The sequence below is a fragment of the Rutidosis leptorrhynchoides genome, chromosome 11 (assembly GCF_046630445.1).
Source record: "Rutidosis leptorrhynchoides isolate AG116_Rl617_1_P2 chromosome 11, CSIRO_AGI_Rlap_v1, whole genome shotgun sequence".
NCBI classification, from domain to species: Eukaryota; Viridiplantae; Streptophyta; class Magnoliopsida; order Asterales; family Asteraceae; genus Rutidosis; species Rutidosis leptorrhynchoides.
In genome coordinates, this window is record NC_092343.1 from 390,204,651 (window position 1) to 390,276,739 (window position 72,089).

Below are 72,089 nucleotides of genomic sequence, written 5' to 3' on the forward strand. Positions count from 1 at the left end.
TAGGGAATATTTTTGTTCAACTCACAATGAATAATTTAAACCAACCTCCACTTGAGACCAAAATATAAAATAAATTGCATGTATTCTCATCCCAAAAGATTTAAATAGAAAAAGGGGACTATAACACACCTTAATAGCAAACGAAGTAACCACACAAATAAGCGAACATCAAATGACGTAAAGTGATCAGGAATGATCACAACGCCGAAATATAAATAAAGCAGGTCGATATAAATAACTAACTTAGGTCAAGTCTTAGTATGATAGCTATTGTACATGTTGCAAGTAGACATAGAACAATACTCAACATGCATCGGTTTGATCGGAACACCGTACGGACACACACTTTCTATTTTTAGAAAGTTTCTATTTTTAGCAGGTTTCCATTTTTGGAAAGTTTCTATTTTAGGAAAGTTTCTATTTTAGGAAAGTTTCTATTTTAGAAAAGTCTCTATTTTTGGAAAGTTTCCAAATTTAGAAAGTTTCCATATTTAGAAAGTTTCTATTTTTAGAAAGTTTTTAAGTTAGGAAAGTTTCCTTAATTAGAAAGTCAACAAAAGTCAACTAAAAGTCAAAGTCAACCGAAAGTTAACTCAAAAGTCAACCTTGGACAAACATAGTCAACATTAATTTTAAAAGTGTAAGTTGTAATAATAATATAAGTTATAATGTTAATTAAAGTTAAATATGTATAATTATGTCATAACATAAGTTTAATTAAATTAAAATGAATTATTTAAATGATATAATTAATATAACATAAGTATTTAATTAATTAATTAAATATTAGTCATAATATAAGTATTATTAATTAATAATAAATTTTAAATCATATCATAAGTATTATTAATTAATAATGAATTATTAATCATATCATAAGTTTCAAATTATAATTATTAAATCATAAGTATCTAATAATTAAATTATAATTAAATAATAACTAGGTCTTATAATAATTAAATAATTAATTAATCCTTATTATAAGTCTTTTAATAATAATCTCATAATATAAGTTTAATACTTATCATAAGTATTTTTCATTAATAATAAAGGTATTATTAATCATAAGTTTAATTAAAAGTTTGATTAAATCATAATTAATTAATAAATGATATAATAAACATGTATATCATAAGTCTTAAATTAAAACAAGACAAAATTACGCTCGTCGTCCCTGAACTTGTATCCAACCTTCTAACGTCATCCTTAAACTTATTTTTTTGCTGACGTCGTCCTTGAACTTGCACTTTGTAACTCCGGTCGTCCCTCCGTCTATATTCCGTCCAATTTCTCTGTTAAATTGACTCATGTGCGAATCATGTGAGGGTATTTTAGTCTTTTTAACTCGTTTACTCCTTTAAGTACTGATTAAAAGTTGAGGGATGACGGGCGTAATTTTTTTCTTTATATTTAAATTTTATCTTTTCCACATCTTCTTCTTCAATCTCTCATATATTTCAAAACCCATAAAAAAAACAATTGATGTATACACCTACATACACATCAAAGCAGTTGTATATAATTTTATAACACTCAATTGATTGTAACAAACAATAGACAGCCTTTATTTCACAAACTAAAACACATTCCAGTAGCAATCGCTAGTCCTTGTTCTATTTCACAAAATCATATATCCTAGACACTCATTTCTCCATAAAATCCAGAAACCCATTTCAAAATTTCTGTTAGAATCTATCATTTCAAAATAAAAATTATCATATTTATTTAGTTTACTCACCTTCAACAGATTTCAAGTGGGTTTCATTCAACTCTCATTCAACATTAACTTCACCATCATCTTGTTTTTAGTTAGGAGTATCAATGAAATGAGATTTAATTATTTCCAGATCTAGAATTGAAATACGATGTTTGAACAACCAAGTTGATTTGGATACCCTCAATTCCGAATCAATGCTTCGATTTTTAACCGACGGTAGTGTGGAGTTTTCCGGTAAATTAACCCGCGGTGGTAATAATATATCACGAACCAACAATAGATTTTATTTCAATCGTGTTCTTGATTTAGGGTTATTGATTAATTTTGGAGGGAGAAGGGGTTGTGGTCTCCAGATCCATTTAGGATTTTGCTTGTGATGTATACCTTGAATCTTTATTTCAATCGTGTTTTTGATTTTAAGTTTTAGTTTGGATTTGAATTTGGATTTGGATTTGGATTTGAATATAGTAGGATTATGCTATTGTAATGAAATAATAAGAAAGTAGGTGGAAAAGAAATTAGGGATTGTGATATATTGGGATGAAGATGAAGAAAGTGGAAGAAAGGATAAAAGACAAAAATACCCTCACATGATTCGCACATGAGTCTGTTTAACGGAAGATTTCGACGGAATGTAGACGGAGGGACGACTGGAGTTACAAAGTACAAGTTCAAGGACGACGCCAGCAAAAAAAAAAATTTAAGGATGACCTGAGAAGGCTGGATACAAGTTCAGGGACGACGAGCGTAATTTTGTCTTAAAACAATTATTTTTTATAACATAAGTAATTTATTAATAATGAAATTCATTATTAATATCATAAGTCATAATTAATAACCATAAGTTTTAATTAAAAGTTCATCGGGTCATAACTTGAGCCCCGGGAATCGGTTTTCGGTGAGTCTTATATATATCTTCGCCTAACCAACCCACCCGACACATTAGTGTGCTCAAGAACACCCCAAGAACAGCAAACAAGTCATGACTTACATCCATAAATCAACTTGTAGCTTTAATCCGTTCAAAAACATGTTTTAGTCATACCGGGTGATTCGTGGCTCGGATTTCGATGACCCGAACATGAAAGTTCATCCCATAATCAATCCTAACACACTAGTACACCCTAAATACTCCAAATATAATCACAAAGTCGGACCATACCTGTACCAATTCGTTTTCACAATTTAATTTCAATAAAACACCATTTTAATCATATCTAGAGCTCCGGGAATCGAAATGACATGAATCCAGAGTCTAAAATTAATGTCTTGATGAGAGGAACTCATATAAATACTTTAATTTCACTTTTATATCAGTTATATATACAGAAAACAACAATCAAACCGCTGTCCCAAAATAATCAAACCGAAAACATGAATTAACGAGCACTTCTACGCATACAATCAACAATACGATAACATATAATCATCATACTACTAATATAACATATAAAATCAGTAAAATAAATGAAAAATTTGAAAAGCTAGGGTTAGGCTTTATACCCTAATCATGAATCAAATGGTATGAACGTGTAGAGGAGATCGAGAGGAACGCGTTTATGCAATTGATTTGATGATCCAAACACTTGATTGAAAGAAGATGATGATGATATATGGCTGATGGGGGATGTTCAAAAAGGGAGGAGAAAGAGAGAAAAGAAAAAAAAAATGATGCTAGGTTAAAAATGAGAAGCATTTTGGTGATTTTGATCAATTTAATCCCAAGTTTGAAAATTTGACAACCTAACCCCCTCCCCTTTGAAATTTTCGGCTAAAATAGGTAGGGTGGGCTCCACTTGTGGGCCAAATTGATGCTAAGAGTATTTGCTTGTGGCCCGAATGCCCGAACGAAGCCCGAAACGCGAAAACACCGCTACGCGATTAAATATTCGGAGAGATAACGCGTACACGACAAATAAAATATATAAACACCATATATATTCATATGACATCAAAATATCATATTTAAAATAATTTGAATTTAAAAATCCCAAAAGTCTGACCGTTGATTTGAAAACCGAAATGATTCGCCGGATAGAAATCCGCGACGCGTAGAAACGTATAACATAAAATATGAATATAAATATTCACATAACACATAATAATTAATATATTTTTACAAAAATAATATTATAGGTCATAGAAATGACGTGGCACGAATAACAATTAACGGTCGTTAAATAATTAGCGGCAAAAGATAACTGAAAAAGTAGGGTCGTTACAGTACCTTCCCGTTACGGAAATTTCGTCCCGAAATTTAAGCAGGTGCAGGGGTTGACTCGGCATCTGAGAACAAATGCGGGTACTTCTGCCTCATCTGATCTTCACGCTCCCAAGTGAACTCGGGACCGCGTCTGGCGTTCCATCTGACTCGAACAATAGGAATTCTATTCTGCTTGAGAGTCTTAACCTCTCGATCCATAATTTCGACTGGTTCCTCAATAAAATGTAGTTGCTTATCAACATGAAGCTCCTCCAGAGGAATAGTCTTATCGGTCTCGGCCAAACACTTCTTTAAATTCGATACATGAAAAAACGTTATGAACAACACTGAGTTCTTGTGGCAATTACAAACGATAAGCCACGGGTCCAACTCTCTCAATAATTTCAAAAGGTCCAACAAATTGAGGATTCAACTTTCCCCTCTTAACGAAACGTATCACACCCCTCCAAGGTGATACTTTCAACATAACACGATTACCGACCTGAAATTCAATATCGTTCCTTCTCTTATTGGCATAACTCTTTTGCCGACTTCTGGCGGTTCTCAATCTTTCCTTAATCTGTACGATCTTCTCGGTAGTCTCATGAATAATTTCTGGACCTGTGAGTTGAGCATCCCTAACCTCATTCCAACAGACAGGAGACCTACACTTTCTACCATACAGAGCTTCAAACGGTGCGGCCTTAATCCCTGCATGATAACTGTTGTTATAAGAAAAAATCAGCTAACAGCAAATATCTATGCCACCCATTACCAAAATCAATAACACACGCTCGTAACATGTCTTCTAACGTTTGAATGGTCCTTTCACTCTGACCATCCGTCTGCGGATGATAAGCGGTGCTCATATCTAACTTAGTTCCTAAAGCTTCTGGTAAGGATCACCAAAACCTCGATATAAAACGAATGTCTCGGTCTGAAATAATAGATACAGGAACACCATGTCTAGAAACAATCTCCTTCAAATACAAACGAGTAAGCTTCTCCATCGAATATGTTTCCTTAATCGGAAAAAAGTGAGCTGACTTAGTGAGTCGATCTACAATCACCCAAATAGTATCATAGCCACCCGCAACTCTCGGTAACTTAGTAATAAAATCCATCGTAATACCTTCCCACTTCCACTCGGAAATCTCGGGTTGCACCAAAAGTCCAGACGGTTTCTGATGTTCAGCTCTAACCTTAGCACAGGTCAAACACTTAGCCACATACATAGCCACATCAGCTTTCAAATTAGGCCACCAATACAGCTCCTTAAGATCATGATCATCTTTCCTGAACCAGGATGAATAGAGTACCTAGACTTATGAGCCTCGTCTAAAACAAGTTGTCGCAGTTCACCAAACTTCGGAAACCAAAGGCGTCCCCACAAAATACCGAGTACCATCGGTTCGTACCTCTAACTGTGTACTCGAGCCTCGGACCTTCCCGTTACAAAATTCTCCTCCTTCAAGGCTTCTTGTTGAGCTGCAAGAATCTGCCTTGCGAGATTTGTTCGAATGGTCATATTTAAGGCTCTAAACCTACGAGGTTCAACTCTCTCTTTTTGAATCAAAGCATCAGCCACGACATTGGCTTTTTTTTCGGAATGGCTAAAGGAGTTCACAATCATAATCGTTCAACAATTCCACCCATCTTCGCTACCTCATATTCCACTGTCTTTGATCAAAGATATGTTGAAGACTTTTGTGATCAGTGTACACTGTACATTTGACCCCATATAAGTAATGTCTCCACTTCTTGAGTGCGAACACAACAACTCCCAATTCAAAATCATGGGTTGTATAATTCTGTTCATGAATCTTCAACTGACGTGACGCGTAAGCTATGACTTTCTTTCGATGCATCAAAACACAACCAAAGTCTTGGCACGAAGCATCACAATAAATAACAAAATCATCATTACCCTCAGGTAGTGATAATATCGGTGCAGAAGTTAACTTCTTCAGAGTTTGGAAAGCAGACTCTTATTCACTCTTCCACTCGTACTTCTTCCGCTTATGCGTTAAAGTAGTCAGAGGTTTCGCTATACGAGAGAAATCTTGAATGAACCTTCTATAGTAACCCGCTAACCCTAAAAATGACGAACTTGAGTAGGAGTTTTCAGAATTTTCAACTTTTCAATCGCCTCGATCTTAGCAGGATCCACCTGTATTCCTTGTTTACTAACAACATGTCCAAGGAACTGAACTTCTCTTAACCAGAAAGCACACTTAGAGAACTTAGCGTACAACTCTTCTTTCCTCAATAAATAAAGCACTAACTTCAAATGCTCTTCGTGCTCTTCATCACTCTTAGAATAAATAAGGATGCCGTCGATGAATACAATAACGAATTTGTCCAGATAGGGTCTACACATACGGTTCATGAGGTCCATGAACACAGCAGGTGCATTTGTCAATCCGAACGGCATAACAAGAAATTCGTAGTGACCATAACTGGTGCGAAAAGCAGTTTTCAGAAAATCAGAATCTTTAACACGCATTTGATGATAACCGGAATGAAGATCGATCTTAGAATAAACAGACAAACCTTGAAGTTGATCGAACAGATCATCAATTCTAGGAAGAGGGTAACGGTTTTTAACTGTAAGTTTGTTCAACTCACGATGATCAATACACAATCGAATCGAACCATCTTTCTTCTTAACAATCAAAACAGGAGCTCCCCACGGGGACGAATGAAATATAGTTGCAACAATGCAGGAAGAAATATATGGAGTATTCACATCAGTGGCATGGATATTTAAGGCAATTCTCTCAAAGGAGATAACGAGGATCATGGACTTCAAAGTAAATTTTCATTACATTTCTGAAAGGAAGACGTACGAAAGGTGTGATCTTTCAACGAGAGTGAACTTCCTCGCACAATGAGCGAGTCAATCTAGGATTCATCCTTATTCTTAAATTTAGGTGCAGATGAAAAGAACGCGAATCATGGGTTATAAAGAATGGTCGACTCCAGGTGAGATGAATCTCCAAAAATAATTTCGTGTACCTCAAGGTATTGAATCATAGGGATGATGTTTACGAGGGTGTTGCGGTTAGCCGTGAATATCGAGAGTAGAAATTCCTCAAACGGTCTAGTGTAATATACATCCATGATACCTACTTTAACAACAGTTGGGGTAGAAACCCACCTAGCGCCTTTTCTACAATAGGGTGACCACCGAGTGTTCCCCAGAAAATTGATTTATCGGTCCGCGTTTTGGCCATGTCCAACCATAAGAGAGAAAATTTTACGAGCACAAAGACTTTCCAACAAATTTAATAAAACCGGCATTCAAAGTGGTGTAAGAGTTTCTATCAATGAACTTAATGGTAGGTTTCATCCTTAAACGGAGGACGAGAAGAACTGTGATCCAAACACTCTGTAGAGTAATGCGAAAATTTGATAAAATCAATCAAAGGAGTTTTGAAAAAGCTTTAATTGTTTGATGTGACAACATAAACGGAACGAAGTTCTTAGTAAATTTAGAAGTATGTACAACGTGTACCATTTTATATAAAACAAATTGACTTAGTCAAAAGGCTCAATAAATGAGCGGTTTTAAAATAGTTTTGAAGGTATGATTTAGTATATCCTAGCCAAAATAGGTAAGGGTAAATTTATTCATTTGAATCCATACATACATATATGATTTTATCAATTGTATACTTGACAAAATATTTCATTACTTCTATTCGCCCATAAATCTCGTGAGAACTGCCCAATTAAACAAATGTGTAAAATTCCCGATGATAAACAGAGTATCTATATTTCATAGGTTACAAGTTGAAGTAAGATCGTGGAAGATCGAGTAAAGGACTTGAATCGTCGTGCGACATTTGACCAACAAATGTTACGAGGTCATGAAAACCAATGAGTTAAATGTTGTTTTGTCTATTATCAGGACATAAGTCCTTGGCCAAAACTGTTCCCTAGCGAAGCTGTTGCTAACAAGCGAGTTATGAAGGATAGAGCATGAGATAGATAATCTGGTTAAAACGAGCTTCTCGTATATAAACAAATAAGATAATGAATATTTTCCCTACCCATGTAATACATCGGAATTTCTGAATGACTAGTGTAAAAATTGTCTTTGACTCGCTTTCTATTCCTCATGTCACAATATTGGGACTTCTTTATGAATTAACGTAATATAATCACGTTGGCCTGACGCCATTATATTTCACTAATTCATAGTTCCATTCCAATAGCACTACATGAGGTCAGGACACGCGATCAACCTCGGATTTCCACACAATTTCCCTAAAATGATTTCTTAAACAATGTGCTAAGAATAGCACAAGAGACATAAACATCAAAAGTAACGAATAGGAGTAACGATGACATAAAAATGTCTTCGAAGTACCAAGAATCTCTAAAAGTCAAGAATGACATTTTTCGGTTCAAAAACCAAAGCACATAGGCACAACAACACAAAGGCACGTAATATAACAAGAATGTTATATACCTAAACATAATAGCTGACATTGAAATGCCGAGCATTTAGAAGTCAAGAATGACATCTCGCATAATATAACTCAAACGGTATATACATAACCATAATAGATGACATAGAAATGTCGAGAATTCCAGAAGTCAAGAATGACATCCCTCGGTTTCACTAACCGAGGTGTTCTTATAAAAGATGAACTCGCATGAGTCGGAGAATACGTTTAAATCGGAATGGGAGTTCCTCCCGAATTCAGAACATAATAGAGATGTATGTATGATAACAATATACATACCAAAACGATACAAATAATCACAAATAATAATATATTATCGGCCGGGCTGTAGACTAGACTCACTAATGCACCCTATTAACTCGGGTAACGACATCAATGCAGCCTAATTCCCTACAACCTGGCTCTGATACCAACTGAAACGACCCGTCAAAGTACACTTGACGACCATCGTTATCTTGGTCCCACAGCTTGATCATAACTCTATATGAATTTGATAAATAACCTTGCATTCTTTATTTAAAAATGATTTCCCATAAAGGAAACCTACCAAGATATGTAAGTTTAGAAAAACCATACATTATTACTTAACTCAAAAGTTGACCAAAACAAAGTCAACTACATCCACTATTAAATGTATCAAAATAGAATGCAAGTTAATGTTTAACAAAAGCTGCCATCATAAATATGCAGACTCTCTAAGCACAGCGGAAGCAATCAATCATGAACATGAGAATAAAACATGCGAGTAACTGTCAACAAAAATGTTGAGTGAATTATAGGTTTAATATTGCAAACAATATTTAATGTAAACCATAAAAATTTATGTTTGAAAACATAAAAACTCCTTTTTGGACCACAAAATTATATGCTAGAAAACATATAAAAACATTATTCCATTTTTCGTGAGCCACCTGGTAACCACTTAACCTTTATTTACCCTTGCCAAACACAATAAATAATATACACCGAACAAGTGTATCTTCAACTAAATACGAAGTACTAAACATTCCGATTATAAATTGCTAGCGCGACTAGCTCGAAATGGGGTTGTCAAACCCGATAAATCTATCCGTAAGATTCGCGTTCACCAGTAAAAACCAGTGATTACAGTTACCAGACTAGGGAATATTTTTGTTCAACTCAAAATGAATAATTTAAACCAACCTCCACTTGAGTCCAAAATATAAAATAAATTGAAGTAAAGTGATCAGGAATGATCACAACGCTGACCTATAAATAAAGCAGGTCAATATAAATAACTAACTTAGGTCAAGTCTTAGTATGATAGCTATTGTACATGTTGCAAGTAGATATAGAACAATACTCAACATGCATCGGTTTGATCGGAACACCGTACGGACACACACTTTCTATTTTTAGAAAGTTTCTATTTTTAGCAGGTTTCCATTTTTGGAAAGTTTCTATTTTAGAAAAGTTTCTATTTTAGGAAAGTTTCTATTTTTGGAAAGTTTCCAAATTTAGAAAGTTTCCATATTTAGAAAGTTTCTATTTTTAGAAAGTTTTTAAGTTAGGAAAGTTTCCTTAATTAGAAAGTCAACAAAAGTCAACTAAAAGTCAAAGTCAACCGAAAGTCAACTCAAAAGTCAACCTTAGTCAAACATAGTCAACATTAATTTTAAAAGTGTAAGTTGTAATAATAATATAAGTTATAATGTTAATTAAAGTTAAATATGTATAATTATGTCATAACATAAGTTTAATTAAATTAAAATGAATTATTAAAGTTAACATAAGTTTAAATGATATAATTAATATAACATAAGTATTTAATTAATTAATTAAATATTAGTCATAGTATAAGTATTATTAATTAATAATAAATTTTAAATCATATCATAAGTATTATTAATTAATAATGAATTATTAATCATATCATAAGTTTCTAATTATAATTATTAAATCATAAGTATCTAATAATTAAATTATAATTAAATAATAACTAAGTCTTATAATAATTAAATAATTAATTAATCCTTATTATAAGTCTTTTAATAATAATCTCATAATATAAGTTTAATACTTATCATAATTAATCCTTATTATAAGTCTTTTAATAATAATCTCATAATATAAGTTTAATACTTATCATAAGTATTTTTCATTAATAATAAAGGTATTATTAATCATAAGTTTAATTAAAAGTTTGATAAAATCATAATTAATTAATAAATGATATAATAAACATGTATATCATAAGTCTTAAATTAAAACAATTACTTTTTATAACATAAGTAATTTATTAATAATGAAATTCATTATTTATATCATAAGTCATAATTAATAACCATATGTTTTAATTAAAAGTTCATCGGGTCATAACTTGAGCTCCGGGAATCGGTTTTCGGGGAGTCTTATATATATCTTCGCCTAACCAACCCACCCGACACATTAGTGTACTCAAGAACACCTCAAGAACAGCAAACAATTCGTGACTTACAGCCATAAATCAACTTGTAGCTTTAATCCGTTCAAAAACATGTTTTAGTCATACCGGGTGATTCGTGGCTCGGATTTCGATGACCCGAACATGAAAGTTCATCCCATCATCAATCCTAACACACTAGTACACCCTAAAGACTCCAAAGATGATCACAAAGTCGGACCATACCTGTACCAATTCGTTTTCATAATTTAATTTCTATAAAACACCATATTAATCATATTTAGAGCTCCGGGAATCGAAATGACATGAATCCGGAGTCTAAAATTAATGTCTTGATGAGAGGAACTCATATAAATACTTTAATTTCAATTTTATATTAGTTATATATACAAAAAACAACAATCAAACTGCTGTCCCAAAACAATCAAACCGAAAACATGAATTAACGAGCACTTCTACGCATACAATCAACAATACGATAACATATAATCATCATAATACAAAAATATAACATATAAAATCAGAAAAATAAATGAAAATTTTGAAAAGCTAGGGTTAGGGTTTATACCCTAATCAAGAATCAAATGGTATGAACGTGTAGAGGAGATCGAGAGGAACACATTTATGCAATTGATTTGATGATCCAAGCACTTGATTGAAAGAAGATGATGATGATATATGGCTGATGGGGGACGTTCAAAAAGGGAGGAGAAAGAGAGAAAAGAAAAAAAAATGAAGCTAGGTTAAAAATGAGAAGCATTTTGGTGATTTTGATCAATTTAATCCCAAGTTTGAAAATTTGACAACCTAACCCCCTCCCCTTTGAAATTTTCGGCTGAAATAGGTAGGGTGGGCTCCACTTGTGGGTCAAATTGATGCTAAGAGTATTTTCTTGTGGCCCGAATGCCTGAACGAAGCCCGAAACGCGAAAACACCGCTACGCGATTAAATATTCGGAGAGATAACGCGTACGCGACAAATAAAATATATAAACACCATATATATTCATATGACATCAAAATATCATATTAAAAATAATTTGGATTTAAAAATCCCAAAATTCTGACCGTTGGTTTGAAAACCGAAATGATTCGCCGGATAGAAATCCGCGACACGTAGAAACGTATAACATAAAATATGAATATAAATATTCACATAACACATAATAATTAATATATTATTACAAAAATAATATTATAGGTCATAGAAATGACGTGGCACGAATAACAATTAACGGTCGTTAAATAATTAACGGCAAAAGATAACGAAAAAAGTAGGGTCGTTACATATATATATATATATATATATATATATATATATATATATATATATATATATATATATATATATATATATATATATATATATAGTGGTAGGATCAAGAGGGAAGTAACCAATCGGGGGGAAGCAAAAACTTTTTTTTGTTTTTTTTTAAAACTTTGTTCACGAACATTATAGATGAGATGAAAATATGAACATTTAGTAGAGACACTTTGTGATAAATGTTTTTATTTTGACGGGAAAACGCTCGAAGAAGTAATATATAACAATTATCGTGTTTTTCGAGCGTATGTTAGGTTTTAGCTATTGGGGTTTAGATATTAGGGTTTATAGGGTTTAGATATTAGGGTTTAGAAATTTAGGGTTTAGGGTTTAGATTTAGGGTTTAGATTTAGGATTTAGATTGAGTTTTTAACACGAACGGTTTAGAGTTTAGGGTTTAGGGTTTAGGGTTTGGTGTTTTGGGTTTATGGAATAAACCCAAAACACCAAACCCTAAACCTTAAACTCTAAATCGGGCTAAATTTTACTTCACAAAACATGAAGAAAAAAAAACGTTCATATTCTTCACGAACAATATTATCTTGAATGTTATTTTTGTCGATCGTTTTTCCGCCTAAATAATAACATTCATCACGAAGTGTCTCTTATTTAATGTTCATATTTTTGTGTGATCTTGATGCCGGGAAAAAAAATTCCAAAAAAAAACGAAAAAAAAATTTGCTTCCCCCCGCTTCCCCCCGATTGGTTACTTCCCCATTGATCCTGCCCATATATATATATATATATATATATATATATATATATATATATATATATATATATATATATATATATATATATATATATATATATATATTTATTTCATTTAAATGTAATTGGTGTGGAATGAATTTTTATCTTCTTTGATAATTGTTTAGAATTCACTTAAAGATGTACATTTGATTCGTGTGTAGTTTTATTAATATATGTATATATGAGTGCACTTTCTTTGATAGTTGTTTTTATCTTTTTTGATGGTTGCCAACTCTTGCTCACTAACGATTCGATACATAAATTTTAAAACAATAAAATTTGGAGCAAGTCGTCGGAGGCATCTTTGGGCATAGGCAACCGCCTAGGGCCCAAAAATTAAAAGGGCCCAAAATTTTTATTATATATACAATTGTCGAATAGTTAAGTAAATTAAATAAAATATTGTTGAATAAATATTTAATAATAAAAAAATTTGTTAGGCCTGTCTTGAAAACTTCTTTCGTATTGATAAGTTTTAATATAATCTTTTTATCTGTATTAAAAAAATTTAACGTGTATAAGGGCTCATTTTTATTTTCGCCTAGGGCCTCTAAATTGTAGAGACGGCTCTGCAAGTCGTGCAACGCACGGGCATTGCCCACTAGTAAGTAATAAAATGCAACGTGACCATCTCGTTCTAGATATTTAATTTTGATCAACAAATTAAATTAATGTGTTTGTTTTGTTCGCCGTACCACAAACTTCTTATCCTAAATTATGCTTGTTTTAGCATGTACCACAAATACGTATCATAAAAAACAGGAAATATCTATTATTTTTCTTGTCTTATAGCATAAATCTCAACCACCACGTTCTAAACTCAAACAATTATTTTATTTCTTCTCATATACGTTAATGACAAGTTTGCGAGTTATTATCACCATCTTTATTATTTTAACTGGTTGTTAATATATGTAGGCCTATACGCATATTGTTGTTTTCAAATTGATGAAGACATTTTATAGCTCTTAGTAGAAGTACACCTTACAACTAGAATGATCAACACAATAGCTTCCAAAGTACAAAAAAAAAAAAGGCAAATGGAGATGTGCTAATTTCTATACTAAAGTTGATTAATTTGTTAGTTAATTTATGTTGAATTGGAATTAACAACTGATTATTGACTAAGAATGTCCAACATTGGTCGTGCTTATTGCGAAATAAATTGCCTTATTCGTGCAAAATTAACAACTGAGTATTGACTAATAAATTACACATTTACACCATTTGTACAGAATTACACCATTGGCTCCTATTGATTCATTTGTTGTTTGGTGCCTCAGGTCACAAACGTTGGTTGTGCTTTTGGGAAGTAAAGTATTGTTAGTAAATTGTGTTCCTTTTGTCTGTTGGTTTCACTGAATCAGGTTTTAGGGTTGTTGGAGATATAACAGTTTATAGGTTTAGATACAGTTGGCTACGTGTTTTCTTATTGATGTCTTCTTGCTTAATTGTTGATAGTCATTCCTCGATTCTCAACAAAAAATATATAATTCGGCTGTAACTTTTTGTACTTTTCCATGGATTAGGTCGGAAATTTTGCAAGACCAGATCTAATACTACACCCAATTAATTTTCATATGGGGTTCCTTTATTATATAGGATTTAGATGCTTCAATTCATATGGGGTTCCGCTATGCACTGAAATTTCTTCTTTGGTGTTTTTAGGCTTTCGCCGGACAAAATTTGGTACATTGATCATCAGATGCTCAAAGTTCTTGATGTTGATGGTATCTTCTTTTTTTACATTTTTGTTTTATAAAACAGTTATAGATTAGGCAGCATGTATATTGCATTCAGAGGCGAAGCCAGGATTCACGCATAGGGGATGCATTTCACGAAAATTAAATATCATCATAAAATTTTCATATATACATCGTAACTATGAGATATTTAAAGGATGCTTGTGTTTATTTTTGGGGATATTGACAACTAATATGTAATTTTTTAACACACTATAATTCGCTTATTTGAAGAGTTGGAGGACACATGCATCCCCTTGTCTCCGCCTCTGAATGCATTGTCGTTTTTGGTGTAATGAGTGATGTTTCTTTTTGTGTTTTATATATTGTTTATTTATCCATTGTAGGTGTCACAAAGTTTTATCGTGATCTGGGTGATTGTGGCTGTGTATGTGGTCAGTTGGTCACTGTTTTGCTACATTTTAGTTTCATAACCGGGTTAAAGCTCATTCTAATGATAATCGTTCACGTTATCACAATAACCAAAACTAAAAAAATAGCGCAGCAAAGCGCGCAACGGATTCATTTCTAGTTAGTTATATTGAATGAAGTCCCTTGAATAAATGGGTTAATGTCTATCTAATGGACTTTTTACCGGACTTTCAATGGGTCACTTGACCAGTCAAATTATTAGTCACATGTTGCTTTCGTAGAGAAAATGCAACTTCTAAAAATATGGAAATAACTTGCAACCCCAATAAATAACAAAATACTAGCTACAAAGTACAAACCACAAATATATGTTGTACGAGTAATAGGTAACATTGAAGATCTAACTACAAGAATGTTACCTTTGATTATACACAACGCGTACTGACAATCTAATACATACGTAAACACGAACGAAAACGCTTACTAGTAAACATGGTAACCATGGTCAGAGCTATCAATATCGGAGTTACTAGATGAGTCACGACTTTTGTTACCAAATTGCATATCTCCAACACGACTATTAACACTACTATTAGGCGTGACATCCTTCATCCTTTTCTCCTTTCTTCGCCGCCATTCTTGCTTTCGAGACCATTGTTTCCCCAACAAAATGCCTAACCCTAGAAGCACAACGAGCGTGCTTCCAACACCAACAACCATCAATTCAATCATCAACCAATTTGAGCCCGGAACATTTGGTAAAATGGTCCACGTTGCGGCCACATAAGCCAATGCCATGAACATAGTAGATACCCACATAATTTTATGTGTCGCTACTAATAATTTCATCATCGATTTTCGCTTAAAAGGAATTACACTAACTAGAATGTTAACAATTCCTAGAGACAAAAACAATGCCATAATGTTGCATAACATAAACACCTTAAAACTAGGTTTTCTCCCCATTATAGCCTTTCCACTCTCTTGATTGAATCCACCGGGCGGGTTAATTCCAGAAGAAAACGTAACGGTTGCTATCAACACTGCAACAACCGTAATGGTATTTCTAGCATTGCGTAAACCCTCATTTTGAAGCTCAATTTGCTTTGATCGACGATGAGTTTTTTGTCGGTAGTGGTTATGTTTATTTGGGGAGTCCATCTTTCTTGTGTATGGAGAATATGTGATTAAATTGCGATGAACAACTTCTTGAATATCTCTTGAAGTTGGGGGCAGTTGATGGCATCGTTTTGCACCTTCATCTAAGAGAGCTGGCACAATTTGGAGAGCCGTTGAGTTACTTCCATCAGATTCAACTACATCTAAAGCTGTATACCCTTTCTGATTGATAGCATTTACGTCCACACCGCGTCTAAGTAGATATGTCACCATCTGTTTTTAAGCGAACCATAAGACAAAAACATTAAAGATTAGGATCCTCTTATTTAACTTATGATGTCTTGTTCCGAGAGATAGGTAAAATGTTTGGATAATATAAAGAATTGAATGACAATAATGCTCATGAGAGTTATAAAGCTGCAAGTTAAAGTAGTATTTGTTGCAACATAATGTGACATTTCATAACTTATGAGTATTAAGTAACATGTTAATTGTCATTAAAGATGAGTTCTTTCACATTTCCTGATTCATTCTATATATAAGGTTACTGATTGGTGATTCTATCGATCACTTACAGAAAAAAATAACTTAAACTTTGCTCCATACAAATACGCAAAAAGATTTAACTTTGGTTTTGTAACTTAAGATTGTAAGAGTTTGTTCGTGTCAACAAATATGTAGTCTAGCTTACAAACACGACTAAGACAACTTTTTCAGGCATCTAGTTCAAGTTCAGCAGTACTATAGCTTGGCCGTTGTACCCTTGGGATACAGACGACGTGTAGACGACAAAAATATGAAAATGTGTGGGTGTCTTGAATTTTGATATCGAGGACAAAGATTCATGATTATTCATAGTAAGGCTAAAAATAAGAGATAAGAATGTAGATGATGATAAAAAAAAAATAAAATTTCGATATCATTTTAGCCAAAGTTATCCACGATGATTAAAAAGAACACCTCGTAAAAGGCCAAAGATATGAATTTAGTTAATGCTAAAATTGCAATATCATTTGAGTCAAGTATGGTAATTAATTTTGACATAGTCAATATAATTACACTAGAACAACAAATTTCTTTGTAAGTTATCGTAGTTAACTTTTTAATGGTAAATGATAAAAATTTCGGATACGACAAGAGTGGGGTTGAGACGAGATTATGTTGTGGAATGAGAATAAAACCCTTGAATAAAGTTTTTATGAATCAAAACATAACTTAGTTGACAGGAGATCTCAAGATCCGAATTCAATAGGACAACCTAATTGTATGAACTGATGAGGTCACTATGGGGGAGTTGATAAATCCTCTACGTCTTTCGAAGGGAATCTACTAAATTATAAGTAAACTTCCTAGTCCATTCCTAAAATTGACAAGTACGAGGCTAAACCTAAGGCTTTTAATGATTCGACTGAAGTAACTATAAATGCTAAACCTGTAGCCATTTTTGGTGAATCAACTATGTGAGAGAGAATTGGGATCACTTCGATATATTATTGGGGCACAATACTTTATGGCTCTCGTAAAACAATGCTAGCGTTTTAAGACCATAATGAACACGACTATGAGGACGTGACCTTGTCAGGGAGAGTCTTGTGTGAAGCGTATTGTCGTCTACACATGCGACTAGTCTCAATTCCTTTTGACATAACGTTTGAGAAAACGTTTTCATGTGCAATGTACCGAGAAACAAAACATGCGTGTTTTGTTAGAATGGTTAAAATATGCTTTTAACGTTCTTTGAGATAATCTCTTGGCCTTTATTATGGATGTGTGGAGTGTGTTTCTATACAAAATGATTCTTTGCTTATTGTAAAGATAATTGTGTTATCAAAATTGTTGTTATAAATGATCTTTGATTATAGATAACATGATGTTGTTTGAGAAAGAGAAATCAAACATTGGTTTGGAATAAATATATCCAAAACATAGGTTCTAGCAACTTATTTGAGTTTTGGAATATTTTTTATTCAAATTATGTTATTATCTTCTTGGTATTGGAATATAAATGTATTCAAAATGTTAGGTTTTACCTTCACGGTTTTGGAATATAATGTATTCAGAATTTAAGGCTTAGTACCGTTTTGATAATAGTAATAGTTAACGAGAAATGTAAACGTCCTAATACTCGACAATGATGTAGGGTGCTAACTATTTAACGGGATAACTATAAAACTCATTGTTGATAGCTCTAAATTCTAGACTGTGGATGTCTGGATTTCCAACTTGGGAGAATCAAAGTGCATTTCATGAAGGGTTGTGATGGGAACTATGTGATATATATATATATATATATATATATATATATATATATATATATATATATATATATATATATATATATATATATATTCGGGTACCATATTGTTTTTACATAAAATGTGAGTAATTTGCGTGTCAATTTTTTATTTTATTTTTTTGGCAAAAATACATATATCTATTATATAATCCGTACATAAATAAAAAGATCTGATGATTTGGATGAGTTACACTTAACAGATCGTGAAATCTAATTTAACCCACAACGGTTTGCTGGTCGATACAAATACCAAATACTAACTACAAAGCAACAGTTGACTACTAACCAATGTAACGAACAATACACCGTCAATTTGAAAACAATACAAACTATACATCCGACAAACCAGCAACAAACACCAAGCAACAATAGATCGAAAAGCTCATCCTAAATAGTTCCGAGCCTCGCAACACGAAACCCCTCACAAACACCGTGGCTGCAGAACACACTCCTTTCTTAGTCCACAAATCTACTAGAATCTCTCGCCAAGATGAAATGAGCGAAACCAAAACCCAATAAACCGATCAAGCAAAATGTACAAGACAACAACAACCCAACGGAAAAGACACAACAGTTAATCTGGAGGACCTCAGACCAAAAAATGACAAACGAGCATTCATGCTGACTGAGGTAACTGAAGGGAGGAAGTGAAACCCAAGATGGAAACAAAAAAGAAAAGGTACGAATCAGTCATGAGCATGAAAATCTTATTAAATGTTAACAAGATTCTCAAAACAGCCTCACGCAAATAATGAAGACACCATATCCAACCAAAAAGAAAGAGAAACCACCATTTTGAAAAAAGAAGAGAAAAACAACCAGCACAAACTTGCATCACCAAATTCTGGCAGCCACTTTTTGGCAGCAAAATTGGGCAATCAAATAAGCGACTAACTGAACATAATAAAAAAACAATCTAGCAACCACTAAGGAGGTGGCTGTGAATGACTGAAACATGAAAGAAAAACAGAAGTAGAGGATCTTAGTCATTAGCATGGATATAGATTGTACAATCCAGCCAGTTCCATACTACTTTAAAGATTAAAATTAATTGTGTGTAATAATCAAATTTTACTAGTACTAAAAAGTCATCAGTCTAGCGGTATTGAAATGCACCTTCTAACCATGAGGTAAGTTTTTGGATGAGACAATTATTTATATTCCTAAATTAATTCAAAATAATAAATATGTGAGTTGCGTTGAAAATTTTACTAGTACATTCGAAAATTTTGTTAATTGAAAACAAAATGTGTATATTGTTGGATATAATCAGTTAATAGGTGCAAACAATAGTCCCACATCAAAAGTTGAATGGACTAATATATGCTTACAAGCCTAAGGAAACCTCCATCAATCACTTGTTGGTTTTAGAGTACTAGAAAACCCATGACTTATGTGTAGGGCATGTTGTTGGGCTAAAAGCGATTCTATAAATGGTATCAGAGCTATGGTTGAAGCCCGGATGTGGATGACTTGGTATCTAAGAAAATCAGTTGTAAGAAAGCACTAGCAAGAATTTTAGAGTAAATGAAACTCATGAGCTTATATGTAGAGCATGTTGTTAGGCTAAAATCGATCACATAATATATAACGTGTTTCCATATCAAGATCAACACTTTCTACCCCCACTAAGAATAAGTTCCTGAAAATAAAAAGAAGGATTTCAGGTCTTAAAAGCCCTAGATATAGATGTTCAGGATGTTCTTCCTTGCATCAAATCACATTTCGAGAGTGAAAGGTCATAGAGCTCATGGACATTCTATATTTCTTATCTTTCTTCTATGGTAATAACGGGATCATAGATCTCTCTTTTCAAAGTTGGCAATGTTATGCCATTTTTCTGCGTATACTACTAACTGTACTTTATGACAATGTATTGATACAATACCGTAAAACATAAGTTACACAAATTGACAATAAAGGTAATATTGATTTTGTTGATGTTTGAAAATGACTTTATACTTCAATTTATCACAGAAAAGGACTATGATTCACAAAGTGTGAACTTGGGGTAAGATTGTCCAAATCGTTGACTGCCAGATCTGTAATGATGTTGTGAATCGATTTGGTGAAGTGACTCAAACTGAAAAAGGGTTGTGAATTTTGAACCAATGAATGAGTTTATAAAGCGATTTGGTGAATCAATTTGGTAGATCTGTAATGATGTTGTGAATCGATTTGGTGAAGCGACTCAAACTGAAAAAGGGTTGTGAATTTTGCACCAATGAACTCAGTTGAAATCTCAAACATAAAAGAAGTTAACGATTATGACAAATCCGACGGTGAGGGTAACGATGATGACTGACAGTTGGTGTGATGATAAAAAAAAAATTTCGAAGGCGATATCAACATAACCTAGAGGGGACTTAACCACCTTCGTGATCATATGCCACCCACACACACGATGGTAGGAAACCCAATTCGCGACGATGTTGGCAGTACCATTAAAGGTTGGTAACACCCACCCACCCCCCCACCCCCGGCCGCCGCCGAGACATCCCCAAATCGCATTGATGTTGGTTGTACCATCAGAGGTTGGAAACTTTTGACGATCGCTCCAAATCCATATGGAAGAACACGTCATTCATCGATTTCATTGCGAGGTATTTGACCTCTATATGATACGTTTTGTAAACATTGCATTCTTTTGAAAAGGCACACCATAAATGAATATTTAAATCAAAGGTTTTCGACATCTGATGATTTCTACATATAGACAATCACCGTAAATAATAGTTTACAATAGTAATTCCGTTGACAATGCAGTCAAAATAAGATACATGGTGATGATTTGGTGAATGCAACGTTTTCTTGATAAATATGCCATGTAAGACTCCATGCACATAGCTTGTCTAACATATAAGCAAACAGCGGAAGACTTCTAGGAAACCTGAGAATAAACATGCTAACAAGTGTCAACACAAAGGTTGGTGAGTTCATAGTTTTAGTGTTTCACATAATCTGTATATAAAGGTGGATCACAAGATTTCAGTTGTTTCATCCGAAACGTTTATCAAAATATTCTACGAAATTGAGCACCCTGGTAACTAAACTTAACGTATATATAATTTATACCCTTTGTATAATCGTCTTAATAATACACGCAAACCAACGTGTACGCTTCTCAAATAGCATACGTCCGTTAAAAGGCTAGTGCTCTGGCTCAGACGGGGATATCAAGCCCTATGGATCCATATACTACTACTCGCGCCCACCAGTTCTTATAACCGGCAGTTACTAGTTACCAAAGCTAAGGGATTTTCGGTTCAAACTCGGTGTAGAATTTAGTATGTACTTGTATCCATTGCGTTTAAAATAAAGTGCATGTATTCTCAGCCCAAAAATATAGATTGCAAAAGCAATTAAAAAGGGAGCAAATGAAACTCACCTTAGCAGCACATAAGGTCATTCATCAAAAAGTGACCGTAACTCGGAATGCAAGATTAACCGTAGATCTCAACCTAGAGAACATATGTTGGTCAATACATGTCTAATAAACTAGGTTGGGTTATAGTGTATCACAATCCTAATGCTCGAGATCGACATACAAAAGTTATCAAAAGTCATTTCAAAAAGTCAATTTTGACAATTGTTCAACAAAACGAGACGTGCCTTATATAAGGATTCATTTACTTGGCTAGTAGTATTTTATCAATCTCATAAACAGGTTGTTTAAATATTAATTGCAGATTCAAAAGCAATTCAAATTAACGTTAATTATAATTCAGTTGACCATATCTTTTGATTCGTTCATCGAAATTACGCGATTTCTAAATGAAAAGTTATTGATTTTTTGCCAGCTTTCCGAAAACATGTATATCATATACCTTTTACCAGTAATATATGTATTTAATTCGTGATTCATTATAAACTGTTTAACGATGAAATTTAGCATACAAGGATGTATAAATATATACTCGAGCACTAGACATGTATACACTATTAATATATAAAAGATAAGATACGAATGCTCACGTATCAATATTGAGATTCAATATTGCACGAAAGTATGTAGACGCAACATAGATGATAAATACTAGGTTTGACTTGCGAACAATACCCATGAACATTACCCATAACCTCCATAGCTATAACCCATAATTTCCTTAGTTCTATCCCGTTTGAAGCTTGTTTTGAAAGTGACACGCTCATGACCTCGTCGTAATATTTTATGTATAATATTACTAAAAATATTAAGATTAATAATAATAATAATCTTAATAATATAATAATAATAATAATAATATTAATAATAATAATAATAATAATAATAATAAATAAAGAAATAAATAAATACTTACAGAGTAATATGTGTAAAAAAACATGCGCAAGAAACCTGGTATTTATAGCCATAATTCCTGATTCTGATGCTCATGCGATCGCATGGATTTTATGCCTATTTCTCATGCGATCGCATGGCTGTCAGATCCAGCTCACATATTTTTTGTTTTCTTGTTTGTCGACATAATTAAATATAATATATATAATTTAAATAATTAATTATATATTATATTAAATTCATGTGCATAGTTGACTTGTAATTTTCGTTCCGATGACTCATACATTGTCACTCGACTTATGTTCCGGTTCCGGTTTCTCGAACGCATTTTCGTACGCTTAGAAAACTCGCAATTTACGTTTTGTGACTCGTACTTTTGTCAAATTATAGTCTTAAATTATCAATAAACTATATCATTCAAAGTGTATCTTAAACTTTCGAGTGTTTTGGTCATTTACTTCTATAAATCATTGTCTCGCTATTTGTTAATATGTATATATAATAACAAATCGTTTTATGACCAAGTTAATATATATTTTCAACATTCATAAACACGTTTTAAATATACGTCGTAAGTTATTCATACAATTAATATTCCAACTTATCATATATATTCAAATAAATATTTAAACCAATAAGTTTAATGTACGGTATCAAAAAAATTAATACATTGTTACGTTTTCAAGTTATAGTATATATATGTATCTATATACATATAATTGTTCGCGAATCGTCGAGAACAATCGAAAGGTATTTGAATATATGAAAATAGTTTAAAAAATTTGAGATTCAATTTTACAGACTTTGTTTATCGTGTCGAAAATGTTACTCATACAAATATTAAGTTTAAATTTGGTCAGAAATTTCCGGGTCATCACAGTACCTACCCGTTAAAGAAATTTTGTCCCGAAATTTGAGTGAGGTCGTCATGACTAACAATAAAAATGTTTTCATGCCGTATATGTGTTGATAAATAGAGTTTTATCACCGTTGAATAATATGGATAAAACAATCCGATTATTCGAAGCGTATGAGAGAAGTTATCGTAAAATAGTGAAATGGAGAATAGAGATTCGTCTTAACTCTTGACGTATTAACGATTGATTTCCGTAATTTAAGGAATAGAAAATCTTCATAATCTAAATAAGATTTGACTCTTCGGAATTTAAGGAAATTAAGATTTCTTTTGATTAAATGTGTAATTTGCCTCGATTGCTATGTTTGATATTTCGCTATAAATTGACCTCTTCCGTTTCATTATTTTCATCACTCTTACATCTTCTTCCTCATTTCCTATTTTCAAAAGATTGTAAAAATGCTTCATCCAGTTCTGATTCTTGATATACTCCTAACTTTCATATCTGTCATTCTTCTTTTTTTTATCTACCACCGGAGGAAGTTATTTTCTTCTACCATTACCTTGGGGTTATAGTGTTTTTCATTCTCCTGTGTCTTTATATTGCTATACGCATTGATATACACGGTTTGTAATTTCTGGGTGGTTGTTGGGTTTTATATCTTCCCTTATATTTCGATGTCTCTGCTTCTGTCTTTCCATAATCATTGACATCCATAGTTAATACTCTTTCCAATTTACTGTGATTTATATATACTCCCATTGATATTTTGAAGCTTCATGCTTTTGTTTTATCTTCCCGAATTTAAATCAAGCGAATAATGGTCCAGAATTCGTAGGTATGAATTTCGGAATGAACATAATTAATGTTCTAAAAAAAATGGTAATAGCACAATCTGACTTGTCAAATTACCAGAATACCTCGAAAAAGACCGAATCATTAAAAAAATATTTTCTTGATAGTTTAGAGGTTAAATAAAATGAAAGAGTTATGTAACATGGTTTATAATGAGGGTATGATCTGTGAACTTTTATCACGTTCCAATTGAAACTTAGCATGACTTACTGTAATATAATCACATTGATCAAGTGTCATTATATTATACTAACTCATGCTTCAGTTCCCAATACCACTTCAAAAATATTCATATTTTAAACTCGAAGGTTTCAGAATTTAGAAACTAAAATAGTTTCTTTTATGATGTTACACAGATATCGCAAGGAGAAAATTGATTTCCGATGAGAATGATTATGGAATTATCTCCAGAAATATGGAGGATATTTATAATGAAAGATACGATGATATCTTAGAATTTCTAATATTAGAGGATGATGAAGAATATTGTTCGCAAGGGTTAAGATTCGGAAGCAAGGTATTCGTTAATGGCTTCAGCAGATACTGAATAATTTGGATTCTTTGAAGGCAGATTTAGTCTTTGTGATTTATCCACAGCCTCCTTCATACTTTGCTCAATCCGTTTTTCAGCTCCAAACCTTCTCTTTTTTTGAGCTTTGCCAACACACTATTTTTTATCATCAAACTTTTGGCTGTTAAGGTCGTTTACAGTTTTTGCTGCTTCATCAGCATTCAAAGTTATCATAACCGAATCGTTGGTTATCAATCCGAGGTGTTTTCAAAAGTTTGAAGGATTTGCATGAAGATTGTAATTGTCAAGATACATATGATGTTCTAGAATTTTGAACGATACAATTTTTTTTTTCTTTTTTTTTGCTGAGTTTATGAATAGAAGTGATGTTCTAGCACAGTTTTGAAGTCAAAGTATAGCATTTGAAAGATGTAAGAATCTAAGAGTGATGTTTTCTATTAAATCTTGGGTTGGATTCTGATTTTTCAAAATCAGAATATGTAATTGAATTTGTATGGAAACGATTGTATATCGCTGTGAGCATAGTTAATAATCTTTGAATCAAAGTTGAAGAATGTACAATATAACATATTAATTGTGAACTTATATATTTCCCGAGTATTACCTACCCGTTAAAGATTTCACAATTAATACTTTGTACAAAAGAATTTTTTTTATTACCGTCTTTATGAAAATATATGTATGTATATTTTCTTCAGATGTAATACAGATTTGATGAGTTAATATTATATTAAGCTCATTTGATTTTTGAATTAAATGAATAATCTCTAAAACATTAATACACTAAGTTCATTATGAAATGGAATTCATTGAGTTGAAACAGATATTTGTAGTTAACGATGGTTAAGTTGTTAACGAAGGATGTACATCATAGCATATTAGTAATATGAATTAACCGAGTAGTATCTACCCCTTAAAATTCACACGTAATAGCTTAGTACGAAAAGATTCATGATGGTTTTAAAATTTATATATATAAGATATACATATAAATTCTTTAGATGAATTGAGTTATTACTTCATAACTCATTGATACAATATACTCATTGTTGACTCGTAATGATGTCCACGGTGCTTTCTTGAACCGACGGAGCTTGTGATGTTAGAGGTGTTGCTGATTCTGACGATGTTGACAGCACTGACTGTGCTGGTGAGGCTAAGGGTACTGTTGATGCTGTTGGTAAAACAAGTCTAGCTTGTATCTTACACCATTCGAATAAGGGTTTATACTATATCTGATTTAGGGTTAAGGCTAGAATAGATAATCTCTAAACTTTAGAAATTACATAATCGCCGTAGAATGTATTTCCGATGAAGTTATGAATCCATACTTCATCGTTTGTCGTTGCTGCTACTTCTTGGTACCTATGGTGCGTTGATACTAATTCACTCGGTAGTATGTCATTATTTCTTTTAGTGATCAAAGCGTGTAGCATTAGACCATGGTTTAATTCACAGGCAGTCTTCATTTCGTAAAAACCTAAAAAAATAAAAATTCAGAATGGGGGGAGAAGACTAGTTCTTTAGGGTCTGCTAGGGAAAGACCATACGTGTTCCATTTTCGAAAACTACACGAAAACAGACAATCTAACTCTAACAGAAATACATATTATCCTTTAAAGACTTGATTCTCCCCACACTTAGTTAGCTGTGGTGTCGAAATTGTGATTAACTTCGTTGTCGACTTCCATCGGACCCTGTATGTAATGTTTAACTCTGTGACCATTAACTTTAAATTCAATCCCATTTGAATTTATTAATTCTATCGTTCCGTATGGGAAAACTCTTTTGACTATGAATGGTCCAGACCATCTTGATTTCAATTTTCCAGGAAATAGCTTGAATCGTGAATTGAAAAGAAGAACTCTGTCTCCTTCTTTAAATTCTTTTGAACTTCTGATTCTTTTATCATGCCATTTCTTCGTTCTTTCTTTATAGATTAACGAATTTTCGTATGCTTCATGTCTTAATTCTTCTAATTCGTTTAGTTGACTTAATCGTAGACGTCCGGCTTCATGTAAATCAAGATTACATGTCTTCAAAGCCCAAAATGCTTTGTGTTCAATTTCTACTGGAAGATGACATGCTTTTCCATAAACAAGTCTAAAAGGTGTGGTTCCAATTGGAGTTTTGTAGGCTGTTCTAAAAGCCCAGAGTGCATCCTCCAATTTAATGGACCATTCCTTTGAATTTGATCCTACGGTTTTCTCTAGAATACGTTTTAAAGCTCGGTTTGTATTTTCAACTTGTCCACTTGTTTGTGGATGATATGCGGTGGAGATTTTATGAGTTACTCCATATCTTTTAAGAACTTTCTCAAGTTGATTATTACAGAAATGAGTACCCCGATCACTTATTAAAGCTTTCGGTGTTCCAAACCTTGCAAAAAGACGTTTTAAAAAGTTGACTACAACTCGTGCATCGTTAGTTGGGAGAGCTTGTGCTTCCGCCCATTTAGATACATAATCAATGGCTACGAGTATATATAGATTATTATGAGATTTTGGAAATGGACCCATAAAGTCAATACCCCAAATGTCAAATACTTCACATACTTGGATGACATTTTGTGGCATTTCATCACGTTGACTTATTTTTCCGGCCCTTTGACATGCATCACAGGATTTGCAAAGAAGGTGTGCGTCTTTGTAAATTGTAGGCCAATAGAATCCAGCTTCATAAACTTTTCTTGCTGTTAGTTGAGGCCCATAATGCCCTCCTGTTGGTCCTGTGTGACAATGGTTTAAAATTTTACTAGCTTCATCTCCAAATACACATCGGCGTATTATTCCATCGGGACAACTTTTAAACAGATGTGGATCTTCCCAGAAATAGTGTTTTATATCACTGAAGAATTTCTTTCGTCTTTGGTACGATAATCCTTTTTCAAGGAATCCACAAACTAAGTAGTTTGCATAGTCTGCAAACCATGGGATTTCTTTATAATCTATCTTCAATAGATATTCATCAGGAAAGTTGTCTTGTATGGCCGATTCATTCAGAACTTCTAATTCGGGATTTTCAAGACGAGAAAGATGATCAGCGGCGAGATTTTCTGCTCCCTTTTTATCTCGGATTTCAATATCAAACTCTTGTAAGAGTAAGATCCAACGGATTAATCTTGGTTTAGCATCTTGTTTTGAAAATAGGTATCTAAGAGCAGAATGGTCGGTATAGACCACCGTTTTTGCTAGAACTAGATATGATCGAAATTTGTCAAAAGCAAAGACAATAGCAAGGAGTTCTTTTTCAGTAGTTGTATAGTTCGTTTGTGCTCCTTGTAATGTCTTACTAGCATAATATATAGGTTGAAATCTTTTTTCAATCCTTTGTCCTAAAACGGCTCCCATTGCAAAATCACTTGCATCGCACATTAGTTCAAATGGTAGATTCCAATTTGGTGTTATCATGATTGGTGCATTAGTGAGTTTTTCTTTAAGAATATTAAAAGATTTGATACATTCATCTGAAAAGATGAATGGCGCATCCTTTTCTAGGAGTTTATTCATAGGAGTGGCAATTTTAGAAAAATCTTTTATGAAACGTCGGTAAAAACCGGCATGCCCTAGAAAACTCCTAACTCCTCTAACATTGGTGGGATGTGGAAGTTTAGCAATTACATCTACTTTAGCTCTATCCACTTCAATTCCTTCTTTTGAAATTTTATGTCCAAGAACGATGCCTTCTTTAACCATGAAATGGCATTTCTCCCAATTAAGTACTAGATTTGATTTTTCGCATCTAATTAGCATTCGTTCCAGATTAACTAGACATGATTTAAATGTATCACCGAAGACTGAAAAGTCATCCATGAATACTTCCATGCATTCTTCTATCATGTCGTGAAAAATCGCCATCATACACCTTTGAAAGGTTGCAGGGGCGTTACAAAGTCCAAATGGCATGCGTTTGTAAGCAAAAGTACCATAAGGGCACGTGAATGTGGTTTTCTCTTGATCTTCGGGTGCTATTGGAATTTGAAAATATCCGGAAAATCCATCTAGAAAACAATAGTAACTATTTCCGGCTAATCTTTCCAACATTTGATCTATGAAAGGTAAGGGAAAGTGATCTTTTCTGGTGGCGTCATTTAATTTTCTATAATCAATACATACACGCCATCCTGTTACAGTCCTAGTAGGAATAAGCTCATTTTTCTCATTTGTAATGACAGTCATGCCACCCTTCTTAGGCACGCATTGAACTGGGCTTACCCATGGACTATCAGAAATTGGATATATCAAACCTGCATCTAGCAGTTTAATAATTTCCTTTTTAACTACATCTTGCATATTAGGATTTAGTCTTCGTTGACGTTGCACATACGTTTTATGACCTTCTTCCATAAGGATTTTATGTGTGCAATACGAAGGACTTATTCCTTTAATATCATGAATCTTCCATGCAATGGCTGGTTTATGAGCTTTCAACACAGAAATGAGTTGTGATTTCTCATTTTCAGTAAGAGAAGACGATATTATTACAGGTAATTCAGATTCACCTTGTAAATAAGCGTATTCCAAATGGTTTGGAAGTGGCTTTAATTCTAATTTCGGAGGTTCTTCTATCGATGATTTATATCGATATCTGTCTTCTTCTTTTAGCATTTGAATTTCTTCTGTTGTTGGTTCATATCCATTAGCTATAAGTGTAGCTAACATTTCAGCTTCATCAATTGGTTCATTACCTTCTCCTAAAGAACATTCTCCTGTTCCTTGTAATTCTGGAAATTCTTCTAATAATTCTGCATGTGCATCTATAGTTTGAATATAATAACATGTATCATCTGCAGATTGTGGTTGTTGCATTGCTCTATCAACTGAAAAGGTAACACTCTCATCCTCTATACTTAGGGTCAGTTTCTTACCGAACACGTCTATCATTGCTTTAGCCGTGTTTAAGAATGGTCTTCCTAATATGAGAGGAACTTGAGAATCTTCTTCCATGTCCAAAACAACAAAATCTACTGGAAATACTAAAGTACCAACTTTAACTAGCATGTTCTCCATTATCCCTCTAGGATATTTTATTGATCTATCGGCTAGTTGTATGCTTATTCTGGTTGGTTTTAATTCTCCAAGGTCTAGTTTAGCGTATAGTGAATACGGCATTAGATTTATACTAGCACCTAAGTCTGCCAATGCTTCTATTGAACTAAGACTACCCAGAAAACATGGAATTGTGAAACTTCCTGGATCAGATAATTTTTCTGGTATCTTATTCAACAGCACTGCTGAACAATTAGCATTCATAGTAACAGCCGAGAGTTCTTCCATTTTCTTTCTATTCGTGATTAGATCTTTCAAGAATTTAGCATACCTTGGCATTCCTGAAATCACATCAATGAAAGGAAGATTTACATTTATCTGTTTAAACATATCCAAGAATTTGGATTGCTCGGCTTCAAGTTTTTCTTTCTTCATTTTACTCGGGTAAGGAAGTGGTGGTTGGTATGGTTTAACATAAGGTTTATCCTTAACTGTGTTATCTTCATTAACCTTTTCAACTACCGGTTCTTTTTCCTTTTCTTGCTCAGGTTGTGGTTCTTGTGGAGTAGGAATGGTTTCATCAGAAGTTACAGGTATTTCCGGTGGTTTAAGTGTTGTACCACTTCTTGTGGTAATAGCTTTAGCTGTTTCATTCCGGGGGTTAGCATTTGTATCACTAGGTAAACTTCCCGGTTTTCTTTCACCTATTAACCTTGCTAGGTTACTTACTTCTTGTTCCAGATTTTGAATAGAAGCTTGTTGATTTCTAAATGCTTGAGCATTTTGTTCATTGGTTTGTTTTTGAGATGTGAAAAACTGCGTTTGAGTTTCAACTAGCTTCGTCATCATATCTTCTAAATTCGGCTTTTTATCATCGGTTTGTTGTGGTGGTTTGTTTTGAAAATTTTGTCTTTGCTGATTGTAAGTATTATTGGATACTTGTTGATTGCTAGGACCTTGTTGGTTGTTGTATGGAATATTTCGGTTATAATTCTGGTTTTGATTGTAAATCGGTCTTGGCGGTTGATAATTATTCTGATAATTATTTCCAGGCCTTTGGTTTATGTATGAAATATTCTCTCTTTGTTCCATTGTTAATTCAATACTGAGACAATCTTTTGTCAAATGTGGTCCTCCACACTGCTCACAACTAATTCGTATAGCATGAATATCTTTAGTCATCTTTTCCATTCGTCTCTCGAAAGCATCTATCTTTGCGGAAATGGAATCTAAGTCATGGCTAGAATCGGCTCTAGCTGCTTTAGATGATCTAATGATGTCTTTTTCTTGGTGCCACTCATGTGAGTGGGAAGCAGTGTTATCAATAATTTTGTAAGCATCAGTTTCGGTTTTCTTCATAATAGAACCACCAGCTGCTATATCTATATCTTTCCTTGTAGTGATGTCGCATCCTTGGTAGAATATTTGTACTATTTGGCAGGTGTCTAAACCATGTTGCGGACATCCTCTTAACAACTTTCCATATCTTGTCCACGCCTCATATAGAGTTTCATTTGGCTTTTGTGTGAACGTAACAATTTCTGCTTGAAGTCTTACGGCTTTAGATGCAGGAAAGAATTGTTTAAGAAATTTGTCAATTAAAATGTCCCATGTATCAATCGCCCCTTCAGGTAACGATTCCAACCAATCTTTGGCTTCTCCCTTTAAAGTCCAGGGAAATAACATGAGATATATCTGTTCATCCTCCACTTCTCGTATTTTAAATAGTGTGCAGATCCTATTAAAGGTACGTAGATGTTCATTTGGATCTTCCTTCGGCGCACCACTAAATTGGCATTGATTAGTCACCATGTGTAGAATTTGTCCTTTGATTTCATAATCTGGCGCATTAATGTCTGGATGAGTAATTGCGTGACCTTGGCCAGTGCGTTTAGCTCTCATTCGGTCTTCCATACTTAAAGGTTCCAGATTCTCCATAATTGAATTTGTTGAATCGGTATCACTAGATGCTTCAGATTTAATGGTTCGTTCCTCAACAATCTCTGTTTGAATGATTGGTGGTTCCGGAGGAAAGTTTAATGGTTCAGGATCTACGAACCGTTCCTGAATATTCTCTGGATTCTCAATTGTGAGGTTGGGTTCAAAAAATGGATTATCGGAAATTTGAACTGAAGTACTTGGTCGACTGGATGACGATTCTAAAGAAAAATCAACGGCGGTTATATTTGCTAAATGTCTTGATCTAGTTACAGGTGGTGAACGTACAAAAGGTGATGAACGTCTTGCTCGGTGCATTCACAGAATATCCTATTAGTTTTTAAAAAGAAAGAAAAATTATAATAAGTTATCCAATCAATAGACTTTTCTGATTTTGCCCACGTTTCGAATAGCCAAAAGATGCAGCAGAGGGGCAGGATTCGTTTGGTCTCAATATAATTGAGGACTGTTTGGCTCCAATAACCCGGTCCACGTACAAATCCAACTATTACTACGAACCAGAAAATTTTGATGTCTATCAATTTAACTACTCAAAATAAATTTTCGTAATTTTAAGAAATTTAGATAAGAAGTAGAATAAAATTCTAAGTCCTAAAAACTAGAATGGCGAGAAATAAGAAAGACAAAAGAGTTCGTCGCAAAAGGTCGAAAAAGAAAAATGGTTGAAAAATAAAAGGTGACGGAAAAATAAAAGAAACTTATAAAAACTTAAAAATACTTAACTAATTTAACCTTATTACTACAACTAACTTAAAATTATAATCGCAAATTGAAATTACTAATTGGAATGATAATTGGTACATAGTAAAAGGTCTAAAAATATTAAAGCTTACAGGAAAAACTAAATCCCAAATGGAAATAACTTAAAAAGAAACTAAAACTTAAAAAGGGCGTCGCAAAATTCTAAAGCACCTAAATCTTAGTCTAAAGAAAAAGCACTTAAGGAATTCTACGGCAAAGCCTAAAAATCTAGGAGTAAAAATAACTATAGCTAAAACTAAGTTTAAAATTAAATATGAGCTAAAAAAAATACAAATATTACGCTACAACGATTAAAAAGGGATAAAATATAAAAATATACAAAAAGTTGTAAAAAGTACAATTTTTATAAAAATATTATTTTTATATTATTTATTTAATAAAACTATTAATTTTATAATTTTATTAAACTTATTTATACTAAATACATTAAATTAAATAAAAAGTAAAATTAAAATTAAAACTAATAATAATAATAATACAAATTATAATTAGGTTTAATAATTAATAATAATTAAAAATAACCCGTAATCAATGCTTGATTAGGGTTTTGTCCGTGTGTCAGAAGGTCTCCGCGAGTTGCGGCAAATAAAGAAGAACACCCCGCGAGTCGCGGGGTTCAGGAATTCAGTTGACAGTTTTACGCGTTTTTTTTTTTTTTTTTTTTTTTTATATTAGCGTTGCGCTTCCGGCGTTTAAGAGTTTTTCCCCGGCAGCGGCGCCAAAAATAACTTGATGCGAAGCGAGGTGTATATAAAATAGTTATTATTTTACTAGGAAAACACTATTAAATACGATACAATTTTACACAAGATATTTATTTATTTATAGAATGGATATACTTAAACCTTGCTACAACACTTATAGGCAGTGTACCTAATCGTACAGTAGTGTAGTTTTTAGTAAGTCCGGTTCGTTCCACAGGGAAATCTTTAAACAAAGCTCAACGCTATATTAGTTTACTTTTATAAAAATACAAATATATATATAAGTAATATTATTATTGTAAAGGGGGGTTTTTACCGTTTAATGACCGGTTTGTCGATTTTAAGACTTTAGTCGCAGTTAAAACCTAATGTAAAATATAAAATAAATACAAGACTTAAATTAAAGCGTAAAGTAAATAACGATAATGAAATTGCGAATAATAAAAGTGCGATAAAATAAACTTGCGATAATTAAAAAGTACGATAATTAAAAGTGCGATAAAATAAAATAAATAAAAGTGCGATAATTAGAAGTGCAATTAAATATAAAATAAAGGAAATTAAATATGAAATAAAAGAATTATGCTTATTTAAACTTCCGTAATCATGATGTTTGACGTGTTGATTTTAGTTTTATGCCCATGGGTTAATTGTCCTTTGTCCTGGATTATTTAATATGTCCGTCTGGTTTTTGTCCATAACAGTCCATCAGTCATAAATATAAATTGCAAGTGTCCTTGTCAAATTATTATTATACCCGAAGATAAATATTCCAACTAATTGGGGATTCGAATTGTAACAAGGTTTTAATACTTTGTTTAATGAATACACCAGGTTATCGACTGCGTGTAAACCAAGGTTTTACTACTTTGTTAACAATTACACCAATTACCCTTGAATGTAATTTCACCCCTGTTTTAATTATTCTAGTGACTATTAATCCATTCCCGTGTCCGGTTAAATGAACGATTATTCGTACATATAAATACCCCGCCCATCGTGTCCGATCGAGTGTATATGGTAATTTATAGGGACGCCCAATTGTAAATCTTTATATTAACATTAACAAACTTTCATTTAGTTAAACAAATATAAAGCCCATTAATAGCCCATAGTCTAATTTCCACAAGTGTCGTTCTTTTGTCCAAACCCCAATTATGGTACAAAGCCCAATTACCCAATTTTAGTAATTAGCCCAACATCATGATTACTTCGTTTTAAATAAGCATAATAATAACTTAGCTACGAGACATTAATATAAAAAGGTTGAACATAACTTACAATGATTAAAAATAGCGTAGCGTTACACGGACAGAATTTCGACTTACACCCTTACAACATTCGCTAACATACCCTTATTATTAAAATTAAAATTAAAATTAAAATATAAATTATATATATATATTACTCGTATGAATGAGAAGAAAAAAAAATGTGTCTAATTTGATCAGAATTCGGTTGGCTTTATAGCCAGACTTGATTTTTGGGGCTCCGCGACTCGCGGCAAAATGCCCTTAAAACTCCGCGAGTCGCGGAGATATATTTACAGCTCACACCCTTGGAGTTTCTTGCTGCCGACGGTTTTAATAATATATATATAATATATATATAATTAATATAATTAATTATATATTATATTATATTTATATACATAGTTAACTTGTAATTTTTAGTCCGTTGCGTCGAGCGTTAAGAGTTGACTCTGGTCCCGGTTCCGGATTTTCGAACGTCCTTGCGTACAATTTAATATCTTGTATTTTGCGTTTTGAATCTTGTACTTTTGTAATTTCGAGACGTTTCTTATCAATAATTGGAACCTTTTTGATTGTCTTTTATTCTTTTGAGCTTTTTGGTCGTTTGCGTCTTCAATTCGTCGAATCTGTCTTTTGTCTTCACCTTTTATTATTTAAACGAATATCTCTTGTAAATAGAACAATTGCAACTAAAAGCTTGTCTTTCTTGAGGAATAATGCTATGAAATATATGTTCGTTTTTAGCATTATCATGCGTATTATCTTGATATCCGAGGTACAAATTGTGATGTTGAGGCGTGTGATGCGTATGTGGTTGTTGGTGGTGGTAATGATCCTGTTGGTGTGGATGATGGTGGTACCGGTTATGCTGCGGGTGCTGCTGCTGGTGTTCGTAACCCTTGCACCATATTCTCTAAAGCCACTACCCGAGCACGAAGCTCGTTGACTTCTTCTATTATACCGGGATGATCGGTGGTTCGGACGATCGGATAAATAAGATTTATAATATGAGATAGTATATAATCATGATGAGATACTCTGGAAATGAGAGAGAAAATAGTATTACGAATAGGTTCGCCGGTAAGTGCTTCAGGTTCTTCGCCAAGAGGTGAATGTGGTGGATGGAAGGGATCACCTTCTTCTTGTCTCCAATGATTAAGTAGGCTACGAACCCATCCCCAATTCATCCAGAATAGGTGATGGCTGATTGGTTGATCCATTCCGGTTACACTTTCTTCAGAGTTCAGGTGAATATCCATATCGGAATAGCTGTTGGAATTTAAGGAATTTGAACTAGATACGGGATCCATCTTGTATAATTAGAGAGATAATTTTTGATATGAAATAGATTATAGAATTTTATTGGTACTCTTCAATACATAATTTACATATGTATATATAATACCAAAATCCCGTAAATTACGGAGAAATTTTCGGAAGATGGCAGTCAAAGTTTACTGTAATAGATATGCCAATATATGAATTTTGTCTATACACTATATATGCAATCAATGCAATAAGACGCGTTTAGACTTAAGATGATAGACAGGCAATTTCTGACAAGAAATAATAAGCAAAACTTTTGACATGCAGACACAGTCGAAGTCCAGACTTACTAATGCATCCTAACAACTATCAGTTAGACACACTTACGCAAGACCTGGTTCACTAGGACCAACGCTCTGATACCAACTGTGACGATCGCTCCAAATCCATATGGAAGAACACGTCATTCATCGATTTCATTGCGAGGTATTTGACCTCTATGTGATACGTTTTGTAAACATTGCATTCTTTTGAAAAGGCACACCATAAATGAATATTTAAATCAAAGGTTTTCGACATCTGATGATTTCTATATATAGACAATCACCGTAAATAATAGTTTACAATAGTAATTCCATTGACAATGCAGTCAAAATAAGATACATGGTGATGATTTGGTGAATGCAACGTTTCCTTGATAAATATGCCATGTAAGACTCCATGCACATAGCTTGTCTAACATATAAGCAAACAGCGGAAGACTTCTAGGGATCCTGAGAATAAATATGCTAACAAGTGTCAACATAAAGGTTGGTGAGTTCATAGTTTTAGTGTTTCATATAATCTGTATATAAAGGTGGATCACAAGATTTCAGTTGTTTCATCCGAAACGTTTATCAAAATATTCTACGAAATTGAGCACCCTGGTAACTAAACTTAACGTATATATAATTTATACCCTTTGTATAATCATCTAAATAATACACACAAACCAACGTGTACGCTTCTCAAATAGCATACGTCCGTTAAAAGGCTAGTGCTCTGGCTCAGACGGGGATATCAAGCCCTATGGATCCATATACTACTACTCGCGCCCACCAGTTCTTATAACCGGCAGTGACTAGTTACCAAAGCTAAGGGATTTTCGGTTCAAACTCGGTGTAGAATTTAGTATGTACTTGTATCCATTGCGTTTAAAATAAAGTGCATGTATTCTCAGCCCAAAAATATAGATTGCAAAAGCAATTAAAAAGGGAGCAAATGAAACTCACCTTAGCAGCACATAAGGTCATTCATCAAAAAGTGACCATAACTCGGAATGCAAGATTAACCGTAGATCTCCACCTAGAGAACATATGTTGGTCAATACATGTCTAATAAACTAGGTTGGGTTATAGTGTATCACAATCCTAATGCTCGAGATCGACATACAAAAGTTATCAAAAGTCATTTCAAAAAGTCAATTTTGACAATTGTTCAACAAAACGAGACGTGCCTTATATAAGGATTCATTTACTTGGCTAGTAGTATTTTATCAATCTCATAAACAGGTTGTTTAAATATTAATTGCAGATTCAAAAGCAATTCCAATTAACATCAATTATAATTCAGTTTACCATATCTTTTGATTCGTTCATCGAAATTACGAGATTTCTAAATGAAAAGTTATTGAATTTTCGCCAGCTTTTCGAAAACATGTATATCATATACCTTTTACCAGTAATATATGTATTTAATTCGTGATTCATTATAAACTGTTTAACGACGAAATTTAGCATACAAGCATGTATAAATATATACTCGAGCACTAGACATGTATACACTATTAATATATAAAAGATAATATATGAATGCTCACGTATCAATATTGAGATTCAATATTGCAGAAAAGTACGTAGACGCAACATAGATGATAAATACTAGGTTTGACTTGCGAACAATACCCATGAACATTACCCATAACCTCCATAGCTATAACTCATAATTTCCTTAGTTCTATCCCGTTTGAAGCTTGTTTTGAAAGTGACACGCTCATGACCTCGTCGTAATATTTTATGTATAATATTACTAAAAATATTAAGATTAATAATAATAATAATCTTAATAATATAATAATAATAATAATAATAATAATAATAATAATAATAAATAAAGAAATAAATAAATACTTACAGAGTAATATGTGTAAAAAAACATGCGCAAGAAACCTGGTATTTATAGCCATAATTCCTGATTCTGATGCCCATGCGATCGCATTGGTTTTATGCCTATTTCTCATGCGATTGCATGGCTATCAGATCCAGCTCACATATTTTTTGTTTTCTTGTTTGTCGACATAATTAAATATAATATATAATATATATATATATATATATATATATATATATATATATATATATATATATAATTTAAATAATTAATTATATATTATATTAAATTCATGTGCATAGTTGACTTGTAATTTTCGTTCCGATGACTCGTACATTGTCACTCGACTTATGTTCTGATTCCGGTTTCTCGAACGCATTTTCGTACGTTTAGAAAACTCGCAATATACATTTTGTGACTCGTACTTTTGTCAAAATATAGTCTTAAATTATCAATAAACTATATCATTCAAAGTGTATCTTAAACTTTCGAGTGTTTTGTTCATTTACTTCTATAAATCATTGTCTCGCTATTTGTTAATATATATATATATATATATATATATATATATATATATATATATATATATAATAACAAATCGTTTTATGACCTAGTTAATATATATTTTCAACATTCATAAACACGTTTTAAATATACGTCGTAAGTTATTCATACAATTAATATTCCAACTTATCATATATATTCAAATAAATATTTAAACCAATAAGTTTAATGTACGGTATCAAAAAAATTAATACATTGTTACGTTTTCAAGTTATAGTATATATATATGTATCTATATACATATAATTGTTCGCGAATCGTCGAGAACAATCGAAAGGTATTTGAATATATGAAAATAGTTCAAATATTTTGAGATTCAGTTTTACAGACTTTGTTTATCGTGTCGAAAATGTTACTCATACAAAGATTAAGTTTAAATTTGGTCAGAAATTTCCGGGTCATCACAAAACTCCCGCTTGGAGTTTGAATCGAACCTGGTTTGACAGTATTCCATGTTGAATCACACCTCATACCACTCAAGCCAAGGCTTCGGTGGTTGTGATATAACTTCGTATACAACACATTGTTCTATCATTCCCAATGATTTTCGTATTCCAGGCACATGATGATAACCGGTGATTTTGAGGGTTCAATATTAGTGATTATCGTGGTGGTTGAATTGAAAACCACCCGAATCAAAACCCCTAAATCTAATACCCGCTGAAATTAATCATGTCGTCATGTTCTTCGTAGGTTTGTGTAAATGTTTTGGTAAGTTTGTGCATATGTTTGTATCTAATTTGTATATACTGACGATGATTTTAAATACACCCGGTAAGAGTGATGGAGTATCGTAGGTCTGTGTAAATGTTTGTGTTTAAAATTTGTAGATTCTGAAGTGACAGATGAATCATTAAGTTATATGTACTACTTATTGATGATTAGGTTCATATTTAATCTGGTTAAAAGAAGGTTAGGAACAGAAGAAGGTGAGGATAAGATTCAGGGACCAGCTGTGTTATTTTGTCCCTCACACACCAAGCACATGTGAGCACTTAGCGAAATTCCATAACGGACGATAATGAGTAAGACAATATTACTTCAATTTTACACGATTTGAAATCATAGTCCTTTACCGTGACAAAGTGAAGTATAGAGTCCTTTTCATGTATCAACAGTACTCATATTACCTTTGTTATCAGTTGTGTAACTTAGTGACCTTTTCAGGTCATTTGTCCTACTTTAAACTACAATTAGTGGTGTACAAAACCACTGAGGCATTGCCTGAGTAGTATAAGTTAGGGGTTGTATCTGAGTTTTAGTTGGGGCACGTCCGAATTCAGGGGAGGTTTTCTGAAGGATTCTGTTGTGGTGAATAAATGTGTACGGCCTAAGCCACTCGGTTTAATCCAAAGCACACGAGTATCCAATGCGGCAATGGTATGTGAAGAGTTTCTTCCTAATGCGTGTGTGGGTGACAACTGAGAATTTTCAATGTCGAAATAGCCGTTCGCAAAAAAAAAAAAAAAAAAAAAATATAGTGGTGTACGAAACAAAAACTATAATGTACAAATCAATACCTAATACTATGCCTGTAAACGGGTCAGGTTGGGTCGATTTGGGTAACGGGTCAAAATGGTTTTGGGTTGAAATGGGTCATAGGTCAAATGGGTCAATTTTTTAAACGGGTCAAAATGGGTCAGGTTTGGTCAGTTTGGGTAACGGGTCGGAACAGGTCACAGGTCAATTGGGTCAAATGGGTTACATCGCTTTTTTTACATTTATCACATTATTTTAGTTATTATTGTTTATTAAATATACATAAGAAACATTAATATACATAATAAATGATATAAATATGAATGCTTTATAAAATTTTGACGGATGAAACTTTTTATTCTCGATCCATTTGACCTATTCACAAAACCCATCAGACCTATTTCTATTTATTGATCTTTGAGTATTGATACCCATTAGACCCGTTCATTCATTTTTTGTATAGGACTCATTAGGTTTGAGAGAAAAATATTTGAATCTTTTTTTAAGTTTTGATTTACATTGTTAGGCCTAATTTTTTTCAAGACCCAATTGACCCGAAAGCTTGACCCATTTTACCCGAATTTGAGTGTTTGGGTCTCAATTGCCAGGTATACCTAATACGAAGAGTTCAAAAAAAGGTTACCGTAGTGAGTTTTCCGGCAGTTGCTATGTGCAATACTGTGTTACCATCATTGTCTTGTATGTTCACGAGTTTTATAACATTGATCGTGTCCATTAGGTATCTTAAACCCTCGAACTGGTTATATTTAACAGCAAGATGAAGAACAGTTTCACCATGGTTAGTAACCATCTCAACATATTCAAGACTTATGGATAATATTTCACCAATAATTCCAAATCGTCCTTTCATCGCCGCCCAATGTAGCGGTGTCCAACCGTTATGATCTCCAAGAGATATGAGATCAGGATCGAACCATAGTAGCTCCCTTGTTGTGTCCACGTGGCCTTTGCTGCAAGCTAGATGTAAAGGTGAATATCCTTCTGAATTGAACTTTTTAGCAAAATCAGGACGCACCTTAAGTATCTCTTTAATAATTTCTACAATAGAAGAACATAATGAGAATATTAGTATCTTAATTTGTTCATATCACAAAACTAATATTTTTCACTTTATTAAATGAACAACATCAATCATATCAGGGGAAGTTAATTTTAGACTCATAGGGTGTGTTTGGATGAACTTGGTTATGATTGTAATAAGCAGTTTGATACAGAGTAATAATTTTGAATAAACAATGCAATGAAATAAAATAACAGAATTAATGCTTTGTATGAATAAAATTTCAATATACATGTTTGAGAAGTGTTTAGGATATGATTTTAGTAGGATATTACACAAAATTTATGTGCATAATTGTTGAGAGTGTGTTTCAACTCTAAATGGTCCAGCACTAAATGTTGAACCATGCAGCATCAAGATGTCAGAAACAAACGCGTTGAATCATTCAGTATTTGAACCTTTCAATTAAGAGTGAAAACAAACACACCATCTTTGCCTACCGGAATTACTGTCACTTTACTTTAATCTAAGATATTTTAGTAATTGTCTAATTTGTCATTTATTTATTTAATGAGTTATTTTAAATTTTTATTAAGAGAAAACTTGCCATAAGGAGTAGTTAAGAACATAAGTTAAAAATGTAAAAAATGGATTATCACTTAAATGATCATTTTTTCTACATTTTTTGTCTCAGAACTCATATATTTTTTTTTTTTTACCAATTTACCCGCGCAAGGCGTAAAAGCGCAATGTGTCATCTTGCTACTTGCTCCCCGGTGAAAGCAAGGACGCAAGGTGCTCTTGCGACCTTGCTTCCACCTGGGAGCAAGGAGCAAGATGTCTCTTGCTTCTACCTGCATACCATAATCAATTTTTCTTTCAGACATTTCATCAAACACCTTAAGTGTACCATTTCAACCATTCCAAGCACTATTTTCTTTTGTATTGAGAATATATCTTGGACGAATTTCAACCCATTTAAAATATCTTTTTGGATCTAATGTGTGCAAAAACCAAAACAAAAAATAAAATCGGGTCATTTTTATGTACATGGTTCGACAATGTCATTAGGCACTTAAAGTGCACGTAATGAAATGTCTGAAGGTAAAACATTGATTATGGTATGCAAACAGGAGCAAGAGTCACATTGCTCTTTGCTCCCAGGTTGAAGCAAAATCACAAGAGGCACCTTGCGTCTTTGCTACCACTAGGAAGCAAGGAGCAAGATGGCACCGTGCGCCTTGCGCGGATAAATTAGCAAGAAAAAATAAAAATTTATGAGTTCTGAGACAGAAAAGATGGAAAAATGGCATTTAAGTGATGATCCATGTAAAGAAGAACTCTATTCATTTTCGTGACAAAATTACCAAATGTAGGAGAAAGTCCCAAACAGTATTGAGTAGTTAATATATTTTAATGGAAGCCTATCTGAAAGCCCCTATTCGAAAGAAGGATACTGTAATAATAGTTTATGATCTATAATAATAGTATAGATTTACCATCTAAGGTGTAGTATGAACGCAGAAGACATAGATTTACCATCTAAGGTGTAGTATAAACTTCACTTAGTTACGATTTATTAATCATTTTTCAGCTCTTAATATATAGACCATAAACTATTTAAATACCCGTCGACACAAATTCATGGAAAGGAAAATAGCCCATAGGCGACTTAATATGTCAAAGTAAACGAATTGATATGGTCGACTTTTGCTTCTTATGTGATGGTGGATAGTGATATGACCACGGTGTCTTTTAATAATAATAATAATAATAATAATAATAATAATAATAATAATAATAATAATAATAATAATAGTAATGACTTTTTGAATAATAATAATAATAATAATAATAATAATAATAATAATAATAATAATAATAATAATAATAATAATAGTAATGACTTTTTGAATAATAATAATAATAATAATAATAATAATAATAATAATAATAATAATAATAATAATAATAATAATAATAATAATAATACATAAAATAAAATTTACAAACACGCGAGTAGTATACTTGACTTCTTTTAATTGTGCTACCGAAGGGAATAAGGGTGCGTTTGGGTGCGTTTGATAAAACAAAATGTTCAAATGCAGAATAGTTTATAATCTGAGTGATTTAAAAGTTTTGAATAACGTTTTATAATGACAATTGACAATAGGTCTCAAGTTCGAATCTCGTATATGGCGAATATTTAGTGGTGGCTAGGGATGAGTTGGAAACAGCCAGGGAGTAATCCTGCTGGGCTGCGTACATCAGAGTATGAAGTCGGATTACTCGCCCTTCCGGGTAACCCGAACAGAGAAAATCTTATACCTTATACCTTTTTTCTCTAATGACAATTGACAATAACGGTTTTACTAATCATTTTGAACTAGTAGTATGAATGGTGTAAAATTACTTTATTAACCTTTAACATAAATAAAAAACTATTTTTTAATAACTGTTCTTAATATAATTTAAAGAGACTATTATATATACTTTATGTCCTAAATTTGCTTGATGATTTTGATGATTAAGATAGAATTTCAGCTCTGAATAGTTTAGCGTTGAATGTTGAACTATTGAGCACCATCTGTCATTCAAAAGTTAGAAATAAACGCGTTGAAGGTTAAATGGTTCAGTATTAAGCATTGAACTATTCAATGAAGAGGTAAACAAACGCACTCCAAGTCGTTCCTCTAGCACCAATAGTTCATATAATGATGCTTAAATTAGTTTGAAACTGTACAATATATACCTGTATGTCCAGCAGCAGCAGCAACATGTATAGAACACATAAATGCATCAACTTCATGCATAAGAAGCCATTGTAACCCTAACAAATACTTCACAATTTCTACATTCCCTCTTTCACAAGCAACAAACAACACACTTTCACCTCTACAATTCATTTTTCCAACTAACCCTTCATTTGCATTAATTAACAACATCATCATCTCAACATTCCCTTCTTTACATGCTTCATGTAACGATGTTTCTAGCTCAAAGTTCTCCTCTAAAACCAATTCGGGACGAATATCTAAAATCTTTGATGCTAATTCTACGTGCCCAAAACGAGCTGCCAAGTGTAAAACAGTGTTTGATGATTCGCGAGTTGTTTGTGTGATTAGAGATTCGTTTTCTTGGACGAGTTTTAAGAAGGTGGATACGTCGCCTTTGAGAACGGTCTCATAAAGGAGACGATCCATGGTGGTTTTTGGAGTTGTGATTGAAGTGTGATTAAAAGATGGAGTGAGGGTTTTTAATGGTGAAATGAGAAATGTTTTTGATGATAATGAAGATGGTTCATTGCTGTTTTTCCACAAGTGTAATTACTAGGAATGTTCCCTATAGAATTTTATTCAAAGTAACGTGTGTGTTTTCTATTAGGCAAATAATATATTTGTAACTTTCTGCTCCTTATTATTATTATATGTAAATATGATGATCAGATATATGATTGTGTGTTTTCTATTAGGCAAATAATATATTTGTAACTTTCTGCTCCTTATTATTATTATATGTAAATATGATGATCAGATATATGATTTGTATACATTCTTGATTCTAGATACATAACTAAACGAAATGATTTGGAAAATTGTATCCACAATTGGTACACCAGTTTTCAATTTTATTCGATGGGTAAAAAAGTCAACAATAGTTGAAAAGACCATAACTAATGCAGGTGTGGACCAACAGCTTGATGGATTTTCCATGGGCCCAAGTGGAAGCCCAACATGGGCCGAATTCGTTCCAACTGGTGGGCTGAATTTGAAGATATGGAGAAAGGAAACTTGCGGATGAAGAGTTGGAAGTAGATACAAATTGTGTTGGAGCTAATCGGTTTTTTTGTGTCCCACATCGGAATGTGAAAGAAACAATGTGCATATATAAGTTTGTGTGCATATATATATAAGTTTATGGGAACCTCCCTCTATTACTAATTGGTTTTAGAGTAATGTAGAACTCACGGATCCTACAAATGGTATCCGAGTCGAGGTTGTGAGTCGAGATGGGATTGAACGTGTCCGTCTAATTCTATGGTTTTAATGTTTATCTTGTGGACCTTTTGTAACTTCAGTTTTTTAGATTATTGAATAAAATTACGGGAGATCACGTTTGAAACTTTGGGCGAGTTTCTGTTTGATCGTCATTTAGTCATTATACGATAATTTTATAAAGTTGTACACAAAACACGAGTACAAGTCAGCTTAACACTACACGCATGATATTTCTAGATTTAGTATATAGGAGCTTACATAGACTTTATACTAGCTAGATGTCAAGCACATTGTTAAAGTAAAAAGTAGTACTTTGTCCATTAATAATTACAACCCACTTATTGACAACTCAAGTGTTGCGGGTGTAGATGTTGAACAAAAAGAAAAAGTCAAATTTTGGAGCATATCACGTTTGGGGACATGTTACTAAATGGGAGGTGGTGTGTCAAAACGTGTGAATATTGATCGAAGGTTGAGAAGCTGATGTATCATGTGGGTTGCGTTTGGCGACCAAGACCTCACTAGGCGCGACATTCAAGCTTGTCCAGCAAGTCAAAGAATTGCTTCCTTGTGTTGTTTGCTCTATAAATTAAACTCCTAGTTTCTTGTATCCATAACACCTACGAATTATAATAAGAATTTCTATTTGGTTGACCGTGGATTAAACCAATAGCAATATGGACATAACCACATTAAATTCCTTGTATTATTTACGTTCTGGCATTTTCGCATTTACTTTGCTATTATCTGTTTGCTGTTAGTTGGGTGATAACCTAGGGTTTTTAAGATCTTGTTGGGGCTTGCTAAAACTCCTAACAAGTGATATCAGAGCTTGAGTTATGAGCTTTATCCGGAAACAATGGCAGATAGAAGTGATGTGAAGAATGATAGGTTTAATGGAACTAATTTCAGTTTTCGAAAATGCATATGCAAGATGTCCACTATCATAAGAAACTTTATCAGCTATTATTTGGGGTTAAACCTGAATGTTTGGAGCAGGAACAATGAAATTTGTTAAATAGGCAAGCCCTAGGGGTTGTTCGACTTTTTCTAGTCAAGAATGTTACTTACAACATTGTGGGTGAAACCACAACTGCAAGATTGATTTCAGCTTTGTTTAACACTTATGAAAAGATTTCTACTTTGAATAAGGTTTTCCTGATTCTGGAGTTAGTGAATGTTAGGGTGATGGAGAGTTCCTTAGCAGTGGATCATGTTAACGAGTTTAACCTGATTTTTCCCCGGTTGAAATCTATTGGGGTTAAATTTGAAGATGAGCTGGAGGTGTTGTTTTTGTTATCCACATTGCCCGAGAGTTGGTCTGGCACGACGACAAAGATTAGTGGTTTATCCGAAACTACTAAGCTTACTTTTGAAAGAATCCGCGAATTAATTCCTAGGGAAGGAATTAGGAGGAAAAATTCAGGCAAATGTTTGGGTTCCGTTTTGAGTGTCGTTCGGGGGAGAGCTAGATCAAGAAGTTCATCAAGGATTAAGAACGTAGTGTGTTGGAATTATCAGTACGTTAGAAATTATAAGTCAAAGTTCCCGAGTCTAAAATCAGGTGGGAGCACAATGACTACAATGATCGACGATGCGCTGATGTGTTGTGAGGGATTATTGTCGGATCTTGGGTGCTACATTCGGCTTTCTCGTTTCATGCAGCCTCGTGCATGGGCGAGATGACTAATTTCAGGTATTGTTCCGGTAGGGTTCGTCTAGAGAATGGTAGGATACTTGATATTGCGGGCATTGGATATTTAACCATTAGACACCATGATGCTGAGTGGATATTAAAGGATGTAAGGTTCATTCTGAAGCTCAAGAGAAGCTTGAACTCAATTGGGCAGTTAGATAATGAATGAATTTATGTCGTGTTTGGTAATTAGTAGTGGAAGGTTATTGGAGGCTGGCGTATTTGTAACAACCCGACTTCATTAATCCAAAAATACCCTAATTTTTTTTTCCTGGGACAGTACATCTGGACGGCGTCCAGATTCCTGGACGGCATCCAGTACTGAAGACTTGGACGGCGTCCAAACAATTGGGACGGCGTCCCAATGAACTGTCAGGTTCTGATCTTGGGTTCCAAATTACAAAATCCCGCTTCCCGATACCTTTAAACGAAAACCTTTTCACAACATGTTATAATAAGTAAAACTAAGAGATTTTCATCATCAAAACGAGTTTTACAACACCGGGCCTACATTGTCCCGTTTTACGAACTTCGTTCAAAATAGAAATTTTGACCTTAAGAGTTTAAATTCCAAACGACACCTAGAGCACGGTGTTTGGGGTTAAACTACCCAATCTCGATCAAACTTCAAAAACTAATCACCCAAAAGCATCCCCAATCAAAACAAGCGGGAGACCACTAATCCAATTGAATACCTTTGCCTTTATCCAAGCCCGAGCCTAAAAAGATAAACAACGAGAGGGTAAGCTAAAGCTTAGTGAGTGCAATAGTTATACATATACATATATAACCTACTTACTTGCATCACTTACACAATACCGCACACAAGCTAGCAATTCGGCAACTATGCAAAACATTAAGCATATACCAATATCTGCAATTCACAAGAGCTAGCAATACCAATAGCATATAGTTCACAATTAAATATGCTAATACAAAAATTCATACAACCATGGTTAACCAATCGTACTAGGAAACGGTATTCGTAAAAGACCGTCGGAGTTCATAACATCCATTAGTGTTACTTATACACCGCGTAATCACTAATCCCCCGGGTTATGTCTTGAACAACGTGACTAACTCACCCCCATGACAATGTGGCGTCTTGAACACCGCGACGATTCCACATGTCAATCAAAACAATGAGTGGTGCCTTGAACACCGCGGCATCCCCTCCCATGACAATGTGGTGTCTTAAACACCGCGACAATACCACATGTCAATCAAACAATGAGTAGTGTCTTGAACACCGCGACAATACTACTGGTTACATAGAATGTGGTGTCTTGAACACCGCGACAATGCCACTTTCATACTACACAAATAAATACATTATATACGTACACGCATAATTATTCCACTCACCTTACGCCTTTGGTGAATTGATAAACCAAGCTCGCAACTACAAGGTAACGTACCTATTACATTATGCACATAAATCAATCATCCATTCAAGTTGGTCAACTAACTTATTCTCCATTCTAGTGCCTTTCGGCCCATAATGCAAACGTGATCCATTTGCACCATTCATTCTAACACTAGGTCGGGATTATGTCAAACCCTTACCAATACTTCAATTATGGTCTTAATACCCCTTTTAACACAAGGTTATCACATTTTCACAACCATTAACCCACTTAGGTCATCAAAGACTCATTTGACCCATTTTAAGGTTAACACGCTCATTTGGGTCACTAATAATCCCAAATACACCCATTCACTTTAAACACTAATGTGCTAGTGATTTACTAACATTTAAGACCCATAAACACAACTTAACATTTCAAAACCCTAGGTTAGTCGTCTTTGAGTCCTCATGACCCAAACTTATCCAAAAATCCCCAAATCACTAACAATGGGTTTTATGCTCATCTATAACCCAAACCCTAACCCATTAAACAATTAAAACAAGGAAATCAAGGTTAAGACTTACCACTATGATCAAAATGTAGCTAGTGAGTAGATGAACAACTTTAATACTCGAGCTCTAACCAGAAACAAGCTTCTTCCTCTTCGATTTGAGTTTTCTAACACAAGAATCACACTCTCTCTCTAGAATTTAAGTGGAAGAGGTGTGGTGGTTGTAGATGGAGTAAATGATGCTCCAAAAACTGATCTAGGGCTTTAAATTCGGCCCCCATGTGAAATTACCAAAATACCCATTTAAATATCTAAAAACAAGACAGCTGGCCCGCCAGACCATTTGGACGGCGTCCAAACAGTCTGGACGGCATCCAGTCCTTCACACTGGGACAACGTCCCATAATCTGGACGGCGTCCCAACCTTATGTGAAAACAGGATCTTACAACTCTCCCCCACTTGAACCGGATTGCGACCTCGCAATCCAAGCCGCATGACAAGCAGGAAGATACACCAAAGCAAACTCTTCGGATTCCCACGTAAACTCGGAACCCTTACTACGACGCCATTGAACTTTGAAAGTCCTCACTTCTTTGTTACGCAACATTTTAACTTTTTCATCAAGAATTGCCATTGGTTCCTCAACATACTCTAATTTGTTGTTTAAGGAAATCTCGTCCAACGGTACCCACGCCGTGTCATCCGCAAGACACCTACGGAGATGAGAAACATGAAATGTATTATGGATCCCCGCAAGCTCTTCGGGTAACTCCAAACGGTAAGCAACTTCACCAACTCGGGCTAAAATTTTAAATGGCCCAATAAACCGAGGAGCTAACTTTCCCCGTTTTCGAAATCGAATTACACCTTTCCATGGCGAAACTTTAAGCATCACCATATCACCCTCTTGAAACTTAATCGGACGCCTTCGTTTGTCGGCATACGCTTTTTATCTATCTTGAGCCTTTTTTAAATGAGCCCGAATCATATCAATCTTGCTATTCGTCTCTAAAACCAAATCGGTACTCCCGATTTCTCTTTGACCCACTTCACCCAACAAATCGGGGTTCGGCACCTACGCCCATAAAGCATCTCGTAAGGTGGTATCCCGATACTAGTATGATAACTATTATTGTACGAGAATTCCACCAAAGGTAAGTGCTCATCCCAACTACCACTGAAATCAATAATACATGCCCGTAACATATCCTCCAAAGTTTGATTCGTACGTTCGGTTTGACCGTCCGTTTGAGGATGATACGCCGTGCTCAATTTCAATTGTGTACCCATATCTTCATGAAACTTCTCCCAAAACCGAGATGTGAAACGGGTATCTCGATCCGAAATAATAGATATAGGAACCCCGTGTCTCGATATCACCTCCTTGATAAATAACTTAGACAAAGCCTCCAATGATATCGCTTCCCGAATGGGAAGAAACAGGGCACTTTTCGTCAATCGATCAACTATTACCCAAATCGAGTAAAATTGGGTTCTCGCCGTCTTTGGTAACTTTGTGATGAAATCCATGGTAATGTGCTTCCATTTCCATTTTGGGATTTCTAAAGGTTATAACGTACCATACGGCTTTTGGTGTTCGGCTTTAACTTGCAAACACGTGACGCATTGTTCGACATATTTAACAACATCACGTTTCATGCCCGGCCACCAATACTCTTTCCTAAAATCAAGATACATTTTCGTCGCGCCCGGGTGAATGGAGTACTTTGACTTATATGCTTCATCAAGTAGCACTCGCCGATAATCACCCATTTTAGGCACCCACACTTGAAATGTCCCGTTCTTATTGTTTAAAAACGTTCCATATTAATTGATTTCGTTGCGAGGTTTTGACCTCTATATGAGATGTTTTTCAAAGACTGCATTCATTTTAAAACAAACCATAACCTTTATTTCATCAATAAAGGTTTAAAAAGCTTTACGTAGATTATCAAATAATGATAATCTAAAATATCCTGTTTACACACGACCATTACATAATGGTTTACAATACAAATATGTTACAACAAAATAAGTTTCTTGAATGCAGTTTTTACACAATATCATATAAGCATGGACTCCAAATCTCGTCCTTATTTAAGTATGCGACAGCGGAAGCTCTTAATAATCACCTGAGAATAAACATGCTTAAAACGTCAACAAAAATGTTGGTGAGTTATAGGTTTAACCTACATATATCAAATCATAATAATAGACCACAAGATTTCATATTTCAATACACATCCCATACATAGAGATAAAAGTCATTCATATGGTGAACACCTGGTAACCGACATTAAAAAGATGCATATATAAGAATATCCCCATCATTCCGGGACACCCTTCGGATATGATATAAATTTCGAAGTACTAAAGCATCTGGTACTTTGGATGGGGTTTGTTAGGCCTAATAGATCTATCTTTAGGATTCGCGTCAATTAGGGTGTCTGTTCCCTAATTCTTAGATTACCAGACTTAATAAAAAGGGGCATATTCGATTTCGATAATTCAACCATAGAATGTAGTTTCACGTACTTGTGTCTATTTTGTAAATCATTTATAAAACCTGCATGTATTCTCATCCCAAAAATATTAGATTTTAAAAGTGGGACTATAACTCATTTTCACAGATTTTTACTTCGTCGGGAAGTAAGACTTGGCCACTGGTTGATTCACGAACCTATAACAATATATACATATATATCAAAGTATGTTCAAAATATATTTACAACACTTTTAATATATTTTGATATTTTAAGTTTATTAAGTCAGCTGTCCTCGTTAGTAACCTACAACTAGTTGTCCACAGTTAGATGTACAGAAATAAATCGATAAATATTATCTTGAATCAATCCACGACCCAGTGTATACGTATCTCAGTATTGATCACAACTCAAACTATATATATTTTGGAATCAACCTCAACCCTGTATAGCTAACTCCAACATTCACATATAGAGTGTCTATGGTTGTTCCGAAATATATATAGATGTGTCGACATGATAGGTCGAAACATTGTATACGTGTCTATGGTATCTCAAGATTACATAATATACAATACAAGTTGATTAAGTTATGGTTGGAATAGATTTGTTACCAATTTTCACGTAGCTAAAATGAGAAAAATTATCCAATATTGTTTTACCCATAACTTCTTCATTTTAAATCCGTTTTGAGTGAATCAAATTGCTATGGTTTCATATTGAACTCTATTTTATGAATCTAAACAGAAAAAGTATAGGTTTATAGTCTGAAAAATAAGTTACAAGTCGTTTTTGTAAAGGTAGTCATTTCAGTCGAAAGAACGACGTCTAGATGACCATTTTAGAAAACATACTTCCACTTTGAGTTTAACCATAATTTTTGGATATAGTTTCATGTTCATAATAAAAATCATTTTCCCAGAATAACAACTTTTAAATCAAAGTTTATCATAGTTTTTAATTAACTAACCCAAAACAGCCCGCAGTGTTACTACGACGGTGTAAATCTGATTTTACGGTGTTTTTCGTGTTTCCAGGTTTTAAATCATTAAGTTAGCATATCATATAGATATAGAACATGTGTTTAGTTGATTTTAAAAGTCTAGTTAGAAGGATTAACTTTTATTTGCGAACAAGTTTAGAATTAACTAAACTATGTTCTAGTGATTACAAGTTTAAACCTTCGAATAAGATAGCTTTATATGTATGAATCGAGTGATGTTATGAACATCATTACTAACTCAAGTTCCTTGGATAAACCTACTGGAAATGAGAAAAATAGATCTAGCTTCAAAGGATCCTTGGATGGCTTGAAAGTTCTTGAAGTAGAATCATGACACGAAAACAATTTCAAGTAAGATTTCCACTCGAAATAAGATTGTTATAGTTATAGAAATTGAATTAAAGTTTGAATATGATTATTACCTTGTATTAGAAAGATAACCTACTGTAAGTAACAAAGGTTTCTTGATCTTGGATGATTACTTGGAATGGATTTAGAAAACTTGGAAGTAAACTTGCAATCTTGGAAGTATTCTTGATTTTATTAAACTAGAACTTTTGGAATTTATGAAGAACACTTAGAACTTGAAGATAGAACTTTAGAGAGATCAATTAGATGAAGAAAATTGAAGAATGAAAGTGTTTGTAGGTGTTTTTGGTCGTTGGTGTATGGATTAGATATAAAGGATATGTAATTTTGTTTTCATGTAAATAAGTCATGAATGATTACTCATATTTTTGTAATTTTATGAGATATTTCATGCTAGTTGCCAAATGATGGTTTCCACATATGTTAGGTAACTCACATGGGCTGCTAAGAGCTGATAATTGGAGTGTATATACCAATAGTACATACATCTAAAAGCTGTGTATTGTACGAGTACAAATACGGGTGCATACGAGTAGAATTGTTGATGAAACTGAACGAGGATGTAATTGTAAGCATTTTTGTTAAGTAGAAGTATTTTGATAAGTGTATTGAAGTCTTTCAAAAGTGTATGAATACATATTAAAATACTACATGTATATACATTTTAACTGAGTCGTTAAGTCATCGTTAGTCGTTACATGTAAGTGTTGTTTTGAAACCTTTAGGTTAACGATCTTGTTAAATGTTGTTAACCTAATGTTTATAATATCAAAAGAGATTTTAAATTATTATATTATCATGATATTATGATGTACGAATATCTCTTAACATGATATATGTACATTAAATGTCGTTACAACGATTATCGTTACATATATGTCTCGTTTCAAAATCATTAAGTTAGTAGTCTTGTTTTTACATATGTAGTTCATTGTTAATATACTTAATGATATGTTTACTTATCATAATATCATGTTAACTATATATATAACCATATATATGTCATCATATAGTTTTTACAAGTTTTAACGTTCGTGAATCACCGGTCAACTTGGGTGGTCAATTGTCTATATGAAACATATTTCAATTAATCAAGTCTTAACAAGTTTGATTGCTTAACATGTTGGAAACATTTAATCATGTAAATATCAATCTCAATTAATATATATAAACATGGAAAAGTTCGGGTCACTACAACACTCGTCCTTGAAAGGATAACAAACCATGCGGACCTAAGGTAATAGACTCCATTTGTCCCACGATTCGTTCCTCATGCTTATTGTTAACAAAAGCTTCGATTTGAGTTTCGCCAAGCTTTACAAGAAAATCGTTGGTAATAATCATGCGTAACAATCCTACTCGTATCGCCGGATGTTGACTCTTTCGACTAAACGCATCCGCGACCACATTCGCCTTACCCGGATGATAAAGTATTTCACAATCATAGTCTTTCACCACATCCATCCATCTACGTTGACGATAGTTCAAATATCTTTGATCAAAAAGGTGTTTTAAGCTCTTGTGATCTGAATAAACTGTACACTTTACACTATACAAGTAATGGCACCAAATTTTCAACGCATGAACAACCGCTGCCAACTCAAGATCATGAGTCGGATATCTCATTTCATGTTCCTTTAATTGTCGAGAGGCATAAGCGATGACTTTACCCCTTTGCATTAGAACACACCCGAGCCTATTTAAAGATGCATCACAATATACCGTCATATCTTCTACCCCTTCCGGTAACACTAACACCGGAGCTTGACATAACTTCTCTTTCAACAATTGAAAAGCAATTTCTTGCTCGTTCTCCCAATTAAACCTCGCGTTCTTTCTCGTCAATTTCGTCAATGGAGAAGCGATCTTAGAAAAGTCTTGGATAAACCGACGATAATAACCGGCCAATCAGAGAAAACTTTGAATTTCCGTAGGCGTAGTCGGTCCGCCTAACTCTTCACCGTATCTATCTTTCCCGGATCTACTTGAATACCATCTTTGTTCACGATGTGGCCAAGGAATTGAACTTCCCTTAGCCATAATTCACATTTGGAGAATTTAGCATACAACTTCTCCTTCCGCAACGTCTTTAACACATCCCGCAAATGATGTTCATGTTCCTTCATACTTTTCGAATAGACAAGTATGTCGTCAATGAACACAATTACCGACTTGTCCAACGGAATAGTGAGATCTTCTTTAGCAAAACATTTCTTCAAATTCGAGACGTGGAAAGTGTTATGTACAGCCGCGAGTTTTTGAGGTAACTCAAGTCGGTAAGCTACTGGTCCGACACGATCAATAATCTTGAATGGTCCAATATACCTTGGATTTAATTTCCCTCGTTTACCAAATCGAAAAATGCCTTTCCAAGGTGCAACTTTAAGCATGACCATCTCTCCAATTTCAAATTCTATATCTTTTCTTTTAATGTCAGCGTAGCTCTTTTGTCGACTTTGGGCGGTTTTCAACCGTTGTTGAATTTGGATGATCTTCTCGGTAGTTTCTTGTATAATCTCCGGACCCGTAATCTGTCTATCCCCCACTTCACTCCAACAAATTGGAGACCTGCACTTTCTACCATAAAGTGCTTCAAACGGCGCCATCTCAATGCTTGAATGGTAGCTGTTGTTGTAGGAAAATTCTGCTAACGGTAGATGTCGATCCCAGAATCTTGCTGTAATGTCTGCCAGAATCTTGAAATAAATCTGCCATCCCTATCAGAGATAATAGAGATTGGTATTCCATGTCTGGAGACGACTTCCTTCAAATACAGTCGTGCTAACTTCTCCATCTTGTCATCTTCTCTTATTGGCAGGAAGTGTGCTGATTTGGTGAGACGATCAACTATTACCCAAATAGTATCATAACCACTTGCAGTCCTTGGCAATTTAGTGATGAAATCCATGGTAATGTTTTCCCATTTCCATTCCGGGATTTCGGGTTGTTGAAGTAGACCTGATGGTTTCTGATGCTCAGCTTTGACCTTAGAACACGTCAAACATTCTCCTACGTATTTAGTAACATCGGCTTTCATACCCGGCCACCAAAAATGTTTCTTGAGATCCTTGTACATCTTCCCCGTTCCAGGATGTATTGAGTATCTGGTTTTATGAGCTTCTCTAAGTACCATTTCTCTCATATCTCCAAATTTTGGTACCCAAATCCTTTCAGCCCTATACCGGGTTCCGTCTTCCCGAATATTAAGATGCTTCTCCGATCCTTTGGGTATTTCATCCTTTAAATTTCCCTCTTTTAAAACTCCTTGTTGCGCCTCCTTTATTTGAGTAGTAAGGTTATTATGAATCATTATATTCATAGATTTTACTCGAATGGGTTCTCTGTCCTTCCTGCTCAAGGCATCGGCTACCACATTTGCCTTTCCCGGGTGGTAACGAATCTCAAAGTCGTAATCATTCAATAATTCAATCCACCTACGCTGCCTCATATTCAGTTGTTTCTGATTAAATATGTGTTGAAGACTTTTGTGGTTGGTATATATAATACTTTTGACCCCATATAAGTAGTGCCTTCAAGTCTTTAATGCAAAAACAACCGCTCCTAATTCCAAATCATGCGTCGTATAATTTTGTTCGTGAATCTTCAATTGTCTAGACGCATAAGCAATTACCTTCGTTCGTTGCATTAATACACAACCGAGACCTTGCTTTGATGCGTCACAATAAATCACAAAATCATCATTCCCTTCAGGCAATGACAATATAGGTGCCGTAGTTACCTTTTTCTTCAATAACTGAAACGCTTTCTCTTGTTCATCATTCCATTCAAATTTCTTCCCTTTATGCGTTAATGCAGTCAAGGGTTTTGCTATTCTGGAAAAGTCTTGGATGAACCTTCTGTAGTAACCAGCTAGTCCTAAAAACTGGCGTATGTGTTTCGGAGTTTTCGGGGTTTCTCACTTTTCAACAGTTTCTATCTTTGCCGGATCCACCTTAATACCTTCTTTGTTCACTATGTGACCGAGGAATTGAACTTCTTCCAACCAAAATGCACACTTTGAAAACTTAGCGTACAATTCTTCCTTCCTCAATACTTCTAACACCTTTCTCAAATGTTCACCATGTTCTTGGTCATTCTTTGAGTAAATAAGTATGTCATCAATGAAAACAATGACAAACTTGTCAAGGTATGGTCCACACACTCGGTTCATAAGGTCCATGAACACAGCTGGTGCATTAGTTAAACCAAATGGCATGACCATAATCTCGTAATGACCGTAACGTGTTCTGAAAGCAGTGTTTGGAATATCATCTTCTTTCACCCGCATTTGATGATACCCGGAATGTAAGTCAATCTTTGAATAAACAGACGAGCCTTGTAGTTGATCAAATAAGTCGTCGATTCTCGGTAGTGGGTAGCGGTTCTTGATGGTAAGTTTGTTCAACTCTCGGTAGTCGATACACAACCTGAATGTACCATCTTTCTTCTTGACAAACAAAACAGGAGCTCCCCACGGTGATGTGCTTGGTCGAATGAAACCACGCTCTAAAAGTTCTTGTAATTGGCTTTGCAGTTCTTTCATCTCACTGGGTGTGAGTCTATAAGGAGCACGAGCTATTGGTGCAGCTCCTGGTACAAGATCTATTTGAAATTCAACAGATCGATGTGGAGGTAGTCCCGGTAATTCTTTAGAAAATACATCGGGAAATTCTTTTGCGACGGGAACATCATTGATGCTCTTTTCTTCAGTTTGTACTTTCTCGACATGTGCTAGAACAGCATAGCAACCTTTTTTTATTAGTTTTTGTGCCTTCAAATTACTAATAAGATGTAGCTTCGTGTTGCCCTTTTCTCCGTACACCATTAAGGGTTTTCCTTTTTCTCGTATAATGCGAATTGTATTTTTATAACAAACGATCTCTGCTTTCACTTCTTTCAACCAGTCCATAACGATTATCACATCAAAACTCCCTAACTCTACTGGTATCAAATAAATCTTAAATGTTTCGCTAACCAGTTTAATTTCTCGATTCCGACATATATTATCTGCTGAAATTAATTTACCATTTGCTAATTCGAGTAAAAATTTACTACCCAAAGGCGTTAATGGACAACTTAATTTAGCACAAAAATCTCTACTCATATAGCTTCTATCCGCACCCGAATCAAATAAAACGTAAGCAGATTTATTGTCAATAAGAAACGTACCCGTAACAAGCTCCGGGTCTTCCTGTGCCTCTGCCGCATTAATATTGAAAACTCTTCCGCGGCCTTGTCCATTCGTGTTCTCCTGGTTCGGGCAATTTCTAATAATGTGGCCCGGTTTTCCACATTTATAACAAACTACATTGGCATAACTTGCTCCGACACTACTTGCTCCGCCATTACTCGTTCTGACAACATTAGTTCCTTTCGTTCTATTAACCCCTGGTTCGTAGACCTCACACTTCGCTGCGCTATGACCATTTCTTTTACACTTGTTGCAAAATTTGGTGCAGAACCCCGAGTGATACTTTTCACACCTTTGGCATAGCTGCTTCTTATTGTTGTTATTGTTGCGGTTATTATTGTTGTTGGGATGATTGTTGTAGTTGTTGTAGTTGTTGTTGTTGTTGTTGTTGTTGTTGTTGTTGTTGTTGTTGTTGTTGTTGTTGGGCCGTTTGTTGTAGTTGCGATTGATGTTGCGATTGTTGGGATAATTGTTGTGATTATTGTTGTAATTGCTGTTGTTGTTGTATTGGTGATTCTTATCACCGTTTTCCTCCCACTTTCTTTTGACTTGCTTCACATTGGCCTCTTTAGCAGTCTGTTCTTTAATTCTTTCTTCAATCTGGTTCACTAGTTTGTGAGCCATTCTACATGCCTGTTGTATGGAGGCGGGCTCGTGTGAACTTATATCTTCTTGGATTCTTTCCGGTAATCCTTTCACAAACGCGTCGATCTTCTCTTCCTCATCTTCGAATGCTCCCAGACACAATAGGCACAATTCTGTGAATCGTCTTTCGTACGTGGTAATATCAAATCCTTGGGTTCGTAACCCTCTAAGTTCTGTCTTGAGCTTATTGACCTCGGTTCTGGGACGGTACTTCTCGTTCATCAAGTGCTTGAATGCTGACCACGGTAGTGCGTAAGCATCATCTTGTCCCACTTGCTCTAGATAGGTATTCCACCATGTTAACGCAGAACCTGTGAAGGTATGCGTAGCGTACTTCACTTTGTCCTCTTCAGTACACTTACTTATGGCAAACACCGATTCGACCTTCTCGGTCCACCGTTTCAATCTGATCGGTCCTTCGGTTCCATCAAATTCCAAAGGTTTGCAGGCAGTGAATTCTTTGTAGGTGCATCCTACACGATTTCCTATACTGCTAGATCCAAGGTTATTGTTGGTATGTAGCGCAGCCTGTACTGCGGCTATGTTTGAAGCTAGAAAAGTACGGAATTCCTCTTCATTCATATTCACGGTGTGTCGAGTAGTCGGTGCCATTTCCTTCAAAATAGTCAAATGGAACAAGTTAATCATACAGAATATTAAGAGTAGTTAATAGTATTTCGTAGCATAATATGAACTCATTTATAAAAGCTTTTTCTTCATATTAGCGTTTTATAAGTTTAAGTTCGGGTAGTACCTACCCGTTAAGTTCATACTTAGTAGCTAATATACAATTCAACTACTACAATTCTATATGAAAAACTGATTATAATAATATTTTGCGTTCAAACTTTTACACAATATTTTACAAACTTACAATACCGCTTATTTTACATATAGCATGAAATATAGCACACAATAAATTTGATACAAGATGGTTGTGAAGATAATTCTAGCTATTACACAAGTCGTTCAGCAAAGGCAATAAAGACACGTAATTCATACGTCCAGAAACAAGTCATGCATTCTGGTTTTACTAGGATTACTTCCCATCCTTGGTCTTGTGGAACATAACCGTTATGGCCGTTGATAAGACAGCGTGTTGTAACGTCGTCAAAGGGACGAGGGTTACGTAATGTCCAACAGTCCCGTAACAATCTAAAAACCTCATTTCTTACCCCAATTACCGACTCCGTCACTTGTGGGAATGTTTTGTTTAATAGTTGTAGCCCGATTTTCTTGTTCTCACTTTGGTGAGAAGCGAACATTACTAATCCGTAAGCATAACATGCTTCTTTATGTTGCATGTTAGCCGCTTTTTCTAAATCACGAAGTCCAATATTCAGATATATTGAGTCAAAATAATTTCTTAACCCATTGCGTAAAATAGCATTTGGGTTCCCCGCAATATATGCGTCAAAGTAAACACATCGTAACTTATGGATTTCCCAATGTGATATCCCCCATCTTTCGAACGAAAGCCTTTTATAAACCAAGGCATTCTTAGAACATTCTTCGAATGTCTTACAAACTGATCTCGCCTTAAATAGTTGTGCCGAAGAATTCTGACCGACTCTAGACAAGATTTCATCAATCATGTCTCCGGGTAGGTCTCTTAAAATATTGGGTTGTCTATCCATTTTGTGTTTTTATACTGTAAAATAGACAAGAGTTAGATTCATAAAAAAAATACTTATTAATACAAGCAATTTTTACATATATCATAAAGCATAAGCACACTATATTACATATATTACACCACACGAATACAACTATCTTATTCCGACTCGCTTGTTTCTTCTTCTTCTTCGGTTTTGGTTCGTTTTGCCAAGTTTCTAGGGATATATGATGTTCCCCTAATACGAGCCGTCGTTTTCCACATTGGTTTAGAAAAACCTGGTGGTTTAGAGGTTCCCGGGTCATTGTTACAACTTAAGGATTTCGGGGGTTGACGATACATATAAAGTTCATCGGGGTTGGAATTAGATTTCTCTATTTTTATGCCCTTTCCCTTATTATTTTCTTTTGTCTTTTTAAATTCAGTTGGGGTAATTTCTATAACATCATCGGAATTCTCGTCGGAATCCGATTCATCGGAGAATTGGTAATCCTCCCAATATTTTGCTTCCTTGGCGGAAACACCATTGACCATAATTAACCTTGGTCGGTTGGTTGAGGATTTTCTTTTACTTAACCGTTTTATTATTTCCTCCACCGGTTCTATTTCTTCATCCGGTTCCGATTCTTCTTCCGGTTCTGATTCTTCTTCCGGTTCCGACTCTTCTTCCGGTTCCTCTTCGGGAACTTGTGAATCAGTCCACGAATCATTCCAATTTACATTTGACTCTTCATTATTATTTGGTGAGTCAATGGGACTTGTTCTAGAGGTAGACATCTATCACATAATATCAAACGCGTTAAGAGATTAATATATCACATAATATTCACATGTTAAAAATATATAGTTTCCAACAAAATTTGTTAAGCAATCATTTTTCAAGTAAACACGGTCGAAGTCCAGACTCACTAATGCATCCTAACAAACTCGATAAGACACACTAATGCAATCTCTAAGACCAACGCTCGGATACCAACTGAAATGTCCCGTTCTTATTGATTAAAAACGTTCCATATTAATTGATTTCGTTGTGAGGTTTTGACCTCTATATGAGACGTTTTTCAAAGACTGCATTCATTTTAAAACCAACCATAACCTTTATTTCATCAATAAAGGTTTAAAAAGCTTTACCTAGATTATCAAATAATGATAATCTAAAATATCCTGTTTACACACGACCATTACATAATGGTTTACAATACAAATATGTTACAACAAAATAAGTTTCTTGAATGCAGTTTTTACACAATATCATACAAGCATGGACTCCAAATCTCGTCCTTATTTAAGTATGCAACAGCGGAAGCTCTTAATAATCACCTGAGAATAAACATGCTTAAAACGTCAACAAAAATGTTGGTGAGTTATAGGTTTAACCTATATATATCAAATCATAATAATAGACCACAAGATTTCATATTTCAATACACATCCCATACATAGAGATAAAAGTCATTTATATGGTGAACACCTGGTAACCGACATTAACAAGATGCATATATAAGAATATCCCCATCATTCCGGGACACCCTTCGGATATGATATAAATTTCGAAGTACTAAAGCATCCGATACTTTGGATGGGGTTTGTTAGGCCTAATAGATCTATATTTAGGATTCGCGTCAATTAGGGTGTCTGTTCCCTAATTCTTAGATTACCAGACTTAATAAAAAGGGGCATATTCGATTTCGATAATTCAACCATAGAATGTAGTTTCACGTACTTGTGTCTATTTTGTAAATCATTTATAAAACCTGCATGTATTCTCATCCCAAAAATATTAGATTTTAAAAGTGGGACTATAACTCACTTTCACATATTTTTACTTCGTCGGGAAGTAAGACTTGGCCACTGGTTGATTCACGAACCTATAACAATATATACATATATATCAAAGTATGTTCAAAATATATTTACAATACTTTTAATATATTTTGATGTTTTAAGTTTATTAAGTCAGCTGTCCTCGTTAGTAACCTACAACTAGTTGTCCACAGTTAGATGTACAGAAACAAATCGATAAATATTATCTTGAATCAATCCACGACCCAGTGTATACGTATCTCAGTATTGATCACAACTCAAACTATATATATTTTGGAATCAACCTCAACCCTGTATAGCTAACTCCAACATTCACATATAGAGTGTCTATGGTTGTTCCGAAATATATATAGATGTGTCGACATGATAGGTTGAAACATTGTATACGTGTCTATGGTATCTCAAGATTACATAATATACAATACAAGTTGATTAAGTTATGGTTGGAATAGATTTGTTACCAATTTTCACGTAGCTAAAATGAGAAAAATTATCCAATCTTGTTTTACCCATAACTTCTTCATTTTAAATCCGTTTTGAGTGAATCAAATTGCTATGGTTTCATATTGAACTCTATTTTATGAATCTAAACAGAAAAAGTATAGGTTTATAGTCTGAAAAATAAGTTACAAGTCGTTTTTGTAAAGGTAGTCATTTCAGTCGAAAGAACGACTTCTAGATGACCATTTTAGAAAACATACTTCCACTTTGAGTTTAACCATAATTTTTGGATATAGTTTCATTTTCATAATAAAAATCATTTTCCCAGAATAACAACTTTTAAATCAAAGTTTATCATAGTTTTTAATTAACTAACCCAAAACAGCCCGCGGTGTTACTACGACGGTGTAAATCCGATTTTACGGTGTTTTTCGTGTTTCCAGGTTTTAAATCATTAATTTAGCATATAATATAGATATAGAACATGTGTTTAGTTGATTTTAAAATTCAATTTAGAAGGATTAACTTTTATTTGCGAACAAGTTTAGAATTAACTAAACTATGTTCTAGTGATTACAAGTTTAAACCTTCGAATAAGATAGCTTTATATGTATGAATTGAGTGATGTTATGAACATCCTTACTACCTCAAGTTCCTTGGATAATCCTACTGGAAATGAGAAAAATAGATCTAGCTTCAAAGGATCCTTGGATGGCTTGAAAGTTCTTGAAGCAGAATCATGACACGAAAACAATTTCAAGTAAGATTTCCACTCGAAATAAGATTGTTATAGTTATAGAAATTGAATTAAAGTTTGAATATGATTATTACCTTGTATTAGAAAGATAACCTACTGTAAGTAACAAAGGTTTCTTGATCTTGGATGATTACTTGGAATGGATTTAGAAAACTTGGAAGTAAACTTGCAATCTTGGAAGTATTCTTGATTTTATGAAACTAGAACTTTTGGAATTTATGAAGAACACTTAGAACTTGAAGATAGAACTTGAGAGAGATCAATTAGATGAAGAAAATTGAAGAATGAAAGTGTTTGTAGGTGTTTTTGGTAGTTGGTGTATGGATTAGATATAAAGGATATGTAATTTTGTTTTCATGTAAATAAGTCATGAATGATTACTCATATTTTTGTAATTTTATGAGATATTTCATGCTAGTTGCCAAATTATGGTTCCCACATGTGTTAGGTGACTCAAATGGGCTGATAAGAGCTGATCATTGGAGTGTATATACCAATAGTACATACATCTAAAAGCTGTGTATTGTACGAGTACAAATACGGGTGCATACGAGTAGAATTGTTGATGAAACTGAACGAGGATGTAATTGTAAGAATTTTTGTTAAGTAGAAGTATTTTGATAAGTGTATTGAAGTCTTTCAAAAGTGTATGAATACATATTAAAATACTACATGTATATACATTTTAACTGAGTCGTTAAGTCATCGTTAGTCGTTACATGTAAGTGTTGTTTTGAAACCTTTAGGTTAACGATCTTGTTAAATATTGTTAACCTAATGTTTATAATATCAAAAGAGATTTTAAATTATTATATTATCATGATATTATGATGTACGAATATCTCTTAACATGATATATATACATTAAATGTCGTTACAACGATAATCGTTACATATATGTCTCGTTTCAAAATCATTAAGTTAGTAGTCTTGTTTTTACATATGTAGTTCATTGTTAATATACTTAATGATATGTTTACTTATCATAATATCATGTTAACTATATATATAACCATATATATGTCATCATATAGTTTTTACAAGTTTTAACGTTCGTGAATCACTGGTCAACTTGGGTGGTCAATTGTCTATATGAAACATATTTCAATTAATCAAGTCTTAACAAGTTTGATTGCTTAACATGTTGGAAACATTTAATCATGTAAATATCAATCTCAATTAATATATATAAACATGAAAAAGTTCGGGTCACTACAACACTCGTCCTTGAAAGGATAACAAACCATGCGGACCTAAGGTAATAGACTCCATTTGTCCCACGATTCGTTCCTCATGCTTATTGTTAACAAAAGCTTCGATTTGAGTTTCGCCAAGCTTTACAAGAAAATCGTTGGTAATAATCATGCGTAACGATCCTACTCGTATCGCCGGATGTTGACTCTTTCGACTAAACGCATCCGCGACCACATTCGCCTTACCCGGATGATAAAGTATTTCACAATCATAGTCTTTCACCACATCCATCCATCTACGTTGACGATAGTTCAAATATCTTTGATCAAAAAGGTGTTTTAAGCTCTTGTGATCCGAATAAACTGTACACTTTACACTATACAAGTAACGGCGCCAAATTTTCAACGCATGAACAACCGCTGCCAACTCAAGATCATGAGTCGGATATCTCATTTCATTTCCTTTAATTGTCGAGAGGCATAAGCGATGACTTTACCCCTTTTCATTAGAACACACCCGAGCCCATTTAAAGATGCATCACAATATACCGTCATATCTTCTGCCCCTTCCGGTAACACTAACACCGGAGCTTGACATAACTTCTCTTTCAACAATTGAAAAGCAATTTCTTGCTCGTTCTCCCAATTAAACCTCGCGTTCTTTCTCGTCAATTTCGTTAATGGAGAAGCGATCTTAGAAAAGTCTTGGATAAACCGACGATAATAACCGGCCAATCAGAGAAAACTTCGAATTTCCGTAGGCGTAGTCGGTCCCCCCCAACTCTTCACCGTCTCTATCTTTCCCGGATCTACTTGAATACCATCTTTGTTCACGATGTGGCCAAGGAATTGAACTTCCCTTAGCCATAATTCACATTTGGAGAATTTAGCATACAACTTCTCCTTCCGCAACGTCTTTAACACATCTCGCAAATGATGTTCATGTTCCTTCATACTTTTCGAATAGACAAGTATGTCGTCAATGAACACAATTACCGACTTGTCCAACATAGGTTGGCACACTCGGTTCATAATATCCATGAATGCCGTCGGTGCATTCGTAAGACCAAAAGGCATTACTATGAATTCAAAATGCCCGTAACGAGTTCGAAAAGCCGTTTTCTCAATATCTTCCTCACGGACCCGCATTTGGTGATAGCCGGACCGTTGGTCAATCTTAGAGAAATATGTTGCACCCTGGAGTTGATCAAACAAATCGTCAATCCGAGGCAATGGATAATGATTCTTGATCGTCATTTTATTCAACTCCCGATAATCGATGCACATCCGCATACTACCATCCTTCTTCTTCACGAATAAAACCGGAGCGCCCCATGGCGAAGTACTCGGTCAGATAAAAACCTTTTCAAGTAACTCTTGGGTTTGATTTAACAACTCTTGCATTTCCGTCGGCACTAAACGATAAGGAGTTTTAGCAATGGGGGTAGCCCCCGAAACCAACTCAATGCGAAATTCAACTTGTCTTTCCGCCGGAACACCCGGTAACTCGTCTGAAAAAACGTCTTCAAATTCACTCACCACCGGAATTTCACGAATGGGTGGTGGCTCATCACGAGTATCAACAACATGGGTAAGAAAAGCCATGCCTCCACTAACAAGGAAACGACGTGCCCGTGCAAAAGAACATATCGGCACAAGTCTCCTTCGCTTATCGCCATGAATAATTAAATCTCCCCCACTTGGGGCTTTCACACGAATAAACTTTTCATGGCATGCAATATCGGCTCTATTATGATCGAGCCAATCCATACCAACCACGATATCAAAATCACCCAAAGTCATCGGGATGAGATCAATTTTAAAGTTTTCGGCACCAAACACAACATCACAGTTTTTACACACATCAACTGTAGAGACCCGTCCTAATCCATCCGGACGAAGTCCATATCGATCATAAACGATTCACAACTGTTGATTACATCATGAGGTACTTGACCTCTATATGATACATTTTACAAACATTGCATTCATTTTTGAAAAGACAATCTTTCATTACATCAAAAGTTGACGGCATGCATACTATTTTATAATATATCTAACTATAATTGACTTAATAATAATCTTGATGAACTCAACGACTCGAATGCAATGTCTTTTGAAATATGTCATGAATGACTCCAAGTAATATCTTTAAAATGAGCAATTGCACAGCGGATAATTTCTTTCGTACCTGAGAATAAACATGCTTTAAAGTGTCAACCAAAAGGTTGGTGAGTTCATTAGTTTAACATAAATAATCATTTCCATCATTTTAATAGACCACAAGATTTTCATTTCTCATAAATATACGTCCCATGCATAGAGACAAAAATATCATTCATATGGATTGAACACTTGGTAACCGACATTCACAATATACATATAAGAATATCCCCATCATTCCGGGATCCTCCTTCGGACATGATATAAATTTCGAAGTACTAAAGCATCCGGTACTTTGGATGGGGCTTGTTGGGCCCGATAGATCTATCTTTAGAGTTTGCGTCAATTAGGGTGTCTGTTCCCTAATTCTTAGATTACTAGACTATAACGGGGTATATTCGATTTTGATCATTCAACCATATAATGTAGTTTCAATTACTTGTGTCTATTTCGTAAAACAGTTATAAAACAGCGCATGTATTCTCAGTCCCAAAAATATATATATTGCAAAAGCATTTAAAAAGGGAATAATGAAACTCACCATACGATATTTTGTAGTAAAAATATGCATACAACAGAATCGAACAATGCAGGGTTGGCCTCGGATTCACGAACCTATATCGTTTGTATATATATTAACACACATATTCGTAATCGAATAAATATATATATTATTATTATTAATGATATAATTTTTACGTTATTAACTTATTTGTTTTTCATTGTTTTGTTAAACATATTCATTTTGTACATTTAAAATATCTATATATATATATATATATATATATATATATATATATATATATATATATATATATATATATATATATATATATATATATATATATAGATTTTGTTATGTTATTCGTATTAAATATATCTTTGTGTATATATATATATATATATATATATATATATATATATATATATATATATATATATATATATATCGTTCATTTGTTAAAATCATAATAATATTAGAATAATATTAGAAATGATAAGTAATAATATTAATAATAATAATAATAATAATAATATTCATGGTATTAATATTAACATATCAATAATTAATCTTAATAATGATAATAATATTAATGATAATAGTAATTATGAAAACTACCTTTGAAGGCTTAAAAAAATTAATCCGCTGGAGTCGGGACTCGAACCCACGACCTTTCCATTAACCAACACACCACTCCAACCATTAAACCGTTTCAGCTTTTATGATTCATATTCGGTATTTAATATATGTAACCCGTATAATATTGGCCCAAATCAGGAACTTGTTAGCCCAACCAAGTGAAATTATAAGCCCAAGGAGCTATTCCTTTGTTTTAATCCAGCAGGCCAATCCAGTACTCGATTATCTGAACCATGGTTTTATCTCTTTCGGTGATTTGAAGCAGAAGTCGACAAACAACAAAAATTTAATAGGGTTCCGGTATTTAAAAAAAAATCATCATCGTGTCATCATCATTCTTTTTCGTCATCAACGTCATCAGCATCATATTATCAAGATCATGGTCATGATCTTTCCTCATCCTCCTCTCTTCCATTATTCGAACGAAATAGTAAACAGAAGGGAGTAGTAGCAGCACGAAAATGGGTTGATTTTCTAGGCTTACGCGAATCGCTTACAAGCTATATGAAACGCGTAATGTTTGGTTTATTATAACTGTACCATCGTAGCATTTACAAAAATGAATGAAGAATGAAGCATGAAGCAGGTGTAGTTTGACAGCTAATTTAGTATCAAAACATAAATAGATTAAGCAGGTTTTGTGGGTTTATAACATCAAAAAAAAATAAAAAAAAAATATGAAATCGGTGAAAATCAATGGGTTTCATGGTTAGCGAGTACAGCAGCCATTTATCAATGACTCGTGGCTGTTTTTCTCAGACAAAATCACAGAAACATGAAACAGTTACACGGTTGTTCGAAGGTGTTGGTTTCATGTTGGTTTCGTAATGGTTTGGAACATAAAAATAGGAGAGAGAGGGAGAAGGGAGAGAGGGGAAGGAGAGGGTGATGTGTGGTGGTTCTAGATGATGGTAGGGTGATTCACGACGGTACAATAATAGTGGTGGCGGTTCTTGGTGATGATATCCGGTGGTGGTGGCGATGAGGTGAAATTTGAAGATGATGAGTGATGGTTGCGGTATTATGTTCATGGTGGCTGTAAGTTGTGTTTGTGTAACTCAAACAATGAAGCAAAAGAAAGATGAAATAAAAGGAACCAGTAATGAGTGGTTGTTGTAATCTTGGTGGTGATTAAAGGGACGTTCCAGTGGTGGTTTGTAATGGTGGTTTACGGCTATGAACGTTAGTCATAAATGGGTTTTGACGAGCTGGGTTTGAAGTGTTCTTGTTAAGGGATTTGTCGAATAATAGAAGGCAAATAAAGGGTCTGTGTAACTCAAACAATGAAGGAGAAAGGAATTAAGTTTAAAGATGCCAAAATTTCATTTTCATATATGCTGTAAAGTTGCACCAACAATCAATAATATTAATATAATAATAATTATAATTAAATCATAAAACGTGGGATATTGAAAAGAGAAAACAACAGCCTTCATTTTGTTATTTAGTTACCGAAAGTTTTCACGGACTGTCTTATAACGTGGTTCATTGCTAAACAGTTAAAATATAAAAGTGTTCCTAAAACTACTAAATTTTTAGATTAAATATATTTAATTATTTCACTCATTAACTGTTTGAAACCTGATCAAAAAGGTTCTATAATTATTTATTTTCTGTTCCAATTTATAGGTACGAAGTACTAATATTTAATCTTAAAAAGTAAAAATATTTTTGACAAATCTAAAATCTTTGTAATCAATTTACAATCCAACCTTTATTTCAATCCTTCATGAACATGTACTATATCCATATTAAAACTAACAAAACGTTAACCGAGTGTTACTGACGTTTACTGATTAAGCTCGAAATTATTTATTTTTACTATATTCTCTTTCTATATATAAGCAGTTTTAGAATAGCAAGTTTAATTACTAAAACAAATATATTATATATTTTTAAACAAATAGATTTAATATATCTTTATATATTTACAATTTACAATTAATATTTATATACATAATTATGTATATATCTATATATTTATAAATATAGTTTCCATTACATCGCATATTATTTTACATATTTATTTCCTAAATTTAAATCATATTTTATTTCAATTAATATTTCAAATTATTATATATATATTATATATATATATATATATATATATATATATATATATATATATATATATATATATATATATATATATATATATATATATATATATATATATATATATATATCTATTTACAAATAGTTGTTCGTGAATCGTCAAGAATGGTCGAAGGGTAATTGATTACATGAATATATATTTCAAAACTTTCGAGATTCAACATTACAGATTTTGCTTATCGTGTCGGAACCATATAAAGATTAAAGTTTAAATTTGATCGGAAATTTTCGGGTCATCACATCAACCACTAGCACCGTCTTGCCATCCGTTATTTCGACTTCTACCGGACGAATTAACTTAGCTAATGGTTTATTAAGTTTAGGTACAAATTTTGGTGACACAAACGACAAGTTAGCACCACAATCAAAAATTATCCTCGCCGGATTAGAGTTAACCATGAAAGTACCTGAGACAACTTCGTTGGATTGTTTGGCTTCATCATTCGTCATCAAATAGTTGCGACCCCTAGCCGTACCCGCCGCCTTCTCTAGTCGCTTAACATTATCATTGCACAAATCGGGGCATTTCGGTCTCTTGTGCCCTTCTTTACCACAATTATAACAAGTGAGCTTGATTGTGAAAGATGGGTTGGTGCAATCACGGGCCATATGCCCTTTTCGTCCACAATTGTGACAAGAATAATGGAATTCTCTATAACATTCTTCTTCACACTACCGACACTCTCGGTGGCACCTTTACTCTTTTTGTTCGAATGACTAGTAGCTTTGAACTTCCTCTTGCCAAAAGTAAAGCCACTCTTTCTCAACACAAGCGCCTCAAAACCTTTGGCCATATTGAACAACTCATCAAAACTCTTTACCACGTTCACACTAATCTTCTCTTGATAACTATCATTCAAGATTCGATAGAAATCTTCTTTCAACATTTTATCATTCCCGACATACTCCGGGCAAAATTGAGTCTTGGACAAAAACACGGATTTGAGAGTGTTCAAATCCATCGACCCTTGCCTTAAGGAACGTAACTTGTCCTTAAGCCTAGTAAGATCGGCCGAAGTTCGGTACTTATCGAAAAATTCCGCCTTGAATTCATCCCACTTGAACTCCATACATTGTTCTTCGCCATAAACTTGGATTTTCTCGTCCCACCACAATTTAGCATCGCCCCTCAACATATTACACCCGTACCTTGTCTTCTTATCGAGAGGACATTCATAAGTACGGAAGGCCCCCTCCATATCGGAGATCCATCAGGCACTCTTAAGAGGGTCTCTTTCACCTTCAAAGGTGGGAGGTTGAGAATCCTTGAAATTCTTATAGAAAAAGTCCCGTCTTCCCACATTATCTTCGTGAAGAACGGCCTTAACTTGTTCCTTTACCACATTGACTATTTGCTCGTCAATCGTGTCTAGGAACATCTTATTAACATCTTCGAGAAACTCCGCTTTTTGACGTTTAAAGATGGCCTCAACTTTGGCCGTGAACTCAACATCCTCACTCGTACTTCCGTCATTGGTGTCGTGTCCATTTCTCATCTTCATTCTATAAAACGAAAATAGGTTAAACAACAAACGAAAAGACATGACACATACACATATTCACCTCACCGCCCCATCTTGCTCGACAATCGTCGTACATCGCTCGTTTGATATGATTTGGACCCGTAACAATGGTAGCTAATCATTGTTACGCGAGCACGTTGCATTAACTCGCTAGTACAACGTCCATCTCGCTTGATGATTGCATAAACACAATAAAAAACAATTAGCGCATAGTTAGCTCGCCTAAACCTAGGCACTAACCAATCCTCAGTCCAACCCGTCTCCTACAAGTCCCGTATAACTCGCACATACAATTCAAGTCTAAGTCTAGACACCTATCTCAAGTCGCCTAAATCTCTTAGACCATGCTCTGATACCACTTGTAACAACCCGACTTCATTAATCCAAAAACACCCTAATTTTTTTTTCTAGGACAGTACATCTGGACGGCGTCCAGATTCCTGGACGGCGTCCAGTACTGAAGACTTGGACGGCATCCAAACAATTGGGACGACGTCCTAATGAAATGTCAGGTTCTGATCTCGGGTTCCAAATTACACGAGTGGAAATCCCGCTTCCCGATACCTTTAAACGAAAACCTTTTCACAACATGTTATAATAAGTAAAACTAAGAGATTTTCATCATCAAAACGAGTTTTACAACAACGAGCCCACATTGTCCCATTTTACGAACTTCGTTCAAAATACAAGTTTCGACCTTATGAGTTTAAATTCCAAACGACACCTAGAGCACGGTGTTTGGGGTTAAACTACCCAATCTCGATCAGACTTCAAAAACTAATCACCCAAAACCATCCCCAATCAAAACAAGCGGGAGACCACTATTCCAATTGAATACTTTTGCCTTTATCCAAACCCAAGCCTAAAAAGATAAACAATGAGAGTGTAAGCTAAAGCTTAGTGAGTGCAATAGTTATACATATACATATATAACCTACTTACTTGCATCACTTACACAATACCGCACACAAGCTAGCAATTCGACAACTATGCAAAACAT

The 72,089-nt window shown here is 34.1% G+C and overlaps 1 protein-coding gene across 1 annotated transcript; it reads right to left on the bottom strand.

Moving 5' to 3' along the window:
* Window positions 1-15,314: 15,314 nt before the first annotated feature.
* LOC139876381 (uncharacterized) lies at window positions 15,315-44,444 on the bottom strand. Its single transcript, XM_071863693.1, has 3 exons — window positions 43,824-44,444; window positions 40,694-41,109; window positions 15,315-16,381 (listed from the first exon to the last, which is right to left on the bottom strand). The coding sequence occupies exons 1-3, from the start codon at window positions 44,272-44,274 to the stop codon at window positions 15,473-15,475; spliced, it is 1,776 nt and encodes a 591-aa protein (XP_071719794.1). The 5' UTR covers window positions 44,275-44,444; the 3' UTR covers window positions 15,315-15,472.
* Between the last annotated feature and the right edge of the window lie 27,645 nt (window positions 44,445-72,089).

Coding starts and splice junctions, on each gene's coding strand:
- LOC139876381 (XM_071863693.1), bottom strand. CDS start 44,274: ATGGATCGTCTCCTTTATGAGACCGTTCTCAAAGGCGACGTATCCACC. Junction 41,110..43,823: donor TGCTGCTGCTGGACATACAG/GTATATATTGTA, acceptor CTTCTATTGTAG/AAATTATTAAAGAGATACTT. Junction 16,382..40,693: donor CTGCCGGAAAACTCACTACG/GTAACCTTTTTT, acceptor GCTTAAAAACAG/ATGGTGACATATCTACTTAG.